The following is a 71,644-nucleotide window of genomic DNA, read 5'->3' as shown; positions in this document are numbered from 1 at the left end:
CACACATCAGCCACCTTCAGCCTGCAGTTCTGCAGTTCCAACCTCATCAACCATTTCTTCTGTGATGTTCCTCCATTGCTGGCAATTGCTTGTTCTGACACCCACATTAATGAGATTTTGCTTTTTGCTTTTGGTGGCTTTGTTGAGGTGAGCTCCCTCTCCATCATCCTTCTCTCTTACATCTTCATTTTAGCAGCCGTCCTGAGAATGCCCTCAGGGAGGCTCAAAGCCTTCTCCACCTGTGGGTCCCACTTCACAGGGGTCACTCTATTTTATGGGACTGTGATTTTCATGTATCTCAGGCCCACCTCTGTCTATGCCTTGGATCAAGACAAATGGGCTTCTGTGTTCTACACTGTAGTGATCCCCATGCTCAATCCTCTGATCTACAGCTTGAGGAACAAAGATGTTAAGAAAGCTTTCAGAAAACTCATTAACAAGAAGCTGAACTCTGTCTTAAACTAAAATGCAGTATTATTACTGAATTATTATTTTTTTGTGAATTGTTTCCATAGGAACTTGACTTGTAGGTTTCAGAACGATTTCCTTTCCCTTATAGCTGATCATCCATTTCCTACTAGCTAGAGAACCAGAATATGAAGGAGTTCAACCACAGAGTTATTGTCTGACATTCATTGAGCAATGTCATTTGCAATTTCAAAATCATCTGTGCTGAATGAGATTGACTGAAACTTCATGTGGACTCTGCAATTTAACAAGTTTGAGGCATTCTGAAAGCAGGCATTCCATCAGACCACCTCAGTGGAAGAGATGGGAAGTGTTGTGTTGGGATATAAGGAAGATATCAGAAGGAAGTGTCCGTTTATTTCTAGAAGACAAGACTAAAGAAGAAATTCCCCTTGGAGTACTGCACCATGAAAAGCACAGGAGCTCAACGGTTCAAAAAGCATTACATTCAAATACAGCACCTCCTAGCATACATAACAGGAAGATTCCACCATCTTCTTTAAAAATGTGTCATCATGAAAACAGCTCTGATCTACAGCTTGAGGAACAAAGATGTTAAGGAAGCTTTCAGAAAACCCATCAACAATAAGCTAAGTCCTGTCCTAAACTGAAATGCTATGTTATTACTCAATTTTTTTCCCCTTTCACTTATGGCTAATTCTCAATTTCCTACTAGCTAGAGAATCAGAAATATGCAGAATGAGGTTGGCTGAAACTTCTGAAATGACTCAATAGTAAGCGGTTGGAAAATTACAGCCTATCAGGTTCATTTCAAATATATCCCTTTACAAAAGGGCACAAGTCACAGCTAACACTACATGCAGCATTTATGCAGATACATCCTCATATTTGTAATAATAATGAGGAAACAGACCAGTTATCATCTACACTGCATCACTGTGCACATTTATTTACATGCAACATGCCACATGTGCAAAAACACTTTTGTTAAGCAATTATGTCATGAATGGCAACCTGTTGCCCTATAAATTTTGCTGGATTCCAGTTTCCATCAGCCTCAATTGATATGGCCAAGGTCACAAATGATGGCAGTATCTAGAAGGACTACAGCAGTATCTAGAGGGCCACAGGTCCCCCAACCCCTGAATTATGTGACTTCTCTTTTGTAAATCCCTACCTCACATTGAAGAGTATTGCTGGATCAGAGCAGTTTCTTTCTGCCTTAGATTCCTTTTAGCAATAATAATGTAATCTACTCACATTTGGGGCAGGTAATAAAATCAATAACTATCAAATATATTGATTGGTTTGTGTCATCTGGTGTCTGGTGACTGAGGCTGCTTTTCTATATATGAGGAAATGGGACCTGTGACCTTCCAGGTGTCATTTATTCCAGCTCCAATCAGCCCCAGTCAAGGCAAATGGTCAGAGATTATGGGAATTGTCATCCAACAACATCTAGAGGGCCATAGGTTTCCCAGCTTTGCTTATACAGCCTTAACTGGAGTAGAGACCCATTGACCTCAGTAGGACTTACTTCTGAGATGATATGTATAGGATTGCACTGTAAAGCTTGTTAACTTTACTTGAATGATTCATATATTGTATTTCTGCTTTCTGTGTGTGTGTGTGCGTGTGTGCGTGCGCGTGTGTACGCACGCATGCTTTGTGTGTGCGTGTGTGAAAGTTCAGTCTTCGCTGGGCTTACATCTATATTTTTGTAAAATATTTGTTCTCCATTTTATTCATTTGAAAGAAATGAGCTCAAGTCCACACATAAATATGTTACAGTACATTTTCTATCACTAAAACAGCACAACTTGGCAACTCCTCTTGAATATTATCCTTATAGATTGTCTTTGATTTGATTTACTACTATGCTGCTTTTCCTTAAAATGAATCCCAAAGCAGCTTCTGAACAATAAATATTAACATGATAGAGCATAATAGAGTTTCACAAATACAGTATAAATTATGAAGAATGTAATTGTTTCACTGGTTATTTATTAATCAATCTATCTATAAAATACTATTAACACAGCAACAAAGTAACAACTATAAAATAATCATTACAATCAAAAAAATCATATTATATGATTAAAAAATCAATACATCATTTATAATCTATCAATCAATCTTAACAACATTAACAAAATAGCAAGCACAAACAACAACTCAGCACTGTTATGTTATTTGATGGACAGGCATAAACATGACAGAGATTGTGGTGATCGGGTATCTTATTTTTTGCATGCCACAGAAACGTTTGTTGTTGTTGTTGTAAAACAACACAGCTTTTTCTCTGATAAATGAATTGTGCCTGAAAGTGGACCCATTGAAATAAATGGGCCTAAGTAACTCATTACTAGCTAAAATCCATTGATGTCAATTGGTTTACTCTGTGTTTTAGTCATACCATCCTATAAAACCATTGGGAACAGTGTAAACAAAAGGAACAAATTGTCCCATCCCAGTGTTCTGTGGGTATGACCTCTAGAAGAGACATGACCAGGGGTCATGTGCAGAATTCTGTGATATTCCGGCAGTGGACAAAGCTGCATTGTAACTTTTGAATAAATGTTTGGTTTTAAATAAATGAATGAATGAATGTTGAATAAGCATATAGCCATATATCTATTTAGTTTCCAATTCATATCCTTCTCCAGTATTGTGGGGTTTCAAACACAGTGGGGTTTCAAAAGAACAAGGGAATATAAGTAACAATATCGCCTCTGCAAGTTGGCCAGTGTCTGTTGGGATCCGTGTTTGCAGTGATGGGATTGTTGTTCTATCACATGACGGTGTATGTTTTTATTCCACAGTGTGGGAAGTGACGGAGACAGGATGTTTGTGTTTCTGTGTTCTGTGAAGTGGGACTATTGTCCTTTGTTCTTTCTCTTTGCTGTCTAATGAGAAAGAGGAAGGAGCTAAGTCAGAATGCTCCATGTGTATTGTAGATTAGCCAAAATGCTGTGCTACTGAGTTACACGAACTGCAAATACTCTGCAGGATCCCTAAGTGTGCTGATGCTTCTTAGTATCAGTCACTGTGATGTTCAGGCTGGAGAAAGCTTTTGAAGCTCCCAAATGACCGACCAGGAGGGAGACAACGTGCCAGTTGGGCATGTGTCTCTGCCAGGGTCCTACACGCGAGTAGGACAATCCTAATAGTGTCACAATAATCATGCGTGTCCTGTTGTGGTTCCTGGCATGTGCTCTCCTCCTCCCCACCCCATGCCCAAGCATAGGACCACCTCATTCTGGCACTCCTTCAGAGAGCAATACAACAGAGTGATTTCAAAATGACAACAAAATATAAGCAACCAGAGTGTAGGGGGACTAGAGACAGGTGTACTGTAGGGATAGACTAGCCACTGAGTCAAAGTACTCTGATACTGTTGAGGTTGTTGACTTCCAATTTAATAATCTGCCTTGGGTCTAGTTAAATGTAGTGGTGCCATGAGACCAATATGTCAACATTCTGCCCCCTCTTATTGTAAACAAATTCATTAAAGTCTAATTAGGACTCTGTAAGAAATGAACACTTTCAAGAAACTGCCCCAGTGAAAAACATCAGTCTGTCAAAATGGAGCAAGGTCCTGAACCCTGGCAAATGAGTAGCTCCATACTGAAACACCCTGGAGTTTGTAGCTTTTAAAATGTGTGGTGCTTGTATACACAAATAATGACCTGAGGCTCAAAAAGGCAACATTACTGCTTTCTTATAACAAATTTTTGGATGAGATGCCACTGCTATCCAAAAATCTGTCGTCATGAAACAACTGAATTTCTGTTTTAAGATGCTAATTGGTAATATAACAACAACCATGATGATGTTATCAGATCTTTGATTTGAAATCATTACCAGAATGAAATTTGTATGGTATGTTGTCAGTGATGCGAGGACTATGCTCTCAAAAACTCAAATTCCTATTCCAAAGTAATCCAGATTCCACACCAAGAGAGCCAGGATTCTGTAGCCTGTGTGAATTAAGTTAGAACATACATGTTGTTTTAGGTTTTAGTTTTGCTTTTTTGCATAACTTACTCTGGTTTTTCTAGTCATTTACAGTAGAAAGGAACTATGCACAATACCTGAGCTATTTCTCATCACTAATGGATCTTCTCCAAAGCGTTGTTGTGGCTTTTGCCTCATTGGGAGAGATGGGAAGTGTTGTGTTGGGGTATCAGGAAAGCATGTCAGAAGGAACCAGGCCTCTCAAAGAACAAATGTCCTTTATTACTACAAGACAAGACTAAAAGAAGAAACTCACCCTGGAGTACTGCACCATAGAAATTACAGGGGCTCAAGGGTCCAAAAAGCATTACATTCATACAGCACCCCAGGCTTACATAGCAGGAAGCAGGGCTCACTTGCAGGCAGGAAGTGTCTTGTTTAAATGATTGTATGTAAGCCACTCTGGTAACCATTTTGGCTGAAGAGCAGGGTATGGATGACAACAACAACAACAACACAGGCTATACTGTGGGTGTTTTAAAGGTCAATCAATGCTATAACTTCATTCATTGGCTAAAAACACTGAAAGGTGGGGAAAGACTAGCTTCTTTAAAAAAACAAATGAGAATAGAGCCTGAACATTTTGCCTCATATTTTTGGATCTACAAATGTTTGTACAATTTCTTTTGAACAGGTTATACCTCAATTTCTACATTCCAGTAATGAGTCCCATCCCACAAGTTTCAGTAATACCCATAAGTATCCAATTCATGGTATTCATTGCTTGTTTCCCATACTCTGTGCAATAGTATGGAGACAACAGAAACCATGAGTCATTCCCTCCAGCTGCTTCCTTCTTGTAGTTGCTTGCCCTTTACCAAGTTTCTGTAGCACCACTTCAGTTTTCTGTTTTCTGTGCAGCAAATGAAGCTATTGTCCCCAGTACCAGGTGTTCACCTGTCATCTGTAATACTGTCTCCCTTCTCCTTAGGATTTAGTTTAAAGCACTCCTGATCAGGTTCAGGAGACTCTTAGCAAACATATTGTTGCCAACCATTGGTGCAATCCATCTCCTGCTAGAAGTCCTTCCTCAAACATATAACACCTGTGTTCAGAGATCTGCACTTGTTGCCAATCTGTGACAGGGCCAGCTTCAAGGTTTTACTGTTATTATTTAAACCCCTTAACAACCAGTCTACCTACGATATCACATTACCCCATGTGTGTACACAATCGACAGAATTGGCACGTTTATAAATCAACAAAATACCTGCACCACATCTGTAAGAACATATCATTTGGTGTGCCAGCACTGACACTTTAGAACTCCTAGATTTTTTATATTGGACAGGTGCCTTCACCTGTTAAAGGCATTCTTATTCAGATAAACCTACCCAGATGTTTAGAAATTTTGTAGGAGTGTTAATTATTTTAGTCTATTTTACTGCTGTTGTAACATTCTGCATATTTTAAATTACAGTTGCAAAACTTTTTAGTGGTACAGTGGTACCTCAGTTACAGACACTTCAGGGTACAAACGCTTCAGGTTACAGAAACCCAGAAATAGTACCTCGGGTTAAGAACTTTGCTTCTGGGTGAGAACAGAAATTGTGCTCCAGTGGCGGCATCAGGAGGCCCTATTAGCTAAAGTGGTACCTCAGGTTAAGAACAGTTTCAGGTTAAGAACAGAGATCGAGAATGAATTAAGTTCTTAACCTGAGGTACCACTGTACTGCTTTTCAACAAGTGTATAATCAAGAAGTTCATATATCTTTTCTTCTCTTCTTCAAAGAGGATATTCCTTGAGACTTGTAGACTTCACTGGGCAGATGCTATCAATTACTCTTGGCTCTTTCAGAGGAAATGGCTGTTGAAGATATCATGCAAGAGAGAAATCCTGGATATATTTCCACAGTAGTCCAGCTTCTGACCCATTGCAATATTTTCTTTCTTTCTTTCTTTCTTTCTTTCTTTCTTTCTTTCTTTCTTTCTTTTCTTACTCCCTCCCTATCTTACTTCTTTATCTTCCAGTTAAACATCAGCCAAATGTCAGAGACACAGCTGCAACCATCCAGCAGTCTGTACCAAAAGTCCTATAAAAATTATAAGCTTTAACATTGTCAGGCAACATACTTCTCCATCACCCGTCTCAGAGCACTCTTCACTTCCTTATTCCTCAAGCTGTAGATGAGGGGATTTAGCATGGGTATTACCACCGCGTACAATAAAGAGGCAACTTTGCCTCCATTTCTTGATGTATTAGGTTGGAGATACATAAAGATAAAGCTGCCATAAAGGATAATAACAGCCATCAGGTGGGAAGAGCAGGTGGAGAAGGCTTTATGCCTGCCCTCAACTGAGCGGATTCTCAAAATAGTGGCAACAATGTAAGAGTAAGAGATAAGGACTGTCAAATGGGTGCTTATCAGGTTAAAGCTAGCAAATGAAAACATGACAAAGATATTGAGGCTGGTATCAGAACAGGAAAGTTGAAAGAGTGGGGGACCTTCACAGTAAAAATGATCAATGACATTAGGACCACAAAATGATAAACGAGTCATGCAACCTGTGTGTATCACAGCATTGACAGTTCTGGCAATGTATGAACCAGCCACCAGAAAAGCACAAACCTTCTGAGACATGGTGATTGTGTAGGTGAGTGGGTTACAGATGGCCATGTAGCGGTCATATGCCATAGCAGCCAGGAGGTAACACTCAGTGGTGGCAAAAGTTACATAAAAATAGAACTGAACTATACACTCATTGAAAGTAATCACTTTCTTTTCCCTTAGGAGGTCTTTCAGCAGCCTGGGACTGATGGTAGTTGAGTAGCAAATGTCTAAGAAGGACAAATTACTAAGGAAGAAATACATGGGGGTGTGAAATCGAGCATCAGCCCTGATTAACATAAGCATCCCAAGATTTCCCACAATTGTGATGAGATAATTGACTAGAAACAATGCAAATAAGATAGCAGCCAACTCTGGACTGTCAGTGAATCCCGTGAACACAAACTCCTTCACTCTACTGCTGTTCCTGTCAGGCATTTTTTCCCCCTGATGGAATCAAAGAGAAACAAAATGGTGGTGGGTGAGGAGTGGGAAGATTTGGAAATCATTCACCATCAGAAATGAGGTAATCAGTCTTCACCACTATATGTGCTTTTTTAAATAGAGAAATTGAGGTTTAAACCCCTGAATTATGGCTGGAATATAAAATTTAAAGGATCACCATTGGTGGAGAACACCTTTAATATATGAGGATGGTGTTTCCATATCTCCTCCTTCACAATTTAAAGCAGTGGCACTCTATTACCTTGAAATAAGGCAGTATACAAAGCTTTACACAGCACAAAGAGAGGGTGATGTAGTAGGGTGGCCATATGTCCGGAACTTCCCAGACATATATGGAATACTGCAGTCGTAAGCAGTGTTCAGCTGTAAATCGACCAAAATTTATGGGACAATCCAGACACATGGCAATCCATGTTGGCAGTGTCATTTTGAGGTGATTTCACCAAAAAACCTAAACAGCTTTAGGCAAAACTAAAAAAGCTAAACGACTTTGGCAAAAACCCCAAAAAGCTTTTGTGTCCAGATTTTCACCTTTTGAAATACGGCAACCATATGATATAGGGAGGGCAGAGGGGGACTGAGCCCACATTCCGACATGTGAAGATTCCCCAGAAACACCTCTGTCTGCGGCCAACTTGCTGGTATTGAACACTAAGTGATTATTATCAGTAGCAAACTAGGCCTGTCTACAAAGGGTGACCACTATATGTGCACATCTCATTCTGTTAAAGAAAACACATGGAAAACATATGCTCTTAAATTACACTGCATTTTGCAGTTTAATTCTGATAATATTTCAGCGGAGCCCTTTCACAAACATGCATGCAGAAACATTGAAATCTCCTTGCTTGCAGTACTTACGACACCATCTTCCTGTAATGTTTGTGTATGTGTGTGTGCTTTGTAATAGTTACATGCACTTAAGAGAAAAATAGTTAATTGATTCTATTAAAGTGTTGAAACACAAAATATTGGCGCTATTATTTCATATCCTCCAACATTTCCATGATGAAAATAGGGACGTTCCATTCCATAATGATGATTTTACTATTTATACTCCACACATCTTACTGGGTCACCCTAGCCACTCTGGGCAGCTTCCAACATATATAAAAACATAATAAAACATTAAACATTTTTTTAAAAAAACTTCCCTGTACAGGATTGTCTTCAGGCGGCTTGGGGATTGAATAACTCCATGCCCTCCAACATTTATCCAATGAAAATAGGGACATCCTTAGGGAAAGTGGAGCATTCTGGGATCAAACCAGAAACTGGGATGACTTCTCTAAATCAGGGATGTCCCTGGAAAATGGGAACACGTGGAGGGTCTGTTATTTGCTGCAGAAAATGCAGTTTCATTTTTTTCAAGAGAAGGAATTCAATTAGAACTTCATTTTAACCCACTGTAGATATGAGCCTATCTCACATGTTTTGACCTTTAGAACTGTAATCTCCAGGTTGAAATTCCTGAATCAGGCCATATTTAAAGTAGTCAATAGCCTTTTGATGAACTTCACAATGTTGGGCTCCAAGACTCCTCAGATTTTTGGCTGTCCTCCTATCAGACCAGACAGGCTCTGCCCAGCAGCTCCTTTCATCTCCCTCAATAAGGGGTGTCTGCCATCTTTGACCTTCTCTTTTTCCATGACTTACTATAGTGCTTAAAAGCCATCAGGAGGAGTCTGGAGTCTTGGAAATTCTTATCCTCACCTTTACCCACCTGTAACCTATCCTGGTCAGCATGGTTAGGAGCAATGGGCTGGTTTAGCAGCTTCTATCCTACCATCAGGAAGTTACCTGGGATATCATTCTTTCCTTTCCTTGTGTCCTCCAGTGGAAGCATCTACTGGGTCATTTGATCTTTCTTAGATCCAAGAGTGGAATCTGTATTCCTCCAAGGTCCTCTAAGATGCAAACAACTGTTTGATAGGCAAGCATACTATTGACTAAGATTGCTACAGATATTAGTGAAAGACCTGCAGTTGCTGCATTGATTGAAAAAGTTCAGCATGTGCAACAGAACATAGACCATAAAACTCTACAGTAGGGGTAGTCAACCTTTTTATACCTACCGCCCACTATTGCATCTTTCTTGATGGTAATATTTCCTTACCGCTCACCAGTGCTCGATGGAAGGAGGATTCAGCTTGTGCCGTACAATCCCCTACCACCCACCTAGAACCCTGAAACGCCCACTAGTAGGTGGTAGGAACCAGGTTGACAACCCCTGCTCTACAAATAGTTAATGGTCTCTTGTTTACTGTTCTAAGGTTGTTGACTTCCAGTTTAATAATCTGCCTTGCATCAAAGTTAAATGCAGTGGTACCATGAGACCAACATGCCAACAATATCCCCGCCCCCCCTTGTGTACCAACTCCTTATGGATTAATTAGTGCTCAGTAAGAAGAGGAAAGCTTTCAAGCCACTGTTCCTGTAAAAATAGCAGACCTTTCAAAATGGAGCAAGGCCCTCAACTCAGGCAATTGTTTTGTATTTTTTTAAATAATTTTTTATTAAGTTTTGCACAAATATCTCCAATCAAACAATTTCACAAATAACATATTTTCATCTTTTGGACTTCCCTGAGCTTTTCTGACAATCATCCGTATTTAAATTTTTATCTAATCATTCCCCAAATTCAGTACTTTTAAAATACCTTTTCAAACATATTTACATTCTTGCAATATTCCTTATATTTTCACAAAGCTTCTTTTAAACCCACTAGTGTTGTTGTTTCATCACATACACTCTTCAAATAATCTGTAAATTTTCCCCAGTCCTCAATGAACGTGATCTCATTGATATCTTATTTTTCCAGTTAGTTTATCCAGTTCTGCATAGTCCGTTAGTTTCATTCTCCATTCCTCCAAAGTCGGTAGTTCTTCCTGCTTCCATTTTTGGGCCATTAGTATTCTCTCTGCTGTTATTGCATACTGGAAAAGTTTACAATCCTTTCTATTTATATCATTTCTTGTTATTCCTAGGAGAAAGGCTTCTGGTTTCTTTACAAAAGTATATTTCAGCATCTTCTTTAACTCATTATATATCATCTCCCAGAACCCCTTCACTTTCTTACATTCCCACCACATATGATAAAAAGTTCCTTCTTTTTCTTTACATTTCCAGCACTTGTTACAAGTTTTAAACATTTTTGCTAATTTAACCAGTGTGATATACCCAGTGGCGTAGCGTGGGGGGTGCAGGGGGGGCCGGCCGCACCGGGCGCAACATATGGGGGTTAGGGTTAGGGGCGCAAATTCACGGGTTAGGGGGCGCAACTTACTTGCCCCGGGTGCTGACAACCCATGCTACGCCACTGGATATACCATGTATATACCATTTTCATAACATTTTCCTTTAATGTGGTGCATGCTGTAAACTTCAAATTATCATTCCATACTTTAACCCAGTCTTCAAAATGTATATTGTACCCAAAATCTCTGGCCCAATCAAACATTACCAACTTGACTTCCTCATCCATCGTATACCATTCCAACAACATTTTATACATTTTCGATATTGTCTTACAATCATTATTTATTATTTCTGTTTGAAATTTTGAATCTTTTTCTTTATAACCCTTCTCTTTCGAGTCTTTTTTTAACATATCATTTATCTGATAGTAATGCAACCAATCAAATACATATTCTTTTACTTGTTCATATGGCTTCATTTTCCATTTCTCTCCTTCTTTAATCACCAATTAAAGAATTTAATTCTCCATAAGTAATCCAATTCCCCCTCATATTAATTTTCTTAACACACATGACCTCTAATGGAGACAACCAGTGTGGAACTCCTGGTTCCAATAAATTTTTATATCTCTCCCAAACTTCAATTAGCGATTTTTGGAAGATGTGGTTTTCAAAAGCTTTATGACTCTTCTTCTTCTCTAACCATAAATACGCGTGCCACTCAAATCTGTTATCAAATCCTTCTAAATCCAATAATTTTCTATTTTTTTATTTTATCCATTCTTTTAACCAACAGAGACATGATGCTTCATAATATAGTTTCAAGTCTGGCAGGGCAAAACCTCCTCTTTCTTTTGCATCTGTTAATAACTTAAATTGAATTCTCAGGCAATTGTGCAACTCCATACACACAATGAACATCCTGGAGTTTATAGGCTTCTGAATGTGTGCTGCTTGTTACATGCATGTATATACAAATGCAGACCTGAGATACATGCAGCCAAAGTCACTGCTTTAGTGTGACAATTTTTAAAATAAGATTCCACCAACTTATTAAAAAATGTGTCATCATGAAAACAGCTGGTTTGCTGTTTTATAACACTATTTGCCATTATCAGGTTTTATCCAATTTATATACAGAGTAGACCCACTGAAATTTATCAGCTATGTTAGTCATATCCGTTGATATTCTGAGTAGAATGCTTTAAGAGAATATGGGGGGGAAGGGTTTAGAAATAGGCTAAAATTTATTAATAAGGATTTGCTGAACTAATAATTCAAATTGGAATACAAAAAAGGGAGGTATGAGGAGGTCTGGGAAATAAGTTAATGAAAGCCATGGAAATTTTATGTGTTTTTAATTATTTTTATTTTTGTTTTTGTATTTTTGTTATTTTTTTCCTTTGTCTTTTTACTTTTTGATCTTTATTGTATTATTATTGAAAACCTTAATAAATATTCTTGGGGGGAAAAGATATTCTGAGTAGAATTAGTGCTCCATGGTTTTTATTGTTGTGTTGTAGTTTAATGAATTGTTTGTCTGCTGCCTGGGTACCTTTGGGTTGAAGGGTGGATTATAAATACAACAACAACAACAACAACACTAAGGAGAAGCATGATGATGTTATCAGATCTTTTTAATGGAAATCTCCACTAGAAAGAAATTTTCATGGTACATTGTCAGTGTTGTTAGGACTCTGCTTGCAAAAAACCAAAGTATTATACTAAGTAACCCAAGAGAACCAGGGTTCTGTGGCCTCCTCCAAAACTTCCCTACAGCTTCAGCAGTTTCACAAGGATGAGGCACCAACTAGGCTACCACTGACTTCTGCTCTGTACTCTGGGCAGCCCAACCGGAAGTAAACACAAGTATATGGAGGTCACCAGATTGGCAAAAGCTGCTCGACTCTAACTTTTCCTTTCTCCAGCAAAATGGTTTTAACAACAATGGGTATAATGATGGACTTTATCTAGTTGGTATTAGGAAAGTGCATTTTTTATGTTTATATACCCAGTAGGGCAGGAATCACCTTTTTAATGTATGAAAGAAGACCTAAATTAGAAAGCTCATGAATTCCAGTCATTGTAGCTACCTGTAGTTCTTGAGTTGGCACACAGTATACTACCTCCAATCCCAGCTACAATAAAATTATAAAAACCAGTTTGTTTGTTTGTTTGTTTGTTTGTTTGTTTGTTTGTTTTCTGTGGAGAATCAACTACTTCTCCAACAAAGAAGACCAGAAGAAAGGCTTAATAAAAACAAAACAAGAAGTTCCTTCTCTAGAGTCTAGGCAATGGGTGCTTAAAAGGTGCAGCAATGCTATAACCTCATTCCTTGGCTAAAAACACTGAAAGGCGGCAGCAAAACAAAAGAAATGAGAGTAGTGTCTAGAAACTGGGATGTTGCAGATGCTAGAAACTGGGACATTGTGGACTAATGCTCATCCAGGGGAGGAGCAACTGCTGCTTTTGCAGCCCTTCCCCATGGAATCCCATGTCTTTTATACAGCGTCCACTAGAACACCGTGACTCTGTAATCACAACATTACAATACCCTCAGCAGTATGGACTGATGTAATACTAATAGCATTAGCTATTAATAACCTGGTTCAGACTGTGTGCCCTTCATCAATCCATGCTCAATCAGCCTCAATACGACTATTTAAAACATTATTTAAGTGCCTTTTTGAATCAGTTGAAGGCTCATCTAGCTCACCATCTTGTCACCAACATGAACCAGTCAGAAGCTTCTGCATGCAGGGAATTTTGGTGCTGACCATCTTCCTTTTGTTTGTCCCAGATATATGCTTCTTTTATCCAAAGAGGTTTCTATTAGCAATTCTGACTAGAAGCCATTGAGTTATCTATCCAATATAAATATGCCTAATAAGATAATTCTCCATGAAATTGGTCCAAAGTAAGGACTATAATATGAGCTTACCTTACAGGGGTTTGGTAAGATGCCAGAGAGAATGTATGAAAAGTGCTTCAAACATTTAGTTATTTGCTTTTATTTGATCAGAATATATATCTATATATGTAGCTTTTCAACAACATCTGGACTCAAAGTAGTTCATACAGTAAAGCTGAGCAACAACTTGAAACACCATGAAGTATATTTCACTTCTATCTTCTGCTCTCTTAATCAAAAAGGATATTCATTGAGTCTTCAAGGCTTCACTGGGAAGGTGCTATCAACTCCTTTTGGTTCTCTAAGAGAGGCAGCTATTGGAGAAGTCCTATTGGAAAATAGTCCTTGAAATAGTTCCACATGGCCCAGTTTCTGCCACAAAATTACTTATTCTTTTTTAATATTCCAGTCAAACATCAGCCAAATCCCAAATAAACAGCTGCTATCCTCCAGCAGTCTTCACAGAGCATTCCATATCAACACTAAACCTTAACATTGTCAGGCAATACGCTTCTCCATCACCCGTGTCAAAGCACTCTTGACTTCCTTGTTCCTCAAGCTGTAGATGAGAGGGTTTAGCATGGGTATTACCACCGCATACAACAAAGAGGTCACTTTGCCTCCATTTGTTGAATTAGGTTGGAGGTAGATAAAGATCAAGCTTCCATAAAGGATGATGACAGCCAGCAGGTGAGAGGAGCAGGTGGAGAAGGCTTTGTACCTGCCCTCAGCTGAGCGAATTCTCAAAATAGTGGCAACAATGTAAGAGTAAGAGATAAGGACGGTGAAATGGGTGCTTATCAGGTTAAAGCCAGCAAAAGCAAACATCACATACAAATTGATGCTGGTATCAGAACATGAAAGTTGAAAGAGTGGAGGACCTTCACAAAAAAAATGATCAATGACATTAGGACCACAAAAGGATAAATGAGTCAAACATCCTGTGTGTATCATAGAATTGAGTGTTCCAGCAATGTATGAACCAGCCACCAAAGAAACACAAACTTTCTGAGACATGGTGATTGTGTAGGTGAGTGGGTTGCAGATGGCCATGTACCGATCGTATGCCATAGCAGCCAGGAGGTAACACTCAGTGGTGGCAAAAGTTACATAGAAATAGAATTGAACTAGACACTCATTGAAAGTAATCACTTTCTTTTCTCTTAAAAGGTCCATCAGCAGCCTTGGACTGATGGTGGTTGAATAGCAAATGTCTAAGAAGGACAAATTACTAAGGAAGAAATACATGGGGGTGTGAAGTCGAGCATCGGCCCTAATTAACATAAGAATCCCAAAATTCCCCACAATTGTGATGAGATAATTGACTAGAAACAATGCAAACAAGATAGCAGCCAATTCTGGACTGTCAGTGAATCCCAAGAAGACAAACTCCTTCACTCTACTGCTGTTCCTGTCAGGCATTCCCCCCCCCCCCCGATGGAATCAAAGAGAAACAAAACGAAAACTGCTTAGTAGTTTTCTGTCTGAAATATGGTAAGAAATCTCCACAGTTATATGTGTTTTTAATCCCTAGAAGACAACAGTGTTGTCATTAAAGGATGGTCATTGGTGGAGAACAGAACATCATGTAGATGAGTAGTGTAGAATTTCCATTTCTCCAGCTTCAGAAATAAAACAGAGTCACTACATTACTTGACGTAGTGTTGCAATAAATAGCCTTACACAACATAAAAGCTTGTAACTTTAGGAAGGGCAAAGTGGGACTCAGCCGCACCCACACCCTAATCCACATGTAGCCAACTTAGCTGATGACTGATCAACCTGCTTCTGAGCAAAAGGTTGCTCTAGCAGCTTCTACCACGCCATCAAGAAATTACCTGGGATATCATTATTTTCTTTCTCCAGTGGAAGTTTCTACTGGTGCAACTGCTCCAATTTATGTTCAAGAGTGGACTGTATTCCTCCAAGAACCTATAGAATGCATCTTACACTGTTTGATAAGGAAGTATCCTCCTAGCTTGAATTGCTACAGACAAAGTGGAAGACCTGAAGTTGCTGCATTGACAGAAAAAGGTCAGCATGTACAGCATGACATAGTCCATAAAGCTCAACATCATCCAATACAAAATGGTCTAAGAACATTGATTCCAGTGTAATAATTTGCATTGGGTCTAGTTATATACGAAGGTGCCATGAAACCAAGATGCCAACAAAAACTGTTTCGTCTTTTTGTAAACAACCCCCTTAAGGGCTAATTAGGACTCAGTAAGAAGAGGAAAACTTTCAAGGTCTTGCACCTGGTAAAAATATCAGGCCTGTCAAAATGGAGCAAGGCACTCAACTGAGGTGCCTCAGTAGCTCCATACATGCTATAGATACTATGGAGTTTATAGCTTTCTGAATGAGTGGTGCTTCTTCCCATGGCACCTGTCCTTCTGTGATACCTGTTGCTCATCTACTATTACTCCCAGAATGCCATGTGTCTTATTATCTGAGAACAGGACCATCTCCTTCCCTTGGGGCACAGCCCAGTACTTTGCTGCCCTCTCCATCATTCTTGTCTCTTACATCTTATCTGTCCTTAGAGTGAATCCATGGAATGTCAGGCTTCGGGAGAGCAGCTTCCTTCTCCCTTTTTCTGTGGATAAGCCGAACAAAGCAAAAATAGTCTCTTATCATTCAAAGAGATTTTAAGGAACCCAGCTCAAGAACAATGTGTCCATCTCAGAGGAAAGGTGCTCTCAGTTAAGGTTTCTACCCACTTCCCCCATAGTCACTTCCGCTGCTTGCAACCACCATGCCTTTTGTGCAGCTACCTTATTTAATCTCCTGGACAACTGGACACTTTCCAGCAAACTAGAGTCTGTTAACACTCTCTCTCTCTCTCTCTCTCTCTCTCTCTCTCTCACTGTTCTTCTTCTTCTAGCTGTCACCCACAGTTCCTCCCAACCTTTGTCTTCTGAACTATGTCCCTCTGCAAACCACTGTTCCAAATCTATACTGTCCCACTGCTCCTGATTCAGGATCCTGATCAGGAGCGGGGGGGGGGGGGCTCCCACCATTCCTCATCTGTGCAGCCCTCCTCAGCACAGACCCTGACATGAAGCCTTCTTCTGTGTATGCCTTTGAGCAAGACAAATAGGTGTCTTCGTTCTACACTCTAACGCTCTTCATGCTCTTCATGCAGTCCTCTGATCTGCAGCCTGAGGAACAAAGGCATTACAAAAGCTTTCAGAAAACTCATGAACAAGGAGCAGAATTCCAACTTAAACTGAGATCCAGTGTTACTACTGATTCTCTTTTTGTGAGCTCAGTTATTACAATGAGACTAATTATACAGATTTCCAAATGATTTCCTTTCACTTGTAACTGAATAAGAAAACAAAAGAGTTCACTCACGGAGTTTTTGTATGACATTCAGTGAGCAATTTGGTGCAAATTAAAACCAACTAAAATGTTGGCTAGTTTATCAAAACTCAAGTCCAACGTACAATGTAAATCTACATGGTAGCAGGCAATTTTAAAAGGGTGCTGTTGCCAGTAAATAAAATAAGCAAGTAAAATCTATTTATCTTTTTTCAGTAGCATTGCTAAGATTGTGTAAACAGAACTCCCTCACAGGGATAACTGCAACAGAAAACTACATAAGGTTTATTGTGTCGTAGAAAAAAAAACATGATTTCTGGTATTAACAATGTTTTTGACTCCCAATTTAATAATCTGTCCTGGGCTTTGTTAAATGCACTGGTGCCATGAGAACAACATGCCAAAAACTGTTTCCCCCTCTTCTTGTAAATAAACTCCTTAAGGGCTAATAAGGACTCTGTAAGAATATGAACACTTTCATATTTTTTTTAAAAAAATAATATTTATTAAAGTTTTAAAGGTTACAAAAAACACCATATTAAACAAAAACAAAACAACACATCACAATAAGGGGAAAAAAGAAAGAAAAAGAAAAAGAGGAAAACAGAAAAAATAAAATCCATTAAAAAAAAACACCACGAACATTTCCATAACTTATCTTTCATTTGCTTGTTTCCTTGACCTCCTCACACCTCCCTTTTTTGTATTCTAGTTCGGTTAACTATTTCAGCAAATCCTTTCCATCTTTTCCAATTTTTGTCCTGTAATTTATATTAATATAATGTAACTTTACTTTCCCTCCTTTCACCAATTAACAGTCTGTTTTTTCCTAATCCTTTATAACATTTCTACTAAAACCACATAACTTCATTCCAACATCCTTCTAACATTCATTAATTTTACAATGTTTCTGTAAATAGTCTTTAAATTTCTTCCAATCTTCCTCCACCGACTCTTCTCCCTGGTCTCGGATTCTGCCAGTCATTTCCGCCAGTTCCATGTAGTCCATCACCTTTATCTGCCATTCTTCCCAGGTGGGTAGATCTTGTGTCTTCCAGTACTTTGCAATAAGTATTCTTGCTGCTGTTGTAGCATACATAAAGAAAATTCTATCCTTCTTTGGCACCAATTGGCCGACCATGCCCAGGAGAAAGGCCTCTGGTTTCTTCAGAAAGGTATATTTAAATACCTTTTTCATTTCATTATAGATCATCTCCCAGAAGGTCTTAATCCTTGGGCATGTCCACCAAAGGTGAAAGAATGTACCTTCAGTCTCTTTGCATTTCCAACATTTATTATCGGGCAAATGGTAAATTTTTGCGAGCTTGACTGGTGTCATGTACCACCTGTAGATCATTTTCATTATATTATCTATTAAGGCATTACATGCCGTGAACTTCATACCTGTGGTCCATAACTGTTCCCAGTTCCCAGTCATAATGTTATGTCCAACATCTTGTGCCCATTTAATCATAGCAGATTTCACCGTTTCATCCTGAGTGTTCCATTTCAACAGCAAGTTATACATTCTTGGCAAATTCTTAATTTTGGGATCTAACAGTTCTGTTTCCAATTTTGATTTTCCACCTGGAAGCCAATGTTTTTGTCCAAATTATATGCCTCCATTATCTGGTAGGATATGAAAACTTTCAAGCACTGGTATACAGTGTTGTATTCATCTAACATATACCAAGAGTAGACCCACTGAAATATATAGGCCTAGATTCTTAATGCCCATTGATATCCATGGGTTTACTCCAAGTAGGACATACACTGGATGCAATCTACACCTTTTCTATTGTACTCTTGATCATATTTTCATGAATGGTTTATGTACTCCATACATACTTTTCGGTTTAATTAGATGAAGACTCATTCACCCCAGCATTCTGTCTGCCGCTTAGAGGTGCCAAGTTCCAAGGGAGAATGGGGGCAGAACATCAGGTCATTGGGAGGAATCAGGAGGTGAAGCTGAACATAGCAGCAGCAGACCTTCAATGGCCAGTGGCCATTCCTCCTCCTCTTGCTACCACAACTGCCTGGGAGCTGCTTCCCTGCTCCTTCTCCTCCACAGCAGTAGAAGGAAAAGGTGCCAACCACTGATATCATGTCCCACTCGGCTCTGCACTTAGCCTCCTGCACCCCCTTTGAATATTGGGGACCTGGCCCCCTCCCTAAAAATATTGGGGGGGCTCAGCCTCTGGGAGATGCCCTCCCACATGAGCCAGCCTGCTGCTTCTGTTAACAGGGAATGATAGTGTTGCACATCTTCCTGTTTCTTGTCCTTGATGTATACTGCTTCTGAACAAAGAGGATTGATTTAGCTATCCTGGCTAAAAGTAATTAGAGTTTCTATCCTCTATTCATGACCTGACTTTACCCAGTGATTACATACCCTCCATGACTTTACCCAATGTTAGGAGAATAACACCACATTACTTTACATGATTGTTCCACAATACCAGAGAGAATGCATGTGAAGGGCTGTGAATATCTAGTTATTTATTTCCATTTATTTAGAATCAGTATATACTGCTTTTCAATGACAAATGTACAGTACTTAATGGAATTTATGCTTTAAAAGTGGACAACAAATTAACACATCCTAAAACATATTACTCCACTATTATCTTTTCCCTTACTCAGAGAGAATATTCCTTGAGACTTGTAGGCTCCGCTGGATAGATGTTTTTGGCTGTTTCAGACCAGATGGCAGATTGGAAAGGAGCCCATGAATTGTCTCCACCCAGCCCAGTTTCTGACCCACTGTAATCCTTCCTTCCTTTCCCTTTTGCTTTCCAGGTTTCAGTCAAACTTCAACCAGATGCCAGATACATAACTGCAACCATCCAGCAGTCAATATTTATATAAAGCTTACTGTACAAATAGTTCATATTGTTAGCGAACATACTTCTCCACTACCCGTCCCAAAGCACTCTTCACCTCCTTGTTCCTCAAGCTGTAGATGAGGGGGTTTAGCATGGGTATGACCACCGCATACAACAAAGAGGCCACTTTCTTTCCTTTGGTTGATGAACTAGGTTGGAGATACATAAAGAAAAAGCTTCCATAAAGGATGATGACAGCCATCAGGTGAGAGGAGCAGGTGGAGAAGGCTTTGTGCCGACTCTCAGCTGAACGGATTCTCAGAATAGTGACAACAATATAAGAGTAAGAGATAAGGACTGTCAAATGAGTGACCACCAGGTTAAAGCCCACAAATGCAAACATCGCATACAAATTTACACTTGTATCAGAACAGGAAAGTTCAAAAACTGGGGGACCTTCACAAAAAAAATGATTGATGACATTAGGGCCACAGAAGGATAAACGAGTTATACAACCTGTGTGTATCATAGCATTCAGTGATCCGGCAATGTATGAACCAGCCACCAGGCAAACACAGACTTTCTGAGACATGGTGATTGTGTAGGTCAGTGGGTTGCAGATGGCCATGTAGCGATCATATGCCATAGCAGCCAGGAGGTAACACTCAGTGGTGGCAAAAGTTACATAGAAATAGAATTGAACTAGACACTCAGTATAAGTAATCTCTTTCTTTTCCCTTAAGAGGTCTGTCAGCAGCCTAGGACTGATGGTGGTTGAATAGCAAAGGTCTAAGAAGGACAAACTACTAAGAAAGAAATACATGGGGGTGTGAAGGCAAGCATCGGCCCTAATTAACAAAATCATCCCAAGATTCCCTACAATTGTAATGCCATAGTTCATGAGAAACAATGCAAACAAGGTAGCAGCCAACTCCGGACTGTCAGTGAATCCCATGAACACAAACACCTTCACTCTACTGCTGTTCCTGTCAGCCATCCCCCCCCCCCCCGACAGAATCAAGGAAAACAAATGAGGATGAGTGAGGATGGGACAATTCTTATTAGTTTGCCATCAGAAATAAGGGAATCAGTCTTTTCAACTATATGTATTTTCTTACAAATAAATAAAAGACAGACAGAGAGATTTTAACCCCTGAAAGATGTCAGGACTATGAGATTTAATGCAAACAATGCAAACAAGATTGCAGCCAACTCTGGATGATCATTGAATCCCAAGAGCACAAACACCTTCCCTCTGCTGCTGCTCCTGTTGGCCATCTTTTTCCCCCTGATGGAATCAAAGAGAAACAAAACAGGAAAACTGCTTAGTAGTTTTCTATCTGAAAAGAGCTGAGCAACCTTCACAGTTATATGGGTTTTTAAAAAGAGAGAGGTTTTAATCCCTAGAAGATGGCAGTATTGTCATTAAAGGATGGTCATTGGTGGAGAACAGAACTTCATGTAGATGAGTAGTGTAGAATTTCCATTTCTCCAGCTTCAGAAATAAAACAGAGTCACTACAATACTTGACATAGTGTTGCAATAAATAGCCTTACACAACATAAAAGCATGTAACTTTAGGAAGGGCAAAGTGGGACTCAGCCACACCCACACCCTAATCCACATGTAGCCAATTTAGCTGATGACTGATCAACCTGCTTCTGAGCAAAAGGTTGCTCTAGCAGCTTCTACCCCGCCACCAGGAAATTTCCTGGGATATCATTATTTTCTTTCTCCAGTGGAAGTTTCTACTGGTGCAACTGCTCCACTTAGGTTCAAGAGTGGACTCTGTATTCCTCCAAGAACCTATAAAATGCATCTTACACTGTTTGATAAGGAGCTTGAATTGCTACAAAGTGGCAGACCTGAAGTTGCTGCACTGACAGAAAAAGTTCAGCATGTACAGCATGACATAGTCCATACAGCTCAACATCATCCAATACAAAATGGTCTAAGATGGTTGACTTCCAGTGTAATAATTTGCATTGGGTCTAGTTATATACAATGGTGCCATGAGACCAAGATGCCAACAACTGTTTCCCCTTCAGGTAAACAACCCCCTTAAGGGCTAATTAGGATTAGACAAGAAGTGGAAAACTCTCAAGTTTTAAAAGATATCAGGCCTGTCAAATTGGATCAAGGCACTCAAGTGAGGTGCCTGACCTCCCTGCCAATTTGGATACAATAACAGAACTGGAGGCCACTTGGCTGTCCTCAGGTCCAGTATTGGACCACTTTGGCCGGATATCCCCAGCCAATGTAGACAGACTCCTCTGAGCTGGAAAGCCCACCATCTACCCTCTGGACCTGTGCCCGTCCTGGCTGATTAAAGCATGTCCAGACAAAGTGCGGGGCCCTCTCAGTGAGATCATCAATTTGTCCCTTGGCACCTGGACATTCCCAGGGGAATTGAAGGAGGCAGTGGTGTGCCCACTCTTAAAGAAAACATCATTAGATCCTTTAGATCTATCCAATTACCACCCGGTTTCAAATCTTTTGTTCCTGGGTAAGGGGATTGAGAGTATGGTTGCTGAACAGCTTGGTGGGTTTCTGGATGAAACATCGGCTCTGGATCCATTCCAATCCAGCTTCCAGTTTGGACTGCCTCTCCTGGTATGTCCCAAGGAGGACCTTACGGTCTTGAAACAAAAACATCTTGGAGGTCTCAGGCCACAGGGAGGTTAGGCTGGCCTCAACCAGAGCCAGGGCTTTTTCGGCTGTGGCCCCAATCTGGTGCAAATTAAAGCCCACTAAAATGTTGTTTACTTTATCAAAACTAGAGTAAAAGTTACCATTTAAATCTACATGGTAGCAGGCAATTTTAAAAGTGTGTCGTTGCAAGTAAATAAAATAAAGCAAGTAAAATCCATTTATCTTTTTTCAGTAGCATTACTAAGATTGTGTAAAACTCCCTCACAGGAAGGAAGGAAGAATGGCCTATCACTGAAGGCAGTTGATTCAGCAGCTAAACAGCCTCGGCTCAGTATACCTGAAGGAGCGTCTCCACCCCCATCGTTCTGCCTGGACACTGAGGTCCAGCACCGAGGGCCTTCTGGCGGTTCCCTCATTGCGAGAAGCAAAGCTACAGGGAACCAGGCAGAGGGCCTTCTCGGTAGTGGCACCCACCCTGTGGAACGCCCTCCCATCAGATGTCAAAGAGATAAACAACTACCTGACATTCAGAAGACATCTTAAGGCAGCCCTGTTCAGGGAAGTTTTTAATGTGTGACATTTTAGTGTATTTTTGGTCTTTGTGGAAGCCACCCAGAGTGGCTGGGGAAACCCAGCCAGATGGGCGGAGTACAAATAATAAATTATTATTATTATTATTATTATTATTATTATTATTATTATTACCACTACCTATTCAATCAATAGCCATTCTTCACTCCCCATTCCCAGGGGGCTATCTGAATATAAGCCTCATATCCCTATTTCAGTGGCTAGTGCTGTAACTAAGAGGAACTAACCTCTTAGGGGGGTTGAAATCATGAAAAACCTGTTTATCAAAATCCAGGAGCTTACAGTATGGGCAGCAAGGTCCCCTTCATAAAACCTTCAATGCTGAAAATAACTGTAACAACAGATAACAACATAGGGTTTATTGTGTCATAGGATAAAAAAGATTTCTGGTATTATCAATGTTTTTGACTCCCAATTTAATAATCCATCCTGGGCCTTGTTAAATGCACTGGTGCCATGAGAACAACATGCCAAAAACTGTTTCCCCCTCTTATTGTAAAAAAACAAACAACTCCTTAAGGACTAATTTCATCTCTGTAAGGAGATGAAAACTTTCAAGCATTGGTAACATGGGGTTGGTATCCATCCAACATATACCAAGAGTAGACCCACTGAAATATATAGGCCTAGATTCTTAATGTCCATTGATATCCATGGGCTTACTCCAAGTAGGAGAGACACTGGATGCAATCCATGCCTTTCATATCATACTCTTGATCATATTTTCATGAATTGTTTGTTTGCTGTCATGCATACTTTTGGGTGGAATTAGATGAAGGCTCATTCACCCCAGCATTCTGTCTCCCACATAGAGGTGTCAACTTCCAAGGGAAAATGGGGGCAGAACATCAGGTCATTGGGAGGAATCAGGAGGTGAAGCTGAACATAGCAGCAGCAGACCTTCAATGGTCAGTGGCCATTCCTCCTCCTCTTGCCACCACAACTGCCTGGGAGCTGCTTCCCTGCTTCTTCTCCTCCACAGCAGTAGAAGGTAAAGGAGCCAGCCACTGAAGTCATGCCATGCTCTGCTCGGCTCTGCACTTGGCCTCCTGTACCTCCTTTGTTTTTTTGTTTTTTCAAAAAAAATATTAGTTTTCCAATTTTATAATAAACACAAAAGAAAAACAGACAGACAAAACATATAACTTAACTGTTAAAATCCCAATTTAAATAACATTGTTGGGTGACTTCCTCAGATCCCCCCTGTGTTTCCATAATAATCATTTTAGCAGTTTTCCGATATCCACATTCAAATACAATTAACTTATTCCATTGATATCTTTCTTTCTTTTCATATTCAGTTCCACCTATTTTATTCCTGGGCCAATTTGGTACTTACAAGTAGTGCTACTTAAATTACATTAGAGTATCTAGCCAAATAGTCCTTAAATTTCTTCCATTCTTCTTGATGCTCCTCTTCTTTCTGTTCACAGATTCTTCCAGTCAGGTCGGTCAGCTCCAAACAGTCCATCATCTTCATCTGCCATTCCTCCACTGTTGGTATCTCTTGTGACTTCCAGTATTTGGCTAACAAAATTCTTGCTGCAGTTGTGGCATACAAAAATAATCTAACATCTTTTTTGTGCAGTTCCAAACCTATTATTCCAAGTAGAAAGGCTTCTGGTTTCTTAATAAAAGTATATTTCAACATTTTTTCCAATTCATTATATATCTTTTCCCAGAAGTCTTTCACCTTTGGACACATCCACTACATATGGTAAAATATACCTTGTTTTTCTTTGCATTTCCAACATAAATTATCACTCATATGGTAGAATCATAGAATCATAGAATCATAGAATCATAGAATCATAGAGTTGGAAGAGACCACAAGGGCCATCGAGTCCAACCCCCTGCCAAGCAGGAAACACCATCAGAGTACTCCTGACATATGGTTGTCAAGCCTCTGCTTAAAGACCTCCAAAGAAGGAGACCCCACCACACTCCTTGGCAGCAAATTCCACTGTCAAACAGCTCTTACTGTCAGGAAGTTCTTCCTAATGTTTAGGTGGAATCTTCTTTCTTGTAGTTTGGATCCATTGCTCCGTGTCCGCTTCTCTGGAGCAGCAGAAAACAACCTTTCTCCCTCCTCTATGTGACATGCTTTTATATATTTGAACATGGCTATCATATCACCCCTTAACCTCCTCTTCTCCAGGCTAAACATGCCCAGCTCCCTTAGCCGTTCCTCATAAGGCATCGTTTCCAGGCCTTTGACCATTTTGGTTGCCCTCCTCTGGACACGTTCCAGTTTGTCAGTGTCCTTCTTGAACTGTGGTGCCCAGAACTGGACACAGTACTCCAGGTGAGGTCTGACCAGAGCAGAATACAGTGGCACTATTACTTCCCTTGATCTAGATGCTATACTCCTATTGATGCAGCCCAGAATTGCACTGGCTTTTTTAGCTGCCGCGTCACACTGTTGGCTCATGTCAAGTTTGTGGTCAACCAAGACTCCTAGATCCTTTTCACATGTACTGCTCTCAAGCCAGGTGTCACCCATCTTGTATTTGTGCCTCTCATTTTTTTTGCCCAAGTGCAATACTTTACATTTCTCCCTGTTAAAATTCATCTTGTTTGTTTTGGCCCAGTTCTCTCATCTGTCAAGGTCATTTTGAAGTGTGATCCTGTCCTCTGGGGTGTTAGCCACCCCTCCCAGTTTGGTGTCATCTGCACATTTGATCAGGATGCCCTTGAGTCCATCATCCAAGTTGTTGATAACGATGTTGAATAAGACCGGGCCCAAGACAGAACCCTGTGGCACCCCACTAGTCACTCTTCTCCAGGATGAAGCGGAACCATTGATGAGCACCCTTTGGGTTCGGTCAGTCAGCCAGTTACAAATCCACTGAGTGGTAGCATAGTCAAGACCGCATTTTACCACATGGTAGATCTTTGCTAGTTTCACTGGGGTTAAGTACCATCTATACATCATTTTCATTATATTTTCCTTTAACATTGTACATGCAGTAAACTTAACCCCTTTCTTCCACAACCTTTTCCAATCTTCAAACATTATATTGTGTCCAACGTCTCTTGCCCAATCTGTACATCCTTTGAACGTTGGGAACCTGGCCTCCTCCCCAAAGATATTTCGGGAGGGCAAAATGGCTTGGCCCCTAGGAGATGCCCTCCCACATGAGCCAGCCAGCTGCTTCTGTATACAGGGAATGATAGTGCTGCTCATCTTCCTGTTTCTTGTCCTTGATGCATACTGCTTCCGAACAAAGAGGATTGATTTCACTATCCTGGTTAAAAGTAATTGAGGTTTCTATCCTGACTGACCGAACCCAAAGGGTGCTCATCAATGGTTCCGCTTCATCCTGGAGAAGAGTGACTAGTGGGGTGCCACAGGGTTCTGTCTTGGGCCCGGTCTTATTCAACTTCTCCTAATGATGACATTAGGGCCACAGAACGATAAACGAGTCAAACATTCTGATTGTTTTGGTTATAGTGTCCAGAAAGAAAATATTACCACTATTAATTGCCAGTTGTAAGTTAAGTTTGAGCTTTCTGCCCTTACTCAAGAAGGAGAATAAATTATCAGCTTCTTTTTAGCACACTGTAGACATGAGTATGTTGTGTGTATTGTGACCTTTGGGGTATACAGTGGTACCTCTAGTTGTGGACTTAATCCGTTTTGGGGTACCGTTCACACCCCGAAAAGTCTGCAACTAGAGAGCCTCTTCTGCGCATGTACATGGTGCGATTGAGTGCTTCTGCGCATGCATGGGCGGCGAACCTAGAAGTAAACACTTCTGGGTTTGCCAGTCCGTAACAAGAGTGGAACGTGTTGGGATATTTCCGTTCCACCTTAAGAGAGAGCAGGCTTGTGAGTCACAGAGTCTGCGCATTTCCTTTTACAGGATGTTTATGTTTGCTATTGCTTTCGTTTTTCTCTCTCTCTGCGCCAGAACACGCTAGCAGTCGGCCATGTTTTTCTTTGTTCTGACCAACGCTGAGGTATGACTGTACTGTTCTGTGAGAACTCCTAGATGGAGAGCCCTCCAATTAGCCAATATGGAAAGCCCTGAATAGCCTTTTGATGAGCTTTAGAGACCTGGGATCCCAGAACCTACAGACCTTAGGGTAGCTGCCCATGCAACCTTTAGACTGCACTCCATTCTTTGTCCTTCTATCAGACGGGACCAGCCCTGCTCATCATGAGGAAAAGTAGATAACCCAGCCCACCACCTCAGCTTCAACCCCAAACCCCACTGGCCCCTTTCTCCTCTATCAAGAAATGGCCACAGTCTTCTTCCACACTCTCTTTTTCTCTGACTTCCATTCAGGCTTCAAAGCCATTGGGAGGAGACTGAAAGTTTAGAGACTCTTAGCACCAGACCCACCTTACCCAACTGCAGCCCTTATTGACTGATTACTAGTCAAGCTACTCGTGTACAAGTTGCCAGTCTAGCATCTTCTACTCAGCAATTAAGTTACCTGTCATATCATTTTTCCTTTACTTGTAGCATCCAGTGGAAGTGCCTACTGGTGAATCTGCTGTTTGGGGGGTTCAAGAGTCTTCCTCCAAGGTCCTCTAAAATGCACCTTACACTGTTTTATATCCAAGCACAATGTTAGCTCAAATAGCTGCACACATAGTGAAACATCTGCAGTTGTTGCATCAGTGGAATTAGTTCCACAGGCACAGCATGGCATAGTGCATAGAGCTCTACATCATCCAATAAGAAATGGTCTCTTGTGTGCTTCTGGTGCCTTATATCTCTGAGATCTGTCTGCTGACATCTCGAGAGACCACCAGGTAGGCTATAAACAATTACATGGGTGGCAATAACTACACAGCTTTCTATGATAAACATGTTTTCCTTAAAACAGAAGTAACAACCTAGTCCCAGAGGAACAATCCATATTTAGCAGGAGCTTATCCAGGCAAATATCTGCCCACACTTCTTATCTACATGCAACAATCTAGCATACCCTTTGGTTAGTTACACTATCAGATCATAAACATGTTTGTTGAGAAATAGACTTGGAATGCACATTGTGCTTCCACCTCCTCTGGATGCCATTATGACGGAGGAGAACATGAGAATTTATTTACCCTCTAGCCTGTAGTCTAGTCTTTTACAGACTCTGTCCCATAGTTTCCAGCCGGTAAAGAAGTTGTGGAATTGTTTACGCAACATGTGAGGCCATGGTATGTCTTTGGACAGAGAGATGGTCACCCTTGGATCTGGACCACTGGACCAAAGTGGTTCCCCATCCCTTCCTTAAAGTACAACATTTGGAGAGGTTGTATGAACAGCAAGTGTTTTGGAAGCAGGTGCCTTTATCTGTTTCAAAAACAGCTTTTGTAAAACACAATATTTATTTATTCCCAGAAGGCACTTTTGACCTCCTGATTCTTCAGGCCTATAAAAGTGAAGCAAGTTCTTCAACTGACGCAACTTACTAGCTCCACACTGGAGTTTGTAGCTTTCTGAATGTGTGAGGCTTCATACATGCATGCATATACAAATGCTCACCTGAGGCATAGGAGGCCAAAGCCACTGATTTCTTGTGACAATTTTTTGGATGCCATCATGTTATCCTAAAATGTGTCCGAATAAAAACAGCTAGATTGCTGTTTTATAATGTTAATTGCTATTATGGGGTTGTTTCCAACTATCCTATACCCAGAGTAGATCCACTGAAATGTATGGGCCTAAGTTAGTCATGTATGGAAGTGAGAGCTGGACCATAAAGAAGGCTGGTCGCCGAAGAATTGATGCTTTTGAATTATGGTGCTGGAGGAGACTCTTGAGAGTCCCATGGACTGCAAGAAGATCAAACCTATCCATTCTGAAGGAAATCGGCCCTGGGTGCTCACTGGAAGGACAGATCCTGAAGCTGAGGCTCCAATACTTTGGCCACCTCATGAGAAGAGAAGACTCCCTGGAAAAGACCCTGATGTTGGGAAAGATGGAGGACACAAGGAGAAGGGGACGACAGAGGACGAGATGGTTGGATAGTGTCTTCGAAGCTACAAACATGAGTCTGACCAAACTGCAGGAGGCAGTGGAAGACAGAAGTGCCTGGTGTGCTCTGGTCCATGGGGTCGCGAAGAGTCAGACATGACTAAACGACTAAACAACAACAAGTTAGTCATGTCCATTGATTTCAGTGGGTTTGCTTTGAGTTGGCCTGACATGGGATACAGCCCTTGGTTTTTATGTCATTTTCTTAGTTATATTTTCATGATTTTTGTGTATTGCCCTGGGTTCCTTTGCATTGAAGGGTGGGTCATAAACACAACAACTATGTACAGATAGGTAGCCGTGTTGGTCTGCCATAGTCAAAACAAAAAAAATTCCTTCCAGTAGCACCTTAAAGACCAACTAAGTCAGTTCTTGGTATGAGCTTTCGTGTGCATGCACACTTCTTCAGATACACTGAAACAGAAGTTTCCAGACCCTTCTATATAGTGAGAAGGTGGGGAGGGGTATTACTCAGAAGGGTGGTGGGAATGGGTGATTGGCAGATAGCTGTGATGAGCCTGTTGACGACTCTTAACAACTGCAATAGGTCTTACAGGAAAAAGCAAGGGGTGAAAATGTGAAAAATGGCTTTGTCATGTATAATGAGATAAGAATCCAAGGTCTTTGTTCAGACCAGGTTTCTCCATGGTTTTAAGTTTGGTGATAAATTGTAATTCAGCAGCTTCTCTTTCCAGTCTATTTCTGAAATTCCTTTGTAGTAAAACAGCTACTTTGAGATCTTGTATAGAATGTCCTGGGAGATTGAAGTGTTCTCCTACTGGTTTCTCTGTCTTGTGATTCCTGATGTCCGATTTATGTCCGTTTATTCTTTGGCGTAAGGTCTGGCCTGTTTGTCCAATACAGAGAGCTGAAGGATACTGTTGGCATTTGATGGCATACACAATGTTAGACGATGAGCAATTAAATAGTCCCGAGATGGTATGTGTGATGTTGTTGGGGCCAGTAATGGTGTTGTCCGGGTGTATGTGGCAGCAAAGTTGGCATCTGGGTTTATTGCAGGCTCTGGTGCCAGTGTCCGTGTTAGGTCTGGTTGTAGTATTATTGTGGGTTAGGAGTTGTTTAAGACTGGGTGGCTGTCTGTAGGCAATGAAAGGTCTTCCTCCCAGAGCTTGAGAAAGAGAACTGTCATTGTCCAGGAGAGGTTGTAGATCTCTGATGTTGCGTTGTACTGTTTTAACTTGGGAGCTGTATGTGATGACTAGAGGTGTTCTGTTATTTTCTTTTTTGGGTTTGTCTTGCAGCAAGTTCTCTCTGGGTATCAGTCTGGCTCTGTTGATCTGTTGTCTAACTTCATCTGTTGGGTATTTTAGTTCTAAAAAGGTTTGATGTAGATCTCTTAGGTGAGAGTCTCTGTCTGTAGAATTGGAACAGATGCGGCTGTAACGTAGTGCCTGGCTATATACAATGGACTGTTTGGTATGTTTGGGATGGTAGCTAGAGGCATGTAGATATGTTTGTCGGTCAGTTGGTTTACAGTATAAGGTGGTGTCTATGTGCCCATCCTGTATTTTTATAGTAGTGTCCAAAAAATGTATTTCTTGCATAGATTGATTCATTGTTAGGTTGATTGTGGGGTGAAAATCACTGAATTTCTGGTGGAAGGTGTTCAGGGTCTGTTGACCATGTGTCCAGATGATAAAAATATCGTCAATGTATCGCAGGTACAAGAGAGGTTTGAGTGGGTAGGAGTTTAGGAAACGTTGTTCTAAATCTGCCATGAAGATGTTGGCATACTGTGGGGCCATGCGGGTGCCCATTGCTGTGCCGCTGATCTGAAGGAACAGGTCATCACCGAATTTGAAGTTGTTGTGGGTAAGGACAAATTGGCAGAGTTTGGTGGCAAAGTCCGCTGTGGTTTTATCTGAAATGGTGTTCCTTATAGCTTGTAAACCATCATTGTGTGGGATGTTGGTATACAGAGATTCCACATCCATAGTAGCTAGTATAGTATCGTTGGGAAGATTATTTAAAGATTGTATTTTCCTCAGAAAATCTGTGGTGTCACGTACATAGCTGGGAGCACTGATGGCATATGGTTTCAGAACAGAGTCCAACAACTATGATTATGTTTTTCTATTGTTATGAGTTGGGGGGATGTGTTGCCTGACTCTGCTTCTAATTCCTGGATGGATTCAATTTCCGGAATAGCCAGGTTAGCTTTCTGGAGAGGTAATTGTCCACTAGGTATGGACCATTAAGGTAACAAAGGAAGTGGTTTTGTGCCAGACAGAAAATGGGTGGGGCCCCCTCCCTCAATGGTTGGGTGTTTGAGTTAGAAGGTAGACGCTGGCAGGCTGGGCAGCTGGGAGACAGAACCATGCCTGATTTCTGCTGGAATTCAAGGCTCTGGCTATGGAAGAAGCAAGACTATCTTGGGGTGTTAATGCTGTGTTGACGCACTATACTCCCCACTCATGGCCCCAGGAAACTTCTTCTCCAAGATATTGACTGCTTTTCAACAAAGGGGTTTCATTTATGGTATTTTTCCGTGTATAAGACTATGTTTCTTTCCTTAAAAATAATGTCAAAAATTAAGGGGCATCTTATACACAGATACATCTCCCCCATTTTCTTAAATCTGAGTCCCGCAAAATAGGGGGCATCTTATATATGGGGGAGTCTTATAGACGGAAAAATACTGTAGTTATCCTGGTAAAAAGTCACTGGCAGATCTGTCCAAGATAAATGTGCCCAATCAAATTTTTCACCACGGATTTCTCCAGCGTTACTAGCTTACCTTATATGGTTGTTGTATGATACCAGAGAGAATGTATGTGTAGTACTATGAGCATTTATTTAGAATATGTATATGTTTCTTTTCCATTACAAATGTACTCAAAGTAATTTACACAGTAAAATTGAACAAATATTTTAAACATCTTAGAGCATTCTTCTCTACTACAGTATATTCTGTTCCCTTTCTCAACTAGGATGTTCCTTTCCTTGAGTCTTGTAGGCTTTTCTGGGTAGATGCCTTTGACTCTTTCATGGGAGATGCTATATGTCTCCACCCAGCCCAGTGCAATCTTCTTCCTTCCTTCCTTCCTTCCTTCCTTCCTTCCTTCTTTCTTTCTTTCTTTCTTTCTTTCTTTCTTTCTGTGTTTCAGTCAAACATCAGTCAGATACCAGATACACAGCTCCAACCTTCTAGCAGGTTTATATAAAACAGGGAGTTTTATATAAATATTAAGTGTTAAACTGTTACAAAATATATTTCTCTATCACCCGTCCCAAGGCACTCTTCACTTCTTTATTCCTCAAGCTGTAGATGAGAGGATTTAGCATGGGGATTACCACTGCATACAATAAAGAGGCCACTTTGCCTCCGTTTGTTGATGTATTAGGTTGGAGATACATAAAGATCAAGCTGCCATAAAGGATGATGACAGCCAGCAGGTGAGAGGAGCAGGTGGAGAAGGTTCTGTGCCGGCCCTCAGCTGAACGGATTCTCAAAATAGTGGCAACAATATAAGAGTAAGAGATAAGAACTGTCAAATGGGTGCTTATCAGGTTAAAGCTAACAACTACAAACATCACAAAGATATTGAGGCTGGTATCAGAACAGGAAAGTTGAAAGATTGGTGGACCATCACAGTAAAAATGATCAATGACATTAGGACCACAGAATGATAAACGAGTCATACAACCTGTGTGTATCATAGCATTCAGTGATCCGGCAATGTATGAACCAGCCACCAGACAAATACAAACCTTCTGAGACATGGTGATTGTGTAGGTGAGTGGGTTGCAGATAGCCATGTACCGATCGTATGCCATAGCAGCCAGGAGGAAACACTCAGTGGTGGCAAAAGTTGCATAGAAATAGAATTGAACTAGACATTCAGTAAAAGAAATCACTTTCCTTTCCCTTAAGAGGTCTATCAGCAGCCTGGGACTGATGGTAGTTGAGTAGCAAATGTCCAAGAAAGACAAATTACTAAGGAAGAAATACATGGGGGTGTGAAGTCGAGCATCAAACCTGATTAGCATAAGAATCCCGAGATTCCCTACAATAGTGATGAGATAGTTCACTAGAAACCATGCAAACAAGGGGGCAGCCAACTCTGGACGATCAGTGAATCCCAAGAGCACAAACTCCTTCACTCTACTGCTGTTCCTGTCAGCCATCTTTTCTCTCCCTGATGGAATCAAAGAGAAGCAAGATGGAGATGGGTGAGGAATAGGTAGGTTCTTAATAGTTTGCCAAAAGAAACCATAGAAATTTGGTAATCAGTCCTCACAGCTATGTTTTAAAAAACAATAGATTTTAACCTCTTGAATATGGCAGGCCAGTGAGTTTTAAAAGATTTTTAAGAGGATGGTGTTGAATTTTCATCTCTTCAGCTTCAGAATTCAAAGCACTGTCACTTGCCATCATATTGTGATAAATAGCCTTCTGCAACATAAAAGGGGGGTTCATGTAGTGGAAGCAGAGTGGGATTGGACCTCCATTCAGACCACACAAGAAGATTCTCCAGAAGCACTTACATCCATGACCTACTTGTTTGTATTCATCACTTGGTGATTATCAACAATAAACTACACTTGTCTGCAAGGTGTGTTCACCATAGGTGCATTAAAGTGGGTTCCGCTTGACATATAGTGATAGTATGACTAGGGATGTTATGATATACAAAAGAATAGGGGTGAAACACCTGGACAACCTATGCTCATATATTACACTAATTTTTTTCAGTTCAATTTTGAGAATATTTCAATTCAGGCATTACCATACATATACATTCACAAACAATAAAAAAAATTCCTGACTCTTACTGAAATATGATACCCTGACCTGCAGTTCTGAGCATAACATCTTCTTAAAATGTATATATGTGTTGTACTTAGTTGCATTTATTTAAAAAATATTACTAGTCATTAGGTTTAAAGTGTCCATACAGGAAATATTATGACAATTTATTGCTATTCATAATTGAAGGTTAAGTATGGGCATCCTCTTCTTTTTCAAGCACACCTACATGACAGGGCAGTCCCATCATATATGGTAGAAACTGCCCCACCAGTTGCAATTTCTCTTTTGATTGGTTTTAACAGGAAAGAAATGGAAGATTATTCTGAGCATCATCTCTCTAATGTGAGGTGAAATTTCAACTTCTATTTAATGTACTGTAGGTATATCTTGCACATATTGTGACCTTTGGGCTATTCTGTTCTGTGATAACTCCTAGGCTGAGAATTCTCAAATTAGCCGATATTTAAAGCCCTGAATTGGCCTCACAGTCCTGGGACCCGAGACCCTTCAGAACTTAGGGTAGCTGCTCCTTGCTATCTTCTCCATCTTCCTGTTAGACCAAACAAGCCCTGATTATAGTGTTAGAAGGTAGACAACCCTTCCCACCACCAGCAGTTCCTTTCTCTTCCCCCAAGAAATGACCTCTGCCTTCTTTCAGCCATTCCTTTGCCATGTCTTTCTTTGGGCTCATAAGCCATCAGGAGGAATCTGAAGTCTTGGAGACTCTTATCAACCCCAGGCCCTCCTTACCTACCTGCATCCTCTCCTGACTGATTAATGGTCAGTCTACTTGTGATCATGTGGCCAGTCTAGCACATTCTACTCCACAATCAAGAAGTTACCTGGAATATCATTCTGTTCTTTACTTGTGCCCTCCAGCCAGTGTGTCCTCTGAGGCATCTGCTCTTTCTTAGGTTCAAGAGTGGAATCTGTATTTATTCAAGGTCCTCTACAATGCATCTTACACAGTTTGATAAGCAAACATACCATTAGCTTGAATAGCTACAGACGTAGCGAAAGATCTGCAGTTGTTTCGTCAATGGAATTAGTTCAGCTTGTACAGCATGACATAGTGCATAGAGCTCTACATTATCCAATAAGAAATGGTCTCTTGCTTACTTTTGGTGCCTTATATTTCTGATAATTCTCTGCTAACATCTCCAGAGACTGCCAGCAGACTATAAACAATTATATTTGTTGATTAATTACTTTGCAGTAACTGCAAAGCTTTCTATGAAAAGGGTTCCTTTTGCTCAAAACAACAGTAGCAGCCTTGTGCCAGAGGATCCTTGTCCCAGAGGAGTCCATGCACTGCAGAGGCTTTTGATGCATTACTGTATTTTAATATTGTGTTGGAAGCCGCCCAGAGTGGCTGGGGAAACCCAGCCAGATGGGCGGGGTATAAATAATAAATTATTGTTATTGTTGTTGTTGTTGTTGTTGTTGTTTTGAGGGAAACAACTGCTCACAATTCTTATCTGCATGGATCCATCCACCTTTCTATTTAGGTGGCTTTACTGTCTGATTGAAAATGTGTTCGTTTAGTAGAATAAGCTGGAATGCAAATTGTGCTTGCCACCTCTTCTGGATGCCACTGTAAAGGAGAGGGATGAAAAATTACCCTCTAGCCTACAGCATTTCACAGACTGTGTCCCACAGCTTCCAGCCTATAAAGTGTGGGATCACTAGCCCATATAACCAACATGCTTAATGTATGAATGGGGATAAGACCATAGAGTATGCTGTCTGCAAGACTTAGCTGACATTGGGAAGGACTAGGTATTCAAGCCTTTATTTCCCTCCAGTCTACCTCAGAAGCTCGACATGTGAAGTGACTCAGTTGGTTGCTACAGCTTAGCCTCCATAGCTCTAACAAATCTCTCTTGAGTTCCTATACCATTAATTTAGAAACGTTCATCACTGTAACTAAGCCAAATTTTACTGCCTGCACAACTTTTTCTGATTACTGTATGAAAAAGCACAGGAATCTGACCTTTGGGAAGATTGTAAGTAAACCATTTTTAACTTACAAAACATGTGGTCTTCTTCTATGCTAGGGAAAGATGTACATTTTGGAACTCACAGGGGCATATTTTAAAGGTCTAACAACCTATATTTCTATTCTTTACTTTGCCACATGTTTTGTTTTAATTCTCTGCTAGGGTTCTCTCACCAAAGCATACCTGCCCCCAACCTTGATATTGGTATCTTTCCTTGAAGCAACATAAAGAAGTTGTGGAATTCTTTAGAACAGTCCCAAAATAACCCAGGGAATATGAACCCTGCCAGTAGCACTCCTACCACACCTGTGGTCCCCTAATACTGAGCCAGGAGAAACACAGGCTGCTTTTGAACATCCTTGAGATTCACAGAGACTATAGTCAAGCAGTCCACTCACTGTCTTTTGAGCCCCAAGCTCACAGGTTACTCAGCAATGTATGATCTAGCAGCTAAATGCCAGATATGCAGCCAAAGCTTATTGCAAGAAGCTGTATCAAGATAAATGCAAATACTTTATTTTTTATTTTTTGTAATAATTTTAATTAAATTTTCTGTTTTACAATTTCAAATAAACATTTTACAAACTTTAGAATATCCAATGACTTCTGTTCTTCTCTTTTCATGGTTCATTTTGCATATCATACATCTCTGCATATTTTACTATAAACAATTCTAATCAATTTTCCACTTTTACATACATCAAAAATGATTTACTCTGTTGAATTTATCTTAATGCTGCCAGCATTTTCAGCTGTATACAGTTTTTTCCAATCTTCTTTAAAAATATGTTCTTCTTGCTCTCTTATTATATATGTTAAAGGTAAAGGGTAAAATCTGCAAGTTAAATCTGCAAGTTGTGCATATTCTGTCAACTTCAGTTGCCAATCCTCTTTAGCTGGGACCTCGCTCATTTTCCATTTTGAGGCTAACGAAACACGGACTGCAGTTGTTGCATACATAAATAACCTTTTCTGACACCTGGGAATTTCAGTCTGGGTTATCCCCAACAGAAAGGAACTGCTTTTTTTGGAAAAGTAATTTTGAACATTTTTTTCCAATTCATTATAAATCATTCCCCAATACTCTTTTACCTTTTTACATCTCCACCACATGTGGAAGAACGTTCCCTCCACTTCTTTACACTTCCAACACTCAACTTGAATCTGTTTTATAAATCTTATCCAACATACTCAGAGTTAAGTACTATCTATGAATCATTTTCAAATAGTTCTCTTTCAATGAATAGCATGCTGTAAATTTCAGGTCGCTTTTCCAGAGTTTCTCCCAGAGGTTAAGATCTATATTGTGTGCTATATATATATTGCCCAGTGTGTCATTGAAGTTTCAAGAAACTCATCTTTTGTTTCCCATTCTAATAGAAGATTATACATATAAGACAAAGGTTTATCCCTATTTTGCAATAGTTCTTTTTAAAAAGGTGTGCTTTAATCTAAAAACCCATTATTTCTATCTAATTTAAACATAGTGGTTAACTGATGATATTGCAACCAATCCACGAATTGGCTCCTTAGGTTTTCCATTGGTTTCAGCTTGGGTCTGTCCCCCGTCCCCCCGCACCTGTGGAATCCATGAGTTCCCGGTAAGTCCTTTCTGTCTGTCCATATTAACTCTCTTAATTATAATTGCATCGATGGGAGTTAGCATATTTCGGCCGAAAGTGGCTCCCCATCCCTGTCTTAAGTTACAGGTGTTGTAAGGAAAGCAAAAGGCCTGGAAGCAGGTAGCAGAATCTATTTTATAAAAAAGTTTTTGTAAAATGTAAGATTTCGTCCCAGGACTTTTCGGAAGGCACTTCTGACCTCCTGGTTCCTGAGACTATAAATCAAGGGGTTCAGCATGGGAGTCACCACTACATAGAACACAGAGGCTATTTTGTCAAGGTGGTGGGTTTGCCTAGAACTAGGTCTTATATACATGAGGCCACCAAATCCATAGAAAATGGTGACAACCATGAGGTGAGATGTGCAGGTGGAAAAGGCTTTCCTTCGGCTCCTAGCACAGTGGGTCTTTAAAACAGTGACCAGAACATAAGTGTAAGAAAAGAGAATAGTCGAAGTGGTTGCTATAATATTGAACCCAACAAAGACGAACATCAAAATTTCATTGAGACTAATGTCTGAGCAGGACAGCTGCAGAATGGGAGGAATTTCACAGTAAAAATTCTGAATGATGTTTGGACCACAAAAGGATAGTCTTGATGCAGCAACGGTGTGCACCAAAGCATTTACTGTCCCAGCTGCATAGGAAAGAGCAACTAACTCAATGCACTTTCTTTGGGACATGGTGATTAAGTAGAGCAGTGGGTTGCAGATAGCGACATAGCGATCGTAGGCCATCACTGCCAGCAGGTAACACTCAGTGGTGGCAAATACAGCATAAAAGAAAAGCTGAGTAAAACAATCAGCAAAAGAAATTACTTTCTTCTCCTTTAAGAGATTGCTTAGGAACTTTGGGGTGACGGATGAGGAGTAACAGATGTCCAAGATAGACAGGTTGCCGAGTAAGAAGTACATTGGGGTGTGAAGTTGTGAGGTGGACCTGATTAAGAGAATCATGCCCAGATTCCCCACCAGGGTGGTGGCATAGACAGCACAGAAGATCACAAAGAGGGCAATTTCCACCTGAGGAAGGTCTGTTAGACCTGTGAGTAGGAAACTGTTCACCAACGTGTTGTTTCCTGCTTGCATCACGGTGACGCTGTGGAGATGGGAAGAACACAGAAGTCAGCATTGCTTGTTCTTTTAGACTCCCAGGGACTAAAAGACTGACACAAGCATAGTGGGGAAGGTGCCTCTGCTGGTGCTTTCTTGGAAAAGCAAAAGATATGAGAACAATGTTTTGAATGGGTTATGGTTTTCAGCAAAGTAAACTGAAGTGAAAAATAAGATAATTTTCAGCAAGGTTTTTATAAGCAGATAGGAGTGTTATACAAAGCACAGTGATATAAAATGAAGGACCCAATGTCTATATCATAGGTTTCTCAGAGCATATTAGTGACTACCATAATGGAGGCGTAGCAGAGCAGCCAACTTGCCCGAAGGAAACATGTACCGAAGCATAATCTACATAAAGTCTTAAAGAAGAAACTCCAGGATTATGACACCTGTATTCTGCTGACTCTGACCATGTAATACAGAGCCTTCATCACCACATGCCTCCAAATATTCTTGGGGTACAGCTACAATTAGTTTCAGCCATTGTGTTTCATTATCAGGGATGATGGGAGCTGTAGTCTATGACAGAGTGTGGGTAGCAACTTGTTATTTCCAAAAAAACAACAACTTGTTGCTAGTGAAATATTACACATGGCTAAAGCATATTCCAGCAATACTGAGATGCAGTGGCAGCAAAACAGTTGTGCTAGTGTCACAATGGCCTCTCGCATGACTGAAAAAATACGTCTGAACTTACTGTCTTTCTCAAAGTTCAGTTTTGTCATCAATAGCTTGAAGCTTTCTGACTCTTTCAAGCTGAGTCTTCGGTGCAGGTGAACCATTGACTTGTGAAACCAATAGCAAAATGCTTCCAGATCTATTTCTGTTCTACATGACTCTAGGGCTTTTTATTGTCTCAGCAAACAATGATGTTGCCTTCGCTTTCTTTGGGATCATTGGGGAAATCTTAATGCTCCCTGAAGTACCTCACATCCAAGAACATACAAGAAAATATCTAAAATTGACCTCATAGTCATGTAGTGAAACTAATGAGAGACAATATAAAATCTCTCACACATTTTAAAGACTGCTTGAGAAATTGTACATTTTGATATATAAGGTTATAATAACTCATATAGCACTAGGTCCCTCACCCAATCTAATTCTCAAAGGCGGGGGGAAATCTGTGTAAGAATGGTCTGAATGGCTCCTTCCTTTCATCCTAGGCAAGGTCACTCCAGCTGGCCTCCATGTTCCAAAACAGGGTATGAGAGACAAAATTATCCATCACCTGCTAGAGGAAGAGGGGGTAGGAATACCCATCCTTTGCACTCCAACCACTACAGCAGAATGCACAGCCCAGAACCAAGGAGTAACAAAAGAACCCACCAAGCTAGTCAGCAAGGGAACTTGGTTGAAAACAGCCCTTCACCCAAGGATACCTCAGGGTGTTTTCCGTTGTGATTGCTAAAATCCACCTGACTGCCCGTGGTAGGTGCCAAACTGAATAGCCTGAGAAATCCAGCTAGAGTCAAGAAAGAAAGAAAGAAAGAAAGAAAGAAAGAAAGAAAGAAAGAAAGAAAGAAAGAAAGAAAGAAAGTCTCCAAGGACCAGTTGATAGCACCAGAAACCTCACTTCTACCCTCTGTGACATGGGAAATTCATTTACATCCTAGGGGTGGGAACACCATTATCTGATTATAATGCACAGAAGGCCATTTGGGTGAGATTTCTAAATCACAGGATTCACTGAAATTGTATTTATATCGTAGAAGTTGAAATGTATTGGAATTCATATATATGGTTTTAATAAATAAAGTGTGATATACATTTATTTCATTTTAAAGTTCATATTCCACCTTAGATTTCACAAATGGCACCTCAGTCTTGCAATGTACAATATGAAATACCAAACAGGGCACATATAACAATCAATCATCATCATCATCATCATCATCATCATCCCATACCTGCAGCATTGTAAGATCATCCTGAGGCAGTACAGGCCTATCTCAAAACAATCCGGGGGTGTAAGATGGTGAAGAGAAGAAGAAAGGGGAGCTATCACAAGTTGCCTATATGTGTCTCCTTCTACCTTGACTGCATGTTTAATTGCTGCTTAAAACCCTGTGGTTGGGAGCACGACAGAGGGACTGAGCTCACATGGGGGAAATCAGATCTTTGGGGGCTATAATGAAAACACAAAAAAGTAGTATCTGCACACCACTTAGATTTACACAGCAGGAGGTTTAGCGAGCCCTACAGTTTCTTGGTTGTTCTGTTCCTCAAAGAAGATGGCCCTTGAGCCTTGTAGGTTTCACTGAGCAGAGGCTAAAGTCTGCTCTTGCTTCTTTCAGATGAGGTGGTTATGGAACATGTTATATTGGAATGTAGTCCTGGAAATATCTGTTCATGGCCTTGCTTCTGACTTACTGCGATCCGCTTCCACCATGAGCTCCCCCCACATGTTAGTGTTCCAGTCAACCATCAGACAGCTACACAGTTGCAATCACCCAGCAGCCCATAAACAAAGTTTTATATAAATACAAATCATTAACATCTTTAGGAAATATACGTCTCAAAGCAATCTTCACTTCCTTATTCCTCAGGCTGTAGATGAGAGGGTTTAGCATGGGGATTACCACAGCATACAGCAGAGAGGCCACTTTGTTTCCCTTTGTTGATGTATTAGGTTGGAGATACATAAAGATCAAGCTGCCATAAAGGATGATGACAGCCAGCAGGTGAGAGGAGCAGGTGGAGAAGACTTTCTGCCTTTCTCCTCAGCTGAGCGGATTCTCAAAATAGTGATAATGATAGAAGAATAAGAGGTAAGGGCTGTCAAATGAGTGCTTATCAGGTTAAAACTAACAAATGAAACCCAACACACTTATTGACACTTTTATCAGAACAGGAAAGTTGTAAGAGTGAGGTACCTTCCAAGTGAAAATTACCAATAATATTAGGGCCACAGAAAGATAAATGAGTCAAACAACCTGGCCCAAAGTTCTTGCCCATCCCTTTCTTAAATTACAACATGTAGAGATGTTGTAAGGAAAGCAAAAGTCCTGGAAGTAGGAGCCACTATCTATTTTATAAAAAACCTTTGGTAAAACACAATTTTTCTTCCCAGGGTTTTTCGGAAGGCACTTCTGACCTCCTGGTTCCTCAGACTGTAGATCAAGGGGTTCAGCATGGGAGTCACCACTACATAGAACACAGAGGCTATTTTGTCAAGGTGGTGGTTCTGCCTAGAACTGGGTCTTGCATACATGAGGCCACCAAATCCATAGAAAATGGTGACAACCATGAGGTGAGATGTGCAGGTGGAAAAGGCTTTTCTTCGGCTCCTAGTACAGTGAGTCTTTAAAATGGTGACCAGAACATAAGTGTAAGAGGAGAGAATAGTCGAAGTGGTTGCTATAATATTGAACCCAACAAAGACGAACATCAAAATTTCATTGGGACTAATGTCTGAGCAGGACAACTGCAGAATGGGAGGAACTTCACAGTAAAAATTCTGAATGATGTTTGGACCACAAAAGGATAGTCTTGATGCAGCAACGGTGTGCACCAAAGCATTTACTGTCCCAGCTGCATAGGAAAGAGCAACTAGCTCAATGCACTTTCTTTGGGACATGGTGATTAAGTAGAGCAATGGGTTGCAGATAGCCACATAGCGATCGTAGGCCATCACTGCCAGCAGGTAACACTCAGTGGTGGCAAATGCACCATAAAAGAAAAGCTGAGTAAAACAACCGGCAAAAGAAATTACTTTCTTCTCCTTTAAGAGATTGCTTAGGAATTTTGGGGTGACAGATGAGGAGTAACAGATGTCCAAGAAAGACAGGTTGCCGAGTAAGAAGTACATGGGGGTTTGCAGTTGTGGGCTGGACCTGATTAAGAGAATCATGCCCAGATTCCCCACCAGGGTGGTGGCATAGACAGCACAGAAGATCACAAAGAGGGCAATTTCCACCTGAGGAAGGTCTGTTAGACCTGTGAGTAGGAAACTGTTCACCAACGTGTTGTTTCCTGTTTGCATCACGGTGACGCTGTGGAGAAGCGAAGAACACAGAAGTCAGCATTGCTTGTTCTTTTAGACTCCTAGGAACTAAAAGACTGACACAAGCATAGTGGGGAAGTTGCCTATGTTAATGCTTTACAGTGGTAGCTCGTGTTACATACGCTTCAGGTTACATACCTTCAGGTTACAGACTCCGCTAACCCAGAAATAGTACCTTGGGTTAAGAACAGAAATCGTGCTCCGGTGGCGCAGCAGCAGCGGGAGGCCCCATTAGCTAAAGTGGTACCTCAGGTTAAGAATAGTTTCAGGTTAAGAACGGACCTCCGGAACCAATTAATTCCTTAACCCGAGGAATTACACTGTATTGTAAAAGCAAATGAAATGAGAGGATCCCTCAGAAGAACATTACGTTCTGGTAGATGCTCTCCACACAATAAAAAATGTTCAGTGTGCTGCTACAGCTTCATCAAACCTCTGTCATTTCCTAAATATGTCATTGATATTGAACGATGTTTTGAATGAGTTATGGTTTTCAGCACAGTAAACTGATATGAAAGATAACTGAAGACTATTTCCAGCAAGGTTTTTATAGGCAAATAGGAATACATGGACGCGGGTGGTCTAAACCACAGAGTCTAGGGCTTGCCAATCAGAAGGTAGGCAGTTTAAATCCCTGTGACGGTGTGAGCTCCCATTTTTCGGTCCCAGCTCCTGCCCACCTAGCAGTTCGAAAGCATGTCAAAGTGCAAGTAGATAGGTAAACGGCATTTCTGTGCACTGCTCTGGTTTGTCAGAAGCGGCTTAGTTATGCTGGTCACATGACCTGGAAGCTGTCTGCGGACAAACGCCGGCTCCCTCGGCCTATAGAGTGAGATGAGCATGCAACCCCAGAGTCATCCACGACTGGACCTAACGGTCAGGGGTACCTTTAGCTTTACCTTTAGGAGTGTTATACAATGCACAGTGATATAGAATGAAGGACCCAATGTCTATATCATAGGTGTCTCAGAGCATATCAGTGGCTGCCAGAATGTAGGCATACCAGAGCGGCCAACATGCCCGAAGGAGACATATACCCAAGCAAAATCCATTTCCATGCGAGACACATAGTTCCCCAAACACTGTCAAAATGAAAAGGAGAGAGAACTATTGCCTCAATCAACCTTCCCCAACCAGGGACGCTCCATATATTGTTGGGCTACAGCTACAATTAGTTTCAAATATTGTTTTTGATTATCAGAGATGATGGGAGCTGTAGTCTAAGACAGCGGGTGGGTAGCAACTTGGGGGAAACTGCCCTATAACTTTCTTTTGTTGAGAATTAATTCCAGGTGCTTTTGTACACCCTCATGCATGTTGTATCTGCAGAGGGTACATCAATTAATGCTTCTCTGAGGATCCAAATGGTTCACCTTTTCTTATTTCCCAAAACACAAAACTTGTTGCTAGTGAAATATTACACATGGCTAAAGCATATTCCAGCAATACTAATATGCAGTGGCAGCAAAACAGTTGTGCTAGTGTCACAATGGCCTCTCACATGACTGAAAAAATATATCTGAACTTACTGTCTTCCTCAAAGTTCAGTTGTGTCTTTAATAGCTTGAAGCTTTCTGACTCTTTCAAGCTGAGTCTTCGGTGCAGGTGAACCATTGACTTGTGAAACCAATAGCAAAATGCTTCCAGATCTATTTCTGTTCTACATGACTCTGGGGCTTTTTATTGTCTCAGCAAACAATGATGTTGCCTTCACTTTCTTTGGGATCACTGGGGAAATCTTAATGCTCCCTGAAGTACCTCACATCCCAAGAACATACAAGAAAATATCTAAAATTGACCTCATAGTCATGTAGTGAAGCTTATTGCAGCCAAATTAAAATCCCTCATACATTCTGAAAGACCGCTTGAGAAGTGGTACATTTGGTATATAAGGTAATAATAACTCATATAGTACTAAGTACCACAGCCAATCAATCTAATTCTCAAAGGGGGTAAAAGGATAGTGACAGCCAGCAGGTGAGAGGAGCAGGTGGAGAATGCTTTGTGCCTGCCCTCAGCTGAGCGGATTCTCAAAATAGTGACAATGATAGAAGGGTGTCACTGTCAAAGGACTGTCACATGGGTGCTTTTCAGGTTAAAGCTAACATATGCAAACATCACAAAGTCATTGACACTTGTATCAGAACAGGAAAGTTGAAAGAGTGGAGAACTTTCACAGTAAAAATGATCAGTGACATTAGGACCACAGAACGATAAATGAGTCAAACAACCTTTGTGTATCAGGGAACAGACAGAGCCGGCAATGTATGAACCAGCCACCAGAAAAACACAAACCTTCTGAGACACGGTGACTGTGTAGATGAGTGGATTGCAGATGACCATGTATATGCCATAGCAGCCAGGAGGTAACACTCTTTTGTGGCAAAAGTTGCATAGAAATAGAATTGTCCATAACTTGTCCAGAAATGTCCATAGCTTGTCCATATATCCCTGTAATTCTCTCACCTGGTATTTCCTCATGTGAATCGGACCATATGAGCCTCCACTTAAAGATGCAATAATGGAAAGGGGCTCATCTCTTGTTCTGGGCCTGTTATGCAGCTTTTAAAAGGCACAGAGATTCTGTCCACAAAAACATGTGGTGTGCATATTTAGTTGTGGCCCCAAGCACAGTGCCGCCCACACTGTGTCAGTGTCTATTTATAATATATGATCAATAACTCAGGCAGACAACAATCTGGATTAATAAGGGCCACAACTTTATTGATTACAGAATGTAGGAGGAATTTTGACTCAGGCATTGGGTGTATCCATTCCAACCTCCTGCTGGAGGACTGGAACAGCTGCAGGGTCGTGCCAGGATTGTAGCTTCCAGAAGATGTCGATCTACTGAGTCAGCCATCCTAAGGCCGCCACTGGAAGCCCTATGGCCCATCTGCCACACACTTGGCTTCAGGACAGGGACATCTACCGAGACTTCTTCAACAGGGTATCCTGAAAGCACCACTGGTTCATAGTGGGTGATGCGCCACATCACCTCACGCTTGAAGGCTAGGATTCAACTCAATGCCTTAACCACCAGACAGTTAAGATACCTCACCACCAAACCATCTACAACTGCAAGCAATGGGAGATGTCCTAAAACACATCTGCTATCCAGCACCCATTCCTTGCAGGAGTTAGGTGGATGCTGTTGGGTCTGTTAGAGTCCTACTTATCACATTTTATATCAGCATGGGAAATGGCACGTCCCCCGCAACACTTGGTCAGATGCTGCAGTGCCTTGTTGATTTTCGATGACTCATTCTTTGTGCATGGATGTTGCTGTCTTGCTTATATAAGGATCAACATTCAGAGGAGAGTCAGAAAATGTTAGCTGTCCCATGGTGCAACTGGATTCAAGTACACTCTCGGTTTCAGTTTGCAATTGCTCTGCTAATCTCAGTTCAACAAAGTCCCCTTTTCCTGTTCTCCACACTCAGAAGCCTTTGATTCATTTATCTTTCCAGCTTGGTTACTTCTGGAGATGTTCCAACTGCTGACAACATAGTGTTGGAAAGTCTTGGTGTAATGCTTATTCATTCTTAGATTTCTCCCTCAAGTGTGGCTAGAATATCATATAAAATTCTATATCAGATTTTAGCCAGAGAAACTATTTCATCTGAGGATTTAAAGCTGGCTTTGAATTCTAATGATCTTTTTGCACAGCAGAATAGTTTTATTTGCATATTATGAGACTAAAAATTATGGACCATATTCTATCAGAGCTGCTTTTACCTGAAGTGTTATCTCCTGTGATCTGGAGAAGGTCTAACTTATATGGAAGGCATCATCCTAGACTGAAAAGCAGCTTTTCTTCCCAGGATTTTGCGGAAGGCACTCCTGACTTCCTGGTTCCTCAGACTGTAGATCAAGGGGTTCAGCATGGGAGTCACCACTATATAGAACACAGAGGCTATTTTGTCAAGGTGGTGATTCTGCCTAGAACTGGGACGTGTATACATGAAGCTAACAGAGCCATAGAAAATGGTGACAACCATGAGGTGAGATGTGCAGGTAGAAAAGGCTTTTCTTCGGCTTTTAGTGGAATCGACTTTTAAAATAGTGACCAGGATGTAAGTGTAAGAGGTGAAAACAATTGTAATGGTTATTATTATATTGAACCCAACAAAGATAAAGAGCAAGATTTCATTGAGACTGATGTCTGAGCACGCCAGCTCCAGTAGGGGAGGAATTTCACAGTAAAAATTATTAATGATGTTTGGTCCACAAAATGATAGCCTTGATGCAGCAACTGTGTGCACCAAAGCATTTACTGTCCCAGCTGCATAGGAAAGACCTACTAGCTGCATACACTTTCTTTGGGACATGGTGATTAAGTAGAGCAATGGGTTGCAGATAGCCACATAGCGATCGTAGGCCATCACTGCCAGCAGGTAACCCTCAGTGGTGCCAAATGCACCATAAAAGAAAAGCTGAGTAAAACAACTGGCAAAAGAAATTACTTTCTTCTCCTTTAAGAGATTGCTTAGGAACTTTGGGGTGACAGATGAGGAGTAACAGATGTCCAAGAAAGACAGGTTGCCGAGTAAGAAGTACATTGGGGTGTGAAGTTGTGAGGTGGACCTGATTAAGAGAATCATGCCCAGATTCCCCACCAGGGTGGTGGCATAGACCGCACAGAAGATCACAAAGAGGGCAATTTCCACCTGAGGAAGGTCTGTTAGCCCTGTGAGTATGAAGATGTCCACCAATGTGATGTTTCCTGATTGCATCACGGTGACGCTGTGGAGAAGGGAAGAACACACAAGTCAGCATTGCTTTTTCTTTTAGAAACCCAAGAACTAAAATACTGGAAAAAGCCCAAATTCCTCTCTGATGTTGTATCAAAGTGTTGGAGAAGGCGGAGAGATGGGAGTATTCCTCAGAAATAGCTTTCATTCTGATAGATGTGACCACACGGTGAAAAACATCCTGTATGATTTTACAGCATTAACACATCAATATCATTTCCTAAATATACTGGACATACATTGATGGTGATCAGTGTTTGAATGGGCTTTGGTTATAAGCAAGATAAGCTGCAATGAAATATAATAACAGATTGTTGTCTACTAGGTTTTTGTAGGAATGCTTTTAGTAGGAATGTTAGACATTGCAGAGTCATGTGTTATTATACAACCAAAATACAAGTACTGTATATGCAAAGTCTCAAAGAGGAAGAAACAGCCAAGAAGCCAGTTGACTGCAAACTTCGACAATGTACATAGAGCCCTCATAACCAAAGTGTGCCTTCCATTTCAATGCAGATGTACATACTTCCTCACACACCATCAAAATGAAAAGGGGTTTTGACCAGTAAGAAGACTGAATACTATTGCTTAGAGCAGCCTTTCCAAACCTGAGGCCCTCCAGATATTCTTGAACTATCGTCATTTCCAGCCTACTTATTCAATGAACAGGGATGGTGAGAGTTGCAATCTAAAATTCTGATGGGCACCACCTTGAGTTAGGCTGCCCTAAATCTTTCCTGTTTTGAGAATTAATTGTTGATGCTATGCTGTATCTGCAGAGATTTCACCAGTGAATGCGTCTTTCAAGTTCCCTACCGTTCTCCATTTTCCTTATTTGCCAAAATGAAGAGAGAGAAAACTTGTTAAGATCAGCGGTTGGAATGATGTGTGTGTGTGTTTGTGTCTAAAGCATATTCAGGCAATAGCAGCATAAAGCAGCAGTCAGATAGTTGCACTAATAACCACAATTCTTTTTTCACATAAACTGAGAAAATGCTCCTGAACTTACTCTCTTTCTTGAAACTTCATTGTGCCTTCAATAGTTCAAAGCATTCTGTTTCTTTCAAGGCGATTTCTCACCTGAATGCAAGTGAACCTGAATCCTTGTGAAACCAATAGCAAAATCCATCTAGTGGTTTGAAGGAAGCCAGATATACTCCAACGCTTCGTGGCTCTAGGGCTTTTTTTTTTTTTTACCATAATGACAAACAATTATGTTAACTTGGCTTTCATTATGACTAGTGGGGAAATCTTGATGCTCCCTGAAGTACCTCAGATCCCAAACACATGCTTACAAGACAATATGAAACATTTGTCTAATATTTACCCAGTGAAGTCAATGGAGGCCAAATTGCAGTTGCCCCCATACTCAGAAAGAACATTTGAGAAACATAACTTTTTGTATATCAAGTTACATTTAATGAAGCATCAGGATCTTTATTCAATGCACCTAACTTTCATAGTGCAGGCAGGCAGAGTCTGAGTAAGGAAGGTATGGCTGTTTCCTTCCTTTTGCCCAGAACAGGATCACTCTAGTGGTGGCATGTAGGTATGTGTGGATAATTGTTCAAAAAGTACATATGTGTAATGTGTATTACTTGGAGGAAAATGTGTGAGGACTATAAAGATGGAAATATATCCTCTCTCTCACTCACACACAAGCATTTCAGTTGCCACTCACTGAAATCGCCCACCCTCTGCCATCCAAAATATTTACACTCTCTCTAGACCCCATCTCTGGGGTTGCCTTCACAGTTTAATGTTATGCTTGCTATGCTTGTGACTAAAGCTCCATTTCTGGCAAAGTGCTGTCTCATTTCCATTGCTCTCTGTGTACCTTACTAGGACACTCCGCTAGCGAGACCAAATGAACAGATGTTAGTATTCCTGTGTCCCTGAGTATTGTGAACAGCATGCTAGTTTGGGGCTAGCTCTCCCAGGCAGACAGCAGTCTGTCCTCTGGAAGGATAGAGCAAGGGTAACCATGGGAAACCCTGACCTTGGCATAATTAAAGTTCTCATAGTCATTCATGTTCTGGATGAGCTTATTCCTGGAACATGGGGAAGTAATCTACAAGTGTGTATCGAGACACTTGCCCCAAGAAAATCTTGCAGCTTTGAATGTTGCTATACCATGATATAGCAATATTCCAAAGGCATTGTCGAAGAAGAGGAGGATTTGCTGGCATGCTGGTGGAGCAGCAGCTACATGTACTTAACTGTAAGTGTTGGAGTAAACGAACAGCAGAGCAGTTTTATATGCATGTTATGAGACAAAATGTTGTGGACCATCCTTTTACGTGTAGTGCTTTCTCCTGTGATCTGGAGAAGGTCTAACTTGTATGGAAGGTATCATCCTAGACTGAGAAGCAGCTTTTCTTCCCAGGATTTTGCGGAAGGCACTCCTGACTTCCTGGTTCCTCAGGCTGTAGATCAAGGGGTTCAGCATGGGAGTCACGACTACATAGAAGACAGAAGCCATTTTGTCAAGGTGGTGATTTTGCCTAGAACTGGGACGTGCATACATGAAGCTAGCACTGCCAAAAAAGATGGTGATGACCATGAGGTGAGATGTGCAGGTGGAAAAGGCTTTCCGTTGGCTCTTAGTGGACTTTAACTTTAAAATAGTGACCAGGATGTAGGTGTAAGAGGTGAGAACAATTGTTATGGTTATTGTTATATTGAACCCAACAAAGATAAAGAGCAAGATTTCATTGAGACTGATGTCTGAACAGGCCAGCTCCAGTAGGGGAGGAATTTCACAGTAAAAATTATTAATGATGTTTGGTCCACAAAACGATAGCCTTGATGCAGCAACTGTGTGCACCAAAGCATTTACTGTCCCAGCTGCATAGGAAAGACCTACTAGCTGCATACACTTTCTTTGGGACATGGTGATTAAGTAGAGCAATGGGTTGCAGATAGCCACATAGCGATCATAGGCCATCACTGCCAGTAGGTAACACTCAGTGGTGGCAAATACACCATAAAAGAAAAGCTGAGTAAAACAATCAGCAAAAGAAATTACTTTCTTCTCCTTTAAGAGATTGCCTAGGAACTTTGGGGTGACGGATGAGGAGTAACAGATGTCCAAGAAAGACAGGTTGCCGAGTAAGAAGTACATTGGGGTGTGAAGTTGTGGGCTGGACCTGATTAAGAGAATCATGCCCAGATTCCCCACCAGGGTGGTGGCATAGACAGCACAGAAGATCACAAAGAGGGCAGTTTCCACATGAGGAAGGTCTGTTAGCCCTGTGAGTAGGAAGATGTCCACCAATGTGATGTTTACCGTTTGCATCATGATGACGCTGTGGAGGTGGGAAGAACACAGAAGTCAATATTTCTCTTTTTAACATTTCAAGATAGGCATATTGGATAAACATTAGCAACCAGTTTTACTTCTCTTTTCCAAAACTGAAATATTTTTATCTAGATAATGCTAGGGGCTCCTTCTAACTTTCTGTCAAAGGAAATTAAAGAAGCAGATTTCTTCAGATTTAGCTGAAGTGGTAGCATAATGCTCTGTCTGCAGTAAGAAACTTTCAGGCTGCTTCAGCATCACTTATAACACTATGATACCTAGATAAAAATATTTTGGTAAAGTATGAGAATCACATAGTTTACAGTGAATAACCCAGAGTTATGAATTGTAGACTTGACTGGGGTTCTAGACAAAGGTCTAATCATGGAGTCATGCCAAGGCAATCAATTGTCTAGGACACATTGGGCATCAGATCTCAGCTCACACTGGTTCATGAATAAGCTTCTCTAATTTACTGCTTAAGAGTCATGGACAGAGGTGAGAGAAATATGATCACTACCATGTAGCTCACGAAACCTCAGAATAGACAGATGATTTGCTCTGAACCTGAATACACATCAAATAAGGGCAAAATTAGCTGTGTTGTGGAATTGTCTTTTCCCAGGACAGTTTCAGGACTTCTTCTTTAGCAATATCCTTTAGTCCAGAAATATTTCATGATTCATTCTTTGTCAAGGGATGTAGTACTTACATTTAAAATATGATTGCTGATCTGCTTACCCTTGCAATTCTGATGGACAGAAGCTCCAGCAGTAGTCCTGCTTAAACTCATGACCATTGTGGTTTTTAAGGCAGTTTGTGCCACAGAACATAATGTGTGCATGCCAACCAAAAGCAAGAGACAGACTTTTAACAGATGAGCAAGTGTTGTTCTTTGCTAGAATTCAAGCCCAGATGTGCTCATCACTAGCACTCAGCCTGTGTTAGTATATATCTTTCTGACGGTAAGAGCTGTTTTACAATGGAATGGACTATCTCAGAAAGTGGTGGATTCTGCTTCATTTGAGGTTTTTAAACAGAGGTTGGATGGGATTGTTTTAGCTGTGATTCCTGCATTGCAGGAGGTTGAAATAGATGACCCTTGGGGTCCCTTCAATTCTATAATATGGAAGTCAAAATAGCCTGGGGTTTGAAAAGTTCTACATAAAAAAAAATTCCTGATCTGAACAGAATGAAGTCCCTCAATACTTCAGCCACTTAAACTCATCCTGAGTTGGACACCTCACATTTACTCTCATTTCACTAATTTTAATAATGCTGTATACCTTACTCTTTTGTATCTAATTAAAATACCTCTTCAGCAAAGAACCCCCCCCCCAAAAAAAATAGTTTAATTCCTAAAACTGAAATCTTGAGACCATTTATTTTGAGGTTCCACTGATGTAAATAAGACTTACTTCCAAGTAAACATGGTTTGTTTTCTACCTGGTGATCTTTTGCATTTTCATATCAGTTTGCCATCTTACCTAACACTGCCTAAATAGATAATTTGTTTCCTTTCATCTCAATATTCTAGCTGCATCTTCATGTAGATGAGTGGTTTTTCAGTTATATTCCATAGAATCCTGGCATTTCTCAGTTAACAACAAGCAATGACATGCAAGCTTCTTTCCAAGGCGGCTTTTCCACCATTACACACCTTCCCAGTGAGCTCCAGCCAAGTATCCTTGGGTACATTTCAAAGCTGCATTTTCCGTTAATTTGGAAAAGCAGTACAGCCCAACTCACCTGGTCCCTGAATGAATTTTGTGTGGATTGTTCTGCAATGTTTCCTTGCTACAAATGCACACATGGGGTCAGCAACAAAGTGTTGCAGTCTGCAGTATTCCTGATCAGCATTCCATCACCCAATTTCCTTCCCCACCTCACCCACCCGGTTTTTTGTCTCCCCCTCCCAACAGTCAGTCAGCATTCAATGTCCACCATGCATGCCTATATCATTGGGTTGTTTGGAAGGGCTCTGTCCCCCTTAGTTAGGGACATTTGCTAAATATTATTTGTCCTTCACAAAACTTTGGGGTTTCCTCAAGTCTGCCAGTATCTCCCTTATGTTTCATGTGGTTCTGTTTTGGATACCAAAAGATCCACACTCTGGGAATGAGCTCTCTATAGGATGACGATTCATCATCAGACAAGCATTGCAGGAAATTTCAAAACTACTGTGTAGGTCGTATATCTTCCCCTTAACAGCTATTTATTTAAACTGGTCTTGTGAAGTATCATTCGTGCTATTTCTGCAGACTTTTGTTCAGTACTTCTCTAAATATCCAATCAGTTCATTTCAGTTCATTTTTTTTAAAAAAAATAAATGCTTCTCTCACAGCTGCTTCTGGAGGGATATTGATAACAAATGCATATTCCAGCAAGCAAAAACACAGAGCTGCTTAAAAATTAGACTGCTAGTAACCACACTGTCTAAGCGATGCAAGCATTTTGTCATTCTGTTTCTTTCCAGTTTAATGCTGATCGCTTGATGGGTTTCTCTGTGTGGGGCACACAGCAAAATGCTTCTGCCAAAGTAAGGAATTAAAATCCCCCCCCCAAAAAAAACCCTCAAAATAATATAGAAGCTTCCTATAATCACAGAAAAATGATGTTGTTTCTTTTGCTCTCTTTGGAACTAAAAAGGAGAAGACGATCCCATCGAGGAAAGTCTTGGCTTTGGGACCTTATCCCTAAAGGACTTCAGACCCATATGAACATTGATTCCTACCAATTACATGGTGAAGACAAATGCGAGCCAAATTACAACTATCTGAAAGATTTGTCGCTGGGGAATGTGAAGCACAACTGGGATGATTTTGTGACACTCCCCAAATCTTTATTTATTTATTTTGGGTTGTATACAACTAACCTGTCCCATCAGTGCAACGATTTCTGCTCATGCTCTTCTTCCTGTCTCTTATATGCCATTTGCCCTCCCCCAACATGCTCTAGAGGGTTGGGGGAACCCCCAAAACAATTTGGGACAGCACGGGGGGAGAAGAGGGGGGATAAAGTTTCATTGCACAATCAGAAATCCTTGCACTAATAGAATGTTCATTTAGAATGTTGGACTCCACCTGTTACGTTGATCCTATACCTTCAACACAATCATTCTTCCCACCTGTTTGACACTGTCAGGGCAGCTAATGAAAATGTAATAAAAACAATGTATGGTAAGATAATATTGCATTCTACACAGGGCTTTTTTTTCAGCCATTACTCACTGGAACTCAGTTCTGGCACCTCCCAGGGGGGCACCATTGCCATTATAAGAGAACAAGCTTTTTCTATATAGAAAAATAGCACTGCACAAAGCCAAGGATTCTTGACAGGGGCCTAATTCACATTTTAAACTATGGAAGATGGAAGGGACATGTGTTAGTCCAGCACCAGGCTATTGCTGTTGCAGCTCAGTGGATAAAAGCGGGGTATCGTACATGAAGTGTGATTGGTGTGGGGGGGTTGTTTGCTGAAGCACAGCTTGCAGAAATGATAGCAGAGATTTATCTAAAGCCAGCAATTACACTTATCTGTCCCAACACTTGAAAATCGTCTTTGTGTAACCATTATCCTGGACAGTTTCCAATCTGCCCTAGGACTGAATGAGACATGATTTTTATCATATAGTTTGGTGCTGCATCACTGTTTATTGTTCAACAAATAATGAGCAGGAGTGGGCCCAGTATCCCTGAAGGAGCATTTCCACCCTCATCGTTCAGCCCAGACACTGAGGTCCAGCTCCAAGGGCCTTCTGGCAGTTCCCTCACTGCGAGAAGTGAGGTTACAGGGAACAAGGCAGAGGGCCTTCTCAGTAGTGGCACCTGCCCTGTGGAATGCCCTCCCATCAGTCGGCGGTTTGAATCCGCGCAATGGGGTGAGCACCCATTGCTCTGTCCCAGCTCCTGCAAACCTAGCAGTTCGAAAGCATGCCAGTGCAAGTAGATAAATAGGTACCACTGCAGCAGGAAGGTAAACAGTGTTTCTGTGCACTCTGGCTTCCATCACAGTGTCGCATTGTGCCAGAAGTGGTTTAGTCATGCTGGCCATATGACCTGGAAAGCTGTCTGTGGGCAAATGCTGGCTCCCTCAGCCTGAAAGTAAGATGAGAGCCACAACCCTATAGTCGCTTTTGACTGGGCTTAACCATCCAGGGGTCCTTTACCTTTACTTATGCTTTTTTTAAAAAAAAAATGTAGAAATTAGATGGAAAACAGAAAGAGATTGAAAGTAGACTGATTCATCCATCCCGAGTCTATATTTATGTGGTACATTCTCTCTTAATGGTGGAATGTTCTCAAATTCCTATGTATAAGTAGCATCACAATGCATTAGGAACACACACACTGGTTTTGCAAGTGATCACTTATCTAAATAGTTTTTAGTACCTAACAGCACATTGAGGGCAGCAGTTCAATATAATATCACCAATACAGTAGCAGTACCTCTAAAACAGGCAGGCAAACCTGTGAGCCTCCAGATAGAACAGGACTACATCTCCCATCATCCCTAACCATGGCAATGCTGCCTGGGGCTGATGAGAGTTGTGGTCCAACAACAACCGAAGGACGAAAGGTTCACTACCTCTTTTCTAAATTAGGTACTTGAATTGGCTACCTGCTGTTAAACATCCTTTATTCACTGCTTTGTATTTATTAATTTTAATTGCTATGTATCTTATAAATTGCTAGGAAATGTGTTCACTTCTTTAAAAACAGTCTTAATGAAACTTTTTATACAGTTGGTTAGGTTTTTTTTGTATCATTTGGTATAGTACTGCCACACAGTGGTTGCTGGTTATATTATTGTTGGCATGCTGGAATGTTTATCATATTTGTTATTAACTGATAGTTTATTTATGATGACTTAAAAAATAAAGTGTTCCTAGTACTTAAACTGAGCTATTTGTTAGCTTGCTGTTATGCTTTGAAATGATTTTGTATTTGCTTTGCATTGTAGTGATGTAATGATTTGCATTTTTGTTGTTCTGTTGTGAACCCCCCTGGGCAGATTTATATGAAGCAGCGGCATACATATTTAAATAATAAATGCCCATCCAAGATAGGTTAGAACAATAAAATTTTCAAAATACCAACAATAAAAAACCATCAACCACCCCTCCCCACAAGAGAACAGCCAATAAAAATTTTCAGTCAGTCGATTAAAACACCTTGTAGAACAATAACAAGCCACAATCCAGAGCATTAAACATCAATCATAAATATGTCATGTCATGGTCTTCTGAAAGGCTTGAAGCATGGGAGCCTGTCCACTGACAGGGAGTTTGAAAGTCATGAGGCCACCACAGAAAAGGCCCTATTCCTTGTAGATCAGCCTCACTGATCTAGGTAGTGGGCACACAAGGAAGGTCTCTGTTGTAGATCTCAGCATGCAAGCAGGCTGATATGGGTGCAGGAAGACCATGAAATAGCTTGGGCACAAACCGTTTTAAAATGTGAAGATAGAAACCAGCACTTTGAATTGGGCTTGGAATTAAAGCATCAACCAGTACAGTCATGGTGTCAACAGAATCTAAGGACCTCAGTCCCCTCAGAGTTCTGGCAGCTGCAGTCTGAACTAGCTGAAGTTTCCAAAATCAAACCTGGACATTTAATTTGTTTTGTTTTCATCTCCACATAAGCAGACTAATCATTGACTTGCACTCAGAGAGTTTTGCCCCTGTGTACGTCTAAGACCAGAAAATCCCCAGGGAACAGATCCCCACGCTGCAAATTCTCAATATAAAGACTCCTGTCTGTGGGATGCAATGCCATATGTAGGAAGCAGCTTGCTTTGCATGCAGAGATTTCAGAAATTTATGACTGGGTAGAGGTAGAAAAGCATGGAGCAAAGGGAGAATTTCTTTCCATAGAAGAGGCAAAGATGCTATGCCCAGAACCAGAACCCAAAATCAGTGCGGGAATAACTAAAACACTCAGCCCATAAGTGAAGATCTCAGAACCAGACAAGAACACAACCTGGTAAGTTTAAATATCTCTGATACTGGCTCTAGAATAACAACCTAATGTAGTTTGAAAATATTTCTTTAGCAAGACCAAAGAAAACAGCAATTTGCCCTTACACAATCTGCCAGGTGATGGAGGCAGAAATCTGAGGAAAGTTAGAGCACCAATTCTAGTCAGATTAGTGAGTGACTCTGTTTTGTTATGTCTAAGTATCTTCCTTAGAAAGCAAAGTTGTAGATTTTGGGTAGAACATTGCACTAACTTGATTTTCTGATCAGTGCAAGCACTTCCGCTTGTCCAAAGGAATGTTCTCCCCCTTTCCCCCCCCCATACACTGTTCTGAGTGTTCTGACAACCCTGCAAGGCGAATTAGAGGACACCCATGTGGGAAGGATAGGGGGAATAGCTTCTGTTAGCACATCAACCTATTACAGCGCTACCTCGGGTTACAGACGCTTCAGGTTACAGACTCCGCTAACCCAGAAATAGTACCTTTGGTTAAGAACTTTGCTTCAGGATGAGAAGTGGCACAGAGGCAGCAGGAAGCCCCATTAGCTAAAGTGGTATCTCAGGTTAAGAACAGTTTCAGGTTAAGAACGGACCTCCAGAATGAATTAAGTTCTTAACCCGAAGTACCACTGTATCTCATTCAGCAGTTAAAATGGACTCCAGGGTTGACTTTCCTCACTGGCACACTGCAAAGTCATATGCATGCATTTGTTTCATTTGCTCAGACTAGAAACTGTATGGTATAACAGGGAAAATTGAGTTCCCAAATGTTCCCTTAAGAGTAGAATTTTGTTTCCTAGGTTCTGAGTAACAGATTCTTACAGAGGGAATGTAAGAACTGAAGGGGAGGAAATAAGTTGTAACACAGGGTTGAGGAACTGGATCTGGCCAACAAATTTTAGTGTCAGTGTTTTTATTATATATAGATATCATTGCAAACTGCTTTGAATTAAATAATATAGCAGCATATAATTTTTTTAAAAATAAATAAATAAAAAGCCAGAACTGAATCTCCCCGCATGAGCCACATTCAACCCACATGCTTTGAAAGTAAGCCTTTCAGGTGCAAACATGAAGCCCCCATGATCAGATGATAACCAGGACTCCAAAGCTCAGCACACAGCCCTGTGTGGTGCTTTGAAGCCCCGACGACCAGGTGGTTGTTGGGGTTTCAAAGCACCGCACTCAGCTCTAGGCAAGGGCTGAGCTTTGTGCAGATGCCTGCAAACCCAATTTTTTGCCCAGCCACTTCTTTGCTAGCTCCACGCTCAGTTTCACATATGACATCAGATAAAGAGCAGGTGAGCATGGGTTGGCAAAAATTACCTTGCAAACCAAATGGTGTAAATATGTTAAATTTGCATACTGATACTGAATATTATTGCCCTAACAATGTTTTAAAAGATTAAAGGTAGCATCCAACTTTAATCAGAGAGCAGATGACCTATGGAAATCTATGGCTTAGCTGGATAAAATCCTGAAGGTTTTAATGGCTGATCAAGCTAGAATTGAGTCCTTTGGTCTTTTACACTTAGGAAGTGTATCTTTATGATCCTGATACTTCTTAGTGCTTTATGATTGTGTGTGTTAAGGTATATTTTGCTCTTGCTAGTTCTAGTTAGTTGTGTTATTTTTTTGTACTGTAGTTTTATTCTGTTTTCTTTTAGAGTTTCTTGTTGGTCATTGTTAACTTTTATTGTTAACCATCCAGAGGACATTGCTAAATGGCTGGTATGCAAATGATGTAAAATAAATAAATGAATGCACACACAAGCTTAGCATGTTGTTTCCTGCCTAGGGAAATGACAGGCACCTGCCAACATTTATGCATCACTTATCCAATGTTCATCTAAACTGATGTAAAATACTCAAGAAATATATTATATACTCATTACTTTTTATTTTTCAATAAAGAATATATACATTTTTTAAACCCCGAAATTTGCATATCCATTTCCCACATTTTCCATCATACGGGATGATTAGGAGGATGACAGGTACGGTCTGTTGCAGCAATAGTTAAGTTAGTGTTAGTTTTCAACCAAGTTTAAGACATCACCATTGTTTCTCTCCACTGTTTTACAGGTTTTGTATTCTGTTATGATGGCCCAATGGAATCAAACCACAGTTTCAGAATTCATTCTTGCGGGATTCACAAACAACCCAGTGCTTCGCATTTCCCTCTTTGCAGTGTTTCTGACCATCTACGCGATCACTCTTCTGGGAAATCTCGGGATGATAGCACTGATTCACCTTGACCGCCACCTTCAAACACCCATGTACTTCTTCCTCAGCAACCTGTCCTTCTCAGATCTTTGTTACTCCACTGTCATCGTCCCCAAAACGCTGGCAGATTTCTTGGCTGAGAAGAAAGCCATTTCGTTCACTGGCTGTGCTGCCCAGTTTTATTTCTATGCTGTCTTTGCCACTGTAGAGTGTCTCTTGCTAGCAGCCATGGCCTATGACCGCTATGTAGCAATCTGCAACCCGTTGCTTTACCCAGTTGTCATGTCTAGGAAGGTCTGCATTTGGCTTGTACTGGCTTCATACCTGGCGGGGTGTGCCAACGGCATGATACACACAAACACCACCTTCCGTCTTCCTTTCTGTGGCTCTAATGTCATTAACCACTTCTTTTGTGATGTACCCTTAATACTGAAGCTTGCTTGCTCCAACACAATGCTCAACCACATCCTGCTATTCGTGATCTCTTCCCTGATAGGTCTCTGTTCATTCCTCACCATCCTCATCTCTTACATCTACATCCTCATCACCATCCGTCGGATCAGCTCATCTGAGGGACGCAAGAAAACCTTATCTACCTGTGGCTCCCATATGATGGCTGTCACCTTGTTCTATACCACCATCCTTTTCATCTACCTGAAGCCCACCTCAAGTGACGCTGATGCCCAAGACCAAGTTGCTGCTGTCTTTTATACAGTGGTGATCCCCATGGTGAACCCTTTGATCTACAGCCTGAGGAATAAGGAGGTGAAGGCGGCTCTGAAAAGGATCGTGAGGAAGAAAGGTATTTCCGCTGAGGCATAAATTATGCACTTTGGGTGCTTCCAGGTGGGTGATAATTGTGAGATCGGTGCTCCTCTTACATGCAAGTCCTTGGCAGGGCTAGCATGACATCATTGTCATCAAAACAGCACGGACTAAGATCCTCCAGCTGAGAATTTCTGTTGGTTCCCCATATCCCTGAGGTTTGGTTGGTCACCACTAAGGGTAGAGATTTTAATGTGGCAGGCCCTGACCCATGGTATTACTTGCCTGCAGAGATTCAACGGAAACCATTCCTCCCTTCATTCAGATGTCTCTTGAAGTCTTCCTTGTTGGGCCTGCCCTTTGCAACATTAATTTCCTTTATAATCCGATCAGTATTTATTGATGTTTTAAATAATGCTTTTAAATGGATATCTTTGTTAACCTTGCTTTTACATGTTGTATTCCACCTTGTTATGTTGTTTTATGAATGTGTGCCCTATAAATTCATGAATTAAAGAAATAAACTCACTGCCTCACCTCTTCATACATGATGAAGTGCCTACTTCCCTTGAGCTCTGTGATATGTTCTTGAGGGATCTGCAGAAGGGCCTATGGGGTGTTATAGAGATGCTAGGCTAGGTTAGCTTCCTCTTGTGGGAAGAAAAGTGCAGGATATAGTGGTTAGCACCCTGCGGCATCAGATTATGAAGACATTCTTACCCAATCCTGCCACTTGTAGCTTTCCAGTATGAGATGTACTTGCCTAGACTTTTCACCTGGTTCATCTGTGTGGGATCATTTCCTGCTTGCATGGTTTCCAGTCAGTCCCTTGTAATACTACCCCTGACTATCAGCACAGTTTCCACCTGTCACATGCAGCACCCTGGTTTGCAAGAAGAATCAGCTCAAAAACAGCCAGCAAGGTCAGGTTATCAGTTCCCTTAGGGAGTCACCATGGCTTCAAACAGGGCAGGCGCAAAGCTTTCTCTCCTTGCTCAACGCACCTCACGGTTGTGTCAATCTTTTATGGAAAATGCTTCTTCATATATGTGCATCCCAGTTCTGGTTCCAGCTCATCAGTTGATGTGGACAAGATGATCTTTGTGTTCTACACTATGGTGATCCCCATGCTGAACCCTTTGATCTACAGCTTGAGGAACAAAGAGGTGAAAGATGCTGTGAGGCGGCTGATCAAGGGGAAGGGCTTTCTACAGAATGGGGGGGGGAGGATAGATTCAGTTATGTAAAAGAAAGAATGAATCAGAGGTAGCCAACATTGTGACCTCCTATTGTTGCTGGTTTGCAGCTCCCATTACCCCTGACTATTGGCCAGGCCAGCCTGGCAGAATATGGCAAGAGTTGGAGCTAAGATAACTCATTTGATGACATGTATTCTGTTACTCTCTTCAATTAAATTTATAAGGTAAAAGGAAGAGTGGAAGGTTTTTAGGAATATAAACAAAGCCCAGGAGGTTTTGAGGTGCTAAAACAATGATTTTCAAGGTTCCTCATCTAGGGCTTACAATTAGATAAGAGATAAACCAGAATTTATAGCAGGAAGGTAGCATGTTACATATGCTTAATAGTTAGATCAGGATGAGGAAATGAGTCTGTTATAATGTTATGGGGCTAAAATCTGGTTTAAACATTCAAGAAGTGGTGATTTAAGATTAGAACAAGCTTTGGAGCGATTGATTTACGTGGCACTTAAAGAATTTGAAAGGCATTGAGAGCTTCATGAAAAACTGTTGGCTAGAAACCAGGACGCCTAAGGAAAAAGGCAGTTTAGGAAGCTGGCTTGTGTTCCTAAATCAGGGGTGGGGAACATTTTTCAGCTCAACAACTACATTTCCCTGTGGGCAACTTTCTGGGGTCCATCTGCCAATGGTGGGCAGGGCTTAAAGGAAAAGTTGACAGGATGACCTTTATATAGTGAGCTGTATTATCCAGCCATGCAAAAGTCAGAGACAGTGCATATCTCGCTATACGTTATACAGGCAAGCAAGAGGCATTATCATACTTCAAGGATGCATTCCATCAAGACAAAAGCATTTGAGAAGGGCACATGTGGAACAGGGTGAAGCCCAGGGGAGAAAGGGTGCATCCTGGAGAGAGTCTCAGGAGCCAGACTGAAAGAATTAGAGGTCTACCTTTGGTCTCTGGGCTAAAGGCTCCAGTCTGCTTCCCCAAACCATAGCAGAGTGGTTTAACAATCTTATCCTTACTCCCATGGAACTTTGATCATAGCTCTGAGAGAGGAATAGGGGGTCTCCTAAGAACTCTCAGCATCCTTAACAAACTGCAGTTTCCAGGATTTTTGTGTGGAAGCCATGACTTGTTAAAGTGGTATGGTACTGCTTTAAATGTATAGAGCAATGAAGTCTAAGAGGAAACTTCACAAATGTTTAGAGCAGATTGAACATCAACAGATGCCAGTCACCTGACAACCCAGCCATCTGGGTCCACAGGGTTGAGGGGATGAGGGATCCAACCTGCTGACTCGATCTAGTTCCCCACCCATGGTTTATATGAAACCCCCAATTCTGCTAAAGTTTGTCACAACTTGGTCCCATCGCAATGGGTTTTGAGCTCCTTGTGACTAACTTGGTCTAGTAGTTTCAAGGAACTGCTTGTGAACAACTTTAAATTTCATGTTCCTGTTCTTTCATACCACCTCATCAGTAGAACTCAAGATAGCATCCATATTCTACACAACGGGAATGTAGGCAGCTGACCAGAATATTTCTCCAAATGGTCCAAGACTATCTGCTTTAGCAGGCAGGGTCTCTCCAGGGTCTCATGCAGGTGAGAGATGGGGAGAGTCAATGTAATTGTGAGAGGGGTTAACAAACCAATTGCCTGAGAAATTTCCATGATTGGGCTGATTTTGTTGAGGGCACTTTTGAATGTGAACATTTTAATGTTTGCTGAGTTTGGGGATTGATTGCTTTATCTACACATTGCTGTTGAAATGCACTATGTTTTGAAAGTAATTGCTATTGAAATTGCTGGTATGTCTTTTTTAAAAAAATATTTTTAATAAATTTTCCATTTAAACATATGTAATCACATCATTGTAATCCATTTTCCTTCTTTGGCTCTTTAGAGCCTGTTGACTTCCTTCCCTCCCACCTCTTGGCTTTCAAAAGTAACCTTTATATCACAGCACTTTATATATTTTCCAATTCTAATAAAACTCACTACAAAATACCTCAAAGTTTAAATAAATGTAGAAAGGTAAAAGAAATTCTCCTTACAAGTCTTCAGGCAACGCTACTAGTGTTGTTAATTGCTTACAATGGTCTTTCAAATGTTGTATAAATTTACTCCAGTCTTTTTGGAATACTTGATCGTGCTGGTTTCGGATTTTTCCCGTCAGCTTCACCAGTTCCGCAAAGTCCATCATTTTCATCTGCCACTCTTCTTTAGTTGGTACTTGTTGTTTACATTTGGGGGCTAAAAGGATTCTTGCTGCTGTTGTTGCATACGTGAACAGTCTTTAATCATTTTTTGGTATCTCTTCACCTACTATACCCAGTAAAAAGACTTCTGGTTTTTTAACAAAAGTGTTTTTAAACATTTTCTTTAACTCATTATATATGGGAAATGAAATTGCTATGTTGTGACGAAATGCTCATTGATGTTTACATTATGTGTAACATATTGTGGTTTCTGTTTTGTGCCTTTATTGTTGGCATATACATTAAATTTTAATCTAACTTAGGTTTCTTCCCATATTTTCTTTGATAATCAAATGCAGATGCAGAGGATTCAGTGGGCAGTGGAAGACAACTTTGGGGGGTGGGACTTGCCTAACCCTTTCACCTCTGACAGTTTTTCTGATAAAAATTTACGCCAACTATTTTTCCAAGGAGGTAAAGGGAATATGGGTTTTTGCTCCTGCAGGGTGTAGAGCATCTTCAGGGGACAGCAGCTTTGGAGAGTGGCAGATGCTACAGCCACTGGATGACTTTGTCCCATACAGTGAAATGGACCTGTATCTGGAAGCCTAGGTTGCAACACCATAATCCAGCAATAGAAGTCACACTTCTACTTACACAAGCAGAGAGATGGCTATGGACGCCTGTCTTGCTTATGGGCTTTATATAGCCCTCTGGTTGGCCACTGTGAGAACAGGATGCTGGACCAAGTGGATCTTTGGTCTGATCCAGCACAGACGTCTTACATTCTTATTATATCAGTGGGCTTAAGTGTACTATGCTCTCTACTGGATTGTAGTCTAGATCTGCTTTTTATACTACAGTGGTACCTCGGGTTACATACGCTTCAGGTTACAGACTCCGCTAACCCAGAAATAGTGCTTCAAGTTAAGAACTTTGCTTCAGGATGAGAACAGAAATTGTGCTCCAGCGGCGCGGCAGCAGCAGGAGGCCCCATTAGCTAAAGTGGTGCTTCAGGTTAAGAACAGTTTCAGGTAAAGTACGGACCTCCGGAACGAATTAAGTACTTAACCTTAGGTACCACTGTATTTGTGCTGGCACTGTGTGCTTAGAATGTAGGTACAGTATTGTTTTTGCTTTGTAAGGACATTTGCAGTGGAATTGACTTCTTCTACAGAGAGCCATTAAGATAATTGCAATTCCCACCTGCTATCTGATCCTTCCAGAGAACAAAATCCCCAGTTTCAATATCTCAGAATAGGAAGTCCCTTCTGAACAGCAGTTTCAGAAATACTAAGCTGCACACAACAAGTAGTTCTGCGATACGTAAGAATTTGTAGACATCATAGTGATATTCAGCCATCTTTTCATCTCATCATTGAAAGCTGCTCCTGTGGTAGTGAGTGGAGTAAATAGTGGAGGTTCAACTTGATGCACAGGACAAACCAGAGACAAGAATTGCAAGAGGGAAAAGTGTTTGAAGGTCATAAGAGAATGGGTAGGTTAAAAAGTATTTCTAGATTTTAGTTTTCAAATTAGGCTTTGGCCAGATTAAGCTTGCAATGTATCCACATACATCCATTGCCTGTTCCAGGGATCCTTTCATTCTTTGCCCTGACCTGCCAAGTCAGATGAGAAGAAAAGGGAAAGATCTTTTCACCCTTCTGGCCTCTCCTTCCTCTCTGCTCTTCCCATTCGGCTAAGATGCGCCAGGTCAACCAGATTATAAACACAGGAGGGTAATTCTCTATGAGGCTACAAATGCAAACTTCTTTCTCTGTCAAGATTCCCTCTCTAGGAACCCAGCAGCTACCTATCAGACCATTTTTACACTCTCCCCAAAGAGTCATTGAAACAAACCATTTTTTAAATATTTGTTTAGTAGCAGCCACTGATACTGAAAGCATGATTCATGATGCTGAACCCTTGTCTACAACTAACTCAAACAAAAAGAAGTCCAGGGCTAATTTTGAGTTAACCAAGCAAATGGTTTATGAGTGAAAATGTTTTCTTCATAAACAGGCATAAGAAAGAGATCATTTGAAGAAGGGCAATGGAATTTTCTCCAACATATTAGTCATCCTCCCGCAGGACTAATAGCAGCTTCATTGGGAGGGGTGGGAAGCTTGTCAAAGACTACAATGTGGGAAGAAAGGGGTAACTCCACACACTGTGGTCTTCACCTTCCTCTCCTCCTCTCTTAGCTCTGCAGCTGCAATTTTGCCTTTAAAAATAATGCATGAAACATAGTGATACCTTTAGTATCACATCTAGTTGGGCCCTTAAACAAAAGACTGTGCTGTTGTTCAAATACCAGGGAGGACATCACACTGTATATAACTATTAAGCAGTTCAAAATGCACATAGCTGTTCTAGCATGGAAAGCAGAATGAGTCTGTTGCATGTACTAGAAAGGTACTTTGAGGTGAACCTAACCCCTCAGCTTTAACATTTCAACATTTTCCCCAAAACTGCTGCTGATGCCACTTTCTTTCTTTTTACACAAGCACAAATACTTCTCTTACACTAGTGTTAAAACCACCCTCCAAATGCAGCTCTAAAATCATGCAGCTTGCATTGTTTGCAACAGGGATGTGCACAACTTGTGGCCCTCCAAATCTCCAGTCACCATAATCACCTCACCACTTGGCACACTGGCTGGGGCTGATAGAAGTCCAAGGAGCAATAGGTTTTCCTCTTCCAGTTTCTAATAGTAGTAGTAGTAGTAGTAGTAGTAATTAATAAATGAAAAGGGGAGTCCTGATAATACAATGGGAAGAGGTGAGAGATCCACATAATACAATGTTGTTGTTTTCCACCGCAGTGCAGGAGGATGTGGCTGTGGAAAATCATACCACAATACATGAATTCATTTTTTCGGGATTCACAGACTCTTCAAAACTTCAGTTCCCTCTTTTCACTTTTTTCCTAGTCGTATACCTTATCACCCTGCTTGGCAACCTTGGGATGATCATTTTAATCAGGATTAGCTTGCAACTCCACACCCCCATGTACTTCTTCCTTAGCAACTTATCCTTTGTAGACCTCTGCTACTCGACTGTCGTCACTCCCAAGATGCTGATGGATTTGGTCATGAAAAGAAAAGCTATCTCATTGACTGGCTGTGCTCTACAGATGTGGTTTTTTGGACTCTTTTTAGCCACTGAGTGTTTTCTCTTGGCAGCAATGGCATACGACCGATATATGGCCATTTCCAATCCACTTCTTTATACAGTAATCATGACACGCAGAGTTTGCACCCAGCTGATCATCGCCCCCTACCTTTTAGGAGTACTGAATGCCACAACACACACAACCTTAACTTTTCAACTCACCTTCTGTCACACCAATACGATCAACCATTTCTTCTGTGACATCCCTGCAGTCATATCCCTCTCCTGTTCAGATACCAGACTCAACAAGGGGGTGCTTTTCGGTCTATCGTGTACCTTTGGCATTGTGAGTACGTCATTTATCATTGTCTCTTATATCTACATCCTCACGGCCATCCTGAGAATACGCTCCAACAAGGGCAGGCGCAAAGCTTTCTCCACCTGCTCAACCCATCTCACAGTAGTGTCTATCTTTTATGGGACACTCTTCTTTATATATGTGCGTCCCAGCTCTATGTCTTCAGCTGATGAGGACAAGATGGTCTCTATGTTCTACACAGTTATGATCCCCATGCTGAACCCTCTGATCTACAGCTTCAGAAACAAAGAAGTGAAAGATGCAGTGAGGCAACTGGCCAGAGGGAAAAACCTTCCTATGCAATAAAAAGGCATGCATTGTGTTGGCTTTCTTTCCTTGATGGATAATAAATCTCAAGTAACTAAAATAATGGGTCCTTTCTGGATTTCACAGAGAATATTGTTTCCACACAGCACAATGTTTTAAGATTTTATCTTAAAGAGACTCATTACAGCACTGTGTTTTGTTATCTGGGCTATCTTTTAGAAGAGAAGATGCTAAAGTCTAGCATCTTCAGGAATACAGTGGTACCTCGGGTTAAGTACTCAATTCATTCCGGAGGTCTGTTCTTAACCTGAAACTGTTCTTAACCTGAAGCACCACTTTAGCTAATGGGGCCTCCTGCTGCCGCCGCACCACTGGAGCACAATTTCTATTCTCATCCTGAAGCAAAGTTCTTAACCTGAAGCACTATTTCTGGGTTAGCGGAGTCTGTAACCTAAAGTGTATGTAACCTGAAGCGTATGTAACCCGAGGTACCACTGTACTTGCTTTTTGTTCCTTAATTTATTTGGATAAAGATTATGATTGCTCAGTGGTAGAGCATGCTCCGTTCTGGAAACCCAGAGAGCTACTGTGAGCAAGACAGAGTGATAATCTGAGGTGATATTGTAGCACCCTGCTTGTGGTTAACGCTTAGCTGGAATGAAATATTCAACGCAGCAATAGAGAAATTAAAATAGTAATTTATTTGTCAGACAAATAAATGAGAGGCACAGTGGTATATGGTTACCAAGCTCTGGCCTGGCCTCCTGCCATTCTGGCCAGCACTTATATTTCCTTAATCCAGCCCCCTTGCTCCTCCTGTGGCTGCCTCTGTCCAATCAGCCTGGTTGAAATTCCTATTGGTTGTTTGCTAGAACCAATCACAAAAGATACACCCATTTCCTTTTGTCCTTTTATGGGACACAAAGAGCTATATATTCTTATATCTATAAATGACAAATAAGTAGTAATATATCTTACATGTGTCTCAACAAGGAATCTTAATTACCAGCTCACCTCTTGCCCTCCTTGCCCTATTGCCTTCCAAAACAGATGGTTAATCTTAAATTTTTATCTTCAAGGATCTTGAGTTCACATCATCATTGAAAGATCTCCTTCATTTGGAGGTGTCTAAACAAAAGGCCTGACAACCATATATCAGGAGTGCTCAATGGCGTCTCCTGTCTGGCAGGAGGCTGGGCTCATTTGCCCCTCTGGTCTCCTATTGCAATATGACTCTATGAAATAAGAATTTAACATTTCTTTCTTTCTAGATCCTTTGCATAATTACATTTAAGCTAATATATTTCATACATTATCATAGGTAGCCTTTTAAAAGAATTAACCTTCTCAAAGTGAAAAAAGGAAGGAACAGTTTCCAGCCTCAAAATAAGATAGGAAGAAACCTATCTTCTCCAGCCAAGCCAGTTGCTTTCTTTTCCATTTGCTCTTGGCCTTTTTAACCTTAGGAAGAAAATATGGCTCATTTTACTATTTACCAACCCTTAATTTGTAGGGTCAGTGTAACCTTGGCTCTCAGCCTGTAATTCCCTTTTTACGACTTTGAGAATTGTTTTCTGCTATAAATCAGGGGGCCCCCTTGTCTAGGAGGAAAAACATCTTGCCAAGGTTTTTTAGTCTTCTGCCTGGCATGAAACATTTGAAAATCTTTAAGCTCATCGAAATATATAAGCTCTGATAAAAATGCAGGCTTATGATTAGATGCCTCATTCCCCCCTTTCAAGCTCAAGGACCTTCATCCCAAGTGTCCTTGATAGCTTGACCTTCATCATATTCCTGAGGTAAAGCTCTGTATAGGGACATGATATGAGGTAAAGTTTCATTTGAAATCATCTTGCTAATTGTACTTCTAAAACACGAAATGATACATGGCATCATACATAAAACCATTACTACTACTGTCAAGAAAAACAAGCAAGACAATAGTATCCCTTTGAGTCCTGCGACATTAGGTAACCAATTGGTGAGCCATCCCATATCCCATCCTTCCCATGTTTGTACTGGGACATGTGCTATATTCTCCATCTTTGTGGCCAACACACGGATTGCCTCACCATTATCAGAAATGTTAAAGCAACAGGCATTCCCTGTCAAGTTCAAGACTCCACATAGGCCTCCCTGCCTGGCAAGTACATAATCCATTCCCATTTTCAGCTGCAAAATGGCGGCTCTACTTTCATCCAACTGTTGTGCAATAAGTCTCAAACTCTGGGCCGTTGCATTGGTTACAAGTTCCACTACTGCTTGCAATCGAATTATTCTGTTTAGGTTATAAATAGGATCCCGTGCCCCTTGTATGAGCTCACCAGGATTCCAGGAGGCAGGATCATAATAGGCTATAATGCGTTCTGGTGGCCAATCATCAGTACCGCTCCAACTTTGGGTACTTCCTCCTGCTATATGAGAAATATCAGCGTTTCTTCGTGTACGCTTGGTCGAACTAGTGGGCATAATCCACATTGGTGGTAATACCCATCCCAAGAAACAAGTCCCACTCCATTTGGAAGGGAGTTTCTTGTATGCCCATTCTCCACATATCCACCACAACCATCGGGTCTGAGGTTTTTGGTACGTGGAGTGCATAAGGCGAAATATCAAAAGGGGTACAGAATTCACAGTGCAGTATGTTAGATTGCCTTTTTCTGTCACAGTTATGTTCCATACCACTTTCCATGCATGAATAAAAGGAGGTGCACAGGGCAAGGTATTCCGAGTTCGATACGTAGTACCGTTTGCCCAGGTTTGACTATTCTTAATATAATCCCAAGTATAGTGGCAATGAGAAGAGCCTATCATGGTAGGATCAGCTGCATCTGATGATTTATGCACACAGATTTCCCCTTGCACAGGTATAACTCGTATTGGTTTAGTTGAGTTCCATCCGGGGAAATTCTGTACTTCTGTTTGGTGTGGCACTTCGCTTACCATACCAATGGCACTTAATGGTATTGGTAATAAGGGCATACCTCCCTCTGAATCATCTGGCCCAAGAGAGCAAACAAGGCAATTAGTCCTATTTGCAACATTGGCTACCATCTCAGCTAAGCCTACCCACATATTGTGGTCATGGCGGAATCCATATTTAGCAAATTTGGTCAGATTCAAGGACCCTTCCCCTTCCCAAGGGATCAGGATTAATAATAAAATCATGTTGATGTCTAGCATATGCATTCCTTCCACAAAAGATTACCTTATTGTGATAGCAAATAAATATTAGCCCCAATATAATTCCCCCAGTGACAGAAATGGGGAACCACCAAGACCAAAACATATATCCCGAGGATCCCCAATGAGTAATATCCCTGATAATTGTTCCACAAGGGGGCAGTCAATCAATTGTATAAGAGAATCTTCCCGTTCACAGTCGCTGGTTCAGACGCTCCTCAAGCTTCAGGCATGCGCAGGTCAGCCAGCTTCCAGGTCGTGGCTGCAGCAGGCCGGTCGTCTAATGTTGCCCGTGACCTAGCCCGTTCCCGGTAGGGCTAGATACAGGGTTTTTTTGGAGAGAGTCAGTTTTAAAGGATTAGAGGGGTCACCTTTGCACGTCCAACTGCCTTCGGACTTCTTCAAACGGGAGTGATGAATCCAGGGGGTCACCTCAGCTACCTTCACCGCTGTTGGAGTAGAGAGCAAGACGGTGTAAGGTCCACGCCACTTAGGTGCAAGTGGATCGCGTTTCCACTCTTTCACCCATACGCTATCGCCAGCCTGGAACTGATGAATCGGCTCGGCAATGCTGCACGGCGTGCGTTCGAGGGCCCACCTGTTAAGAGAAACAAAAACACGGGAGAGAGATTGCACTTGTCCCTGTGTCACATGATCTCCTATTTGTTTAAGGTCAGCTGGAATATCCTGAACAAAGGAGGGCGGCCTCCCATACAGGAGCTCAAAAGGTGACAACTTAAGTCTTTTTGTGGGTGCACACCGAACACGAAACAGTGTTATGGGTAACACATCTACCCATCCCAATCCCGTTTCCTGAGTTAATTTTGCCAATTGGGTTTTCAGAGTCCGATTCATTCTTTCAGTTTTCCCTGAACTCTGAGGCCTATATGCTGCATGCAGTCTCCGTTTCACTTGTAGGACTCGACATACTTCTTGTACTACTTGATCAATGAACGCTGGCCCATTATCACTTCCAATGCATCTAGGTAATCCAAACCTCGGGATCAATTCAGTGAGGAGTCTCTTAGTTACCTCTCGTGCCTTTTCAGTTCGGGTGGGAAAAGCTTCAACCCATCCGGTAAGAGTATCTACAAACACAAGGAGATACTTGAATCCCTTAGAAGGGACCAGCTCTGTGAAGTCCACAATTAGGCTTTCCATGGGGACGTATCCCACATGCTGAATTCCAGGAGGTTGTACCGGTCCCTGCCTGGGATTGTTTTTAGCACAAAGAACACATTTCTGTGAAATGTAAGTTGCTAATTGTGATAGATTAATAATATACAACTTCCGACTGAGACTCTCTCTGGTTGCAGTACCGCCAAGGTGAGTAGATTCATGATAATTTCTTACAATTGTGCCTGCTAGATGATGAGGTACATAAATCCTATTGTCCGGCAGGATCATCCAACCATCCTTCACAACCGCTCCTTCCTGTTCAGCCCACTTCCTCTCTTCTGGGGTATAGTGAGGTTTAACTTCTTCTGGAACTACCTCTGGTATGAGGGCTGCTATAAATCCTCCCACAGGCTTTTGGGCTGCCTCTCGGGCTGCTTTGTCAGCAGCATGATTTCCTCTGGTTATTGGATCCCTTCCTCGTCCATTGCCTTTGCAGTGCATTACAGCAATCTGTTCTGGAGCCCATACTGCTTCCAACAGGATTTCTACTTCAGGTCCATATTTCAAGGCCTTCCCGTGGGCTCCTGGAAGCCTAACTTTATGGAGTCCGGTCGTTCCTAGTCTTGGGTAAAATCCTCTTCTGCCAGTCCAATGAAATTGTCTCTACTCTGTCCTTGTCCAGGTCTCTGATATCTTCCATCTCGGATCATTCCCCG

General features: G+C 41.1%; 10 protein-coding genes across 10 annotated transcripts in view; 3 read left to right on the top strand and 7 right to left on the bottom strand.

Annotated features, from left to right (window-relative positions):
* Positions 1–465, top strand: part of LOC310826652 (olfactory receptor 5AR1-like) — a gene marked incomplete at both ends in the record, with an annotated part of 939 nt that extends 474 nt beyond the window's left edge. Inside the window, one exon of the mRNA XM_083701771.1 lies at positions 1–465. This exon is cut by the window's left edge and continues 474 nt beyond it. Within this exon, the coding sequence (XP_083557897.1) occupies positions 1–465 (465 nt within the window).
* Positions 466–6,506: 6,041 nt separating this feature from the next.
* LOC310826760 (olfactory receptor 5AP2-like) lies at positions 6,507–7,433 on the bottom strand (the record flags this gene model as incomplete). Its single annotated transcript, XM_083702063.1, has 1 exon — positions 6,507–7,433. The coding sequence occupies one exon, from the start codon at positions 7,431–7,433 to the stop codon at positions 6,507–6,509; it is 927 nt and encodes a 308-aa protein (XP_083558189.1).
* A 6,633-nt stretch (positions 7,434–14,066) lies between these two features.
* LOC310826776 (olfactory receptor 5G9-like) lies at positions 14,067–14,990 on the bottom strand (the record flags this gene model as incomplete). Its single annotated transcript, XM_083702097.1, has 1 exon — positions 14,067–14,990. One exon carries the CDS (start codon positions 14,988–14,990, stop codon positions 14,067–14,069), a length of 924 nt encoding a protein of 307 aa, XP_083558223.1.
* A 4,803-nt stretch (positions 14,991–19,793) lies between these two features.
* On the bottom strand, positions 19,794–20,720 carry LOC310826750 (olfactory receptor 5G9-like; the record flags this gene model as incomplete). Its single annotated transcript, XM_083702037.1, has 1 exon — positions 19,794–20,720. The coding sequence occupies one exon, from the start codon at positions 20,718–20,720 to the stop codon at positions 19,794–19,796; it is 927 nt and encodes a 308-aa protein (XP_083558163.1).
* Positions 20,721–32,169: 11,449 nt separating this feature from the next.
* LOC310851579 (olfactory receptor 5M5-like) lies at positions 32,170–38,950 on the bottom strand (the record flags this gene model as incomplete). The annotated part of the gene is made up of 2 exons (XM_083754139.1): positions 37,512–38,950; positions 32,170–33,107 (listed from the first exon to the last, which is right to left on the bottom strand). The coding sequence occupies exons 1-2, from the start codon at positions 38,428–38,430 to the stop codon at positions 32,170–32,172; spliced, it is 1,857 nt and encodes a 618-aa protein (XP_083610265.1). The 5' UTR covers positions 38,431–38,950.
* Positions 38,951–41,103: 2,153 nt separating this feature from the next.
* On the bottom strand, positions 41,104–42,442 carry LOC310826481 (olfactory receptor 5J3-like; the record flags this gene model as incomplete). Its single annotated transcript, XM_083701449.1, has 1 exon — positions 41,104–42,442. One exon carries the CDS (start codon positions 42,440–42,442, stop codon positions 41,486–41,488), a length of 957 nt encoding a protein of 318 aa, XP_083557575.1. The 3' UTR covers positions 41,104–41,485.
* A 3,797-nt stretch (positions 42,443–46,239) lies between these two features.
* On the bottom strand, positions 46,240–47,199 carry LOC310826477 (olfactory receptor 5J3-like; the record flags this gene model as incomplete). The annotated part of the gene is made up of 1 exon (XM_083701438.1): positions 46,240–47,199. One exon carries the CDS (start codon positions 47,197–47,199, stop codon positions 46,240–46,242), a length of 960 nt encoding a protein of 319 aa, XP_083557564.1.
* Positions 47,200–49,513: 2,314 nt separating this feature from the next.
* LOC310826455 (olfactory receptor 5J3-like) lies at positions 49,514–52,397 on the bottom strand (the record flags this gene model as incomplete). The annotated part of the gene is made up of 2 exons (XM_083701308.1): positions 52,268–52,397; positions 49,514–50,525 (listed from the first exon to the last, which is right to left on the bottom strand). Exon 2 carries the CDS (start codon positions 50,516–50,518, stop codon positions 49,514–49,516), a length of 1,005 nt encoding a protein of 334 aa, XP_083557434.1. The 5' UTR covers positions 50,519–50,525; positions 52,268–52,397.
* A 6,199-nt stretch (positions 52,398–58,596) lies between these two features.
* LOC310826523 (olfactory receptor 5AP2-like) lies at positions 58,597–59,864 on the top strand (the record flags this gene model as incomplete). The annotated part of the gene is made up of 1 exon (XM_083701572.1): positions 58,597–59,864. One exon carries the CDS (start codon positions 58,597–58,599, stop codon positions 59,542–59,544), a length of 948 nt encoding a protein of 315 aa, XP_083557698.1. The 3' UTR covers positions 59,545–59,864.
* A 5,826-nt stretch (positions 59,865–65,690) lies between these two features.
* On the top strand, positions 65,691–66,665 carry LOC310851574 (olfactory receptor 5G9-like; the record flags this gene model as incomplete). Its single annotated transcript, XM_083754127.1, has 1 exon — positions 65,691–66,665. One exon carries the CDS (start codon positions 65,691–65,693, stop codon positions 66,663–66,665), a length of 975 nt encoding a protein of 324 aa, XP_083610253.1.
* Positions 66,666–71,644: the final 4,979 nt, after the last annotated feature.

This window comes from Podarcis gaigeae (assembly GCF_964106915.1).
Source record: "Podarcis gaigeae genome assembly, chromosome: 1".
In the NCBI taxonomy this organism is placed as follows: domain Eukaryota; kingdom Metazoa; phylum Chordata; class Lepidosauria; order Squamata; family Lacertidae; genus Podarcis; species Podarcis gaigeae.
The sequence above is the reverse complement of the archived record's forward strand: the minus strand, read 5'-3'. Positions and strand labels throughout refer to the sequence as shown.